This window comes from Hemiscyllium ocellatum, chromosome 45, assembly GCF_020745735.1.
Source record: "Hemiscyllium ocellatum isolate sHemOce1 chromosome 45, sHemOce1.pat.X.cur, whole genome shotgun sequence".
Taxonomy (NCBI): Eukaryota; Metazoa; Chordata; class Chondrichthyes; order Orectolobiformes; family Hemiscylliidae; genus Hemiscyllium; species Hemiscyllium ocellatum.
Genome location: NC_083445.1, coordinates 26,200,552 through 26,265,006, shown reverse-complemented (window position 1 = coordinate 26,265,006; position 64,455 = coordinate 26,200,552). Strand labels below are relative to the sequence as shown.

General features: G+C 40.9%; 1 pseudogene; it reads right to left on the bottom strand.

The window, feature by feature from the left end:
• Positions 1 to 3,920: 3,920 nt before the first annotated feature.
• LOC132835889 (Ig heavy chain C region-like) lies at positions 3,921 to 33,202 on the bottom strand (annotated as a pseudogene).
• Positions 33,203 to 64,455: the final 31,253 nt, after the last annotated feature.

Here is a 64,455-nt window from a genome sequence, read left to right as displayed (position 1 = left end):
TCTGACTTAACCAACTGGCGGGAACCTGACCAAATTCCTGAATAAAATCCATGTACACCATATCTACTGTGCTACATTCATCGAAGTGCTTTGGCACATCCTCAAAGAATTAATTAAGGTTTGTGAGACATGACCTGCTCCTCATAAAGCTATGCTGACTATCTCTAATCGTTTTCCAAGTAATCTGTCTCTCAGAGTACTCTCTGATTCTTTGCCCACCATTGACATAAGAGTGACTGGTCTGTAAATCCCAGGATTATCCCTATTTCCTTCTGGGGCAACAGAATAACATTTGCCACCCTCCAATCATCTGGCACTCCTCCAGCTGACAGTGAAGGTGCAAATATTATCGCCAAATGTACAGCAATCTCTTCCCACACTTCCCGTAGTAACCTTGCGTATATCCCATCTGGCCCAGGTAATTTATCTATCCTTATGTTTTTCAAAATTTCAGCACATCCTCCTTCCTCACATCAACCTGTTCTCGCGTATCAGTCTATCCCCACTACCCTCAGAAATGTCAAAGCCCCTCTCAATAGTGAATACTGCAGAGAGGTATTCATTGAGGACATCCCCTACATCGTCTGACTCCAGGTGCAAGTTCTCTCCATTATCGCTGAGTGGCCCTAACCTCAGTCTAGCCATCCTCTATTTCCTCACATACGTGTAGAATGTCTCAGGGCTTTCCTTAATCCTACCTGCTAAAGCTATTTAATGCGCCTTTCCAGCTCTCTTAAGTCAATTCTTCAGTCCCTTTCTGGCTACCTCGTAACACTTTCAAGCGCTGGCTGATCGTTGCTTCCTCAGAATTAACGAAGCTTACTTCTTCCTGTTTACTAGATGTTTCACACCCCTAGTCACACAAGGTTCCTTCACCTTCCCATTCCTACCTTGCCTCAGTAGGACAAAACTATCCAGCACTGTCAGCAGGTGCTTCCTAAACACCTCCACGTTTCTGTCATGCATTTCCCTGAGAACATGTTTCCCAATTTAGGTGCCTCAGTTCCTCCCTAATGGCTTTGTAATTCCCCCTCCCCAATTAAATACTTACTAATTGTATCTGCTCCTATCCCCTTCAAGAGCCTCCTAAATGTCATGGAGTTCTGATCACTATCCCGAAAATGCTCTGCCCCCGAGAGACCTGACACCTGAACATCTGAACCCCCACCTAAACGCTTCTATTACTAATTCATAAGCATTCAAAAACAGCCTTTTTGACATCTGCATAATCTCTTGATCCCTCATCTGACAGTGCTGCAAATACCTCACTAGCTCTTCCAACCAGCTTAGTCTGAACTAACATTATTGACAAGTTCTCTGACCACTCTATCTGCATAACCAATTTTTCAAATGAAATTTAACAAAAAGTTTCAACATTTTCTGATCAAAATGTGGCAATCTTTTAACATACTTGTAAATATTAGTAGCTTCCTTCATCTTCATCTTGTTAACTTGAGGTTCCTGACTGATTAGCAATGTCTGAATTTCAAAGTCTCTCTCCCTTTCTTTTCTTCCTCCTTATCTTTGCTCAGCCACGAAATTTCTCTCACTTTCTTTATCTTCCCTCCCATTTGCCTCAATTGAATTTTTTTTTCTGACTCTACTGCACTTGCCTGTTTCTCTGATATACCTAAGTGCATGATCAACTCCATCATAACGTCAGCTTTTCTTTGTCCCTGGTTAAACCCAATTTGGTCATTCCAAAAATATATCTTGCTCTGTTTTCATAAACTTTCTTGAAAAATTTGGGAAACATCTTCAAACCCCAGAAACTTCTGAGCAATATTATAAGCCATTTCCCTCACTTTTAATTTAGCCAACCAGAAGTAACCGAAATGAAGGAAATTTTCTAACCTAAGTTTTATTTAAAGATGTAGGACATAAATTGACAAGTATTTAAATATGCTTGAATCTTTCACACCCCAAATCTGGTCAAACCTGTCAAACTCCATGACTGGATTTATCAAAGCCTGTCCAAATCTCGAGCCGAAACTCCCATACCTGTTCCAGCATAGCAGTAAACCCTTCTGTTTATTAAACCAAACATCCAGAAGCAACTCGCCTTGCTTCATGATCTGATAAAATATGAGTAGCAGTGAACTCTTAAATTCCACAATTTAAAGAAAATAACATCAATTAATTTTTAACTGAGCATCAAACAACAACTATTCAGAACTCGAAGCCGCCCTTCACTTAACTGCTTACTATCTGCCTCCAACAATATGCTGCACCAACAAGACACTTACTAAAATTACATCAGCTTAATTTCAAAACCACACAGTCGCTGTCTCCTTCTGTGTCTTCACTCTTCCAGTTGCTGATTTCTTTCTTTTGTCTTCTTTCTTTTTTAATCAGAGTAAGTTTCACTTGGAAAGGTCCTTTTCAGAGAGAGTGCTTTCGAATTTCATTGACAACAAGGTGTTAGGTGGGCAATTATCTCTCGATGAGTTTCTCTCTCCACAGCAGTTGCCGTCTGACCAATTCTCAGAATGTTTACATTTTATACCTCCCAAAATCAGATCATTTCATTGGTTCAATGTTAGCAATGCAACACATTCAAACTGTACTGCCTTTTAGTATCCTGGGGCATAATTATTACTGATTGGTTTAATTTGAATTGTTGTCAAAACAGCAAAACAAAAACCCTCAGGTATCCATTTCACAGCCAAACATAACATATTTTCAATTTTCTAGTAAACTCTGGGACTATCCTTTAGTCATGTACACAGGGGCTTGTAATCTCTCAGTTCAGAGGTGAATTCTCTCTCTCTCTCTCTCTCTCTCTCTTAAAGGTACAGTACAAATCAACTTCAAAACAACATGGATGTATTCCTTTCTGAGTGTTTGTGTGAAATGCGACTGCATCTCTGTTTCTGTGCTTACATCATAGGGTGCCTATTTTTATGATTGTTAAAGTTTTAATCGAATGATAACAGTTGAGTCTGATTACATTGAATAGAAATATATGCAGGTTTTCTATCTGTGAAACAAAATGACTTCAGCTGATCGAATATCAGGTTTGATCCCAGATGCTCGAGCAAACCCAGACAAATCTCTAGAAGACACACTGGTATGGCCAATCACCGGGTCAGAATTGGATTACGAGGAATCAAGTTTGGAAGATAATGAACAGGAATAAACGTTTTCAACATTCTTGAAAAGTATCATGTTTCATCGCAAAATACATGTTTACAACATTGTTGCTGTCACAGAAATGTTAAATCACGGAGTGTAAGCAGGAAGCTGACTTAGTCACTAGTTCCCATTACTCAGGATCTCTCCCTTGAAAACTCTACGGGGGGAAATAAGAGTGCAGTCTGTTAATCATTTCCCCCTTCCTCTCTTTATGCTCAACCCTATCTATTTCGAACTCATTCTCTGGTGCGAGATCCCTGCTCGTTTCCCGAAATGAAAGTTAGATTCGAGCTGCTCTGCACTCTTTGTTATTGGTGCCCAGAGTTTTCCTTTCCAATTGCTGTGTCATAAATTAAAAAAAATTTCCAAGAAGTTTTTGTTTAAAATGTTCCTGATTGGTACAATGTGGCATTTAAAGCTGACATGATTGTGCAGGAATGGACAATTCAGGAATCAGGAACACGGAATCAAAATGCATGGTTTTCCTCTGTCAGGAAAATGGCATTGTCAGATATAGTCTCAGTGGGATTGAGTATAGGAAAAGGTACGTTGTGGAATTCTGCACTGAGTGAGCTTCACTCTGTCCCTGAACTAGGGTATATCTGAGCTGGGAGCGTGAACTGCACAAGACCCTAGACTTAGACCTGTTAATAACTGACTTTAACTTGACAAGTGGAATATTGATCGATGTGGGAAATTAATTAAACGATTGTGTATTTAAAACACAATTGAAGAAAAAAGCCTTTATTATCTTTATTGAATTATTAAAGGTAACATTTAGATTTTCATTGACATGAATTAATGGTGTCCATCAATGCAAGTGAAATGTTTACAAAACTCGGTTTACCGCTGGATTTATCAACTGTTCTGTTGATGGTCTTCAATGGAATCGCTTCATGTCCCACCACACAGGAGTAAGAAGCACCGCTGGCCCACTCCTCCGCTGTGATCGATAACAGGCTGTACATGAAGAAGGAGGTGTTGTCATTCTCTGCCATCACCTTGGTGTTCCTGTAGTTACTGGGATTCACCGGCTTATTGTTGGTGGTCCATTTGATGAAAACCTCTCTGGGGAAGAAACCTCTCACTAAACAGGTGAGTGAGACGACCGTTTGCTCGGAGAGTTCTTCTGAAGTGGGTCGGAGAATGGACACTGATGGCTCCAGAAGATTTGTCACTGCAGGATAATTGCAACAAATGCAACTGAATTTTTCAGAAGTCCTGACACAATTCGGCATGGATTGATATTTCACGACATGTTTAAATATTCAATTTTCAGTTTCGGACTTACCCACTTTTATTTTCTAAGGATAGAGAATGGCATCCAATTTATTAAAAAAAAGTAAAAAAAAATTGTTAGGAAGTTTTTTTCATGATTCCAGCCCAGCATTTGGAAATTCTGTCCATTTGTCAATGCTGATGTGTCGGTCAAAACCAGGTTGCTCCCCGCCTTATTTGACTCCATCATAATATAATCTCCTTTAATCCATCTTTTATCTAAAACCAGCTACTTAGGTATCAAATAGATCATTAATGGTCCCAACAGTCTTGGCTCATTCCCAATTAAAGCATGTTATTAATGTAACCACACCTAAATGGCACATGCATTTGAAACAAATACAGTAACTTATTTTGTGTTTTAACTTCACTGCTCACCTTTCTCCTTGCGAATGGAATCTCTCGCAGGTGTTGGTAGATGCTGATGGTTGACCGAGCAATCGAAATGGTCTCCACTCAGCCAGGCTTGAGTCGAGATAACTAATGTGCTGGTCACGCTGTCAGGAGCATCTCCGGATTGTCAGCAATCTCTGATTTCACAGTTTCCTCTCCTTGTGTCCACGTGACCAGGATTCCAGAGCCAAGCTTGGACACAACACAGGTTAAGGTGACCGTTGCGTCCAGTAAGACCTGTTCTATTGGTGGAGGTAGGATTTTAACTGTGTAATCCAGGCAATCGCTAATTCCTATGAAGCAGAAAGCAAAATAATCGAAATGTTCCTCTTCCAAGATCTATTTTACCCGTCTTCAGGCAAATCTCCTTCCAAGTGGCAAAGTCTAACTATTGCTGAGGCTGAAAATGTACCTACTATTATTTATATATTTTGATTATGAAAACATTCGTGATAACCTAAAACATGTCCTGCGTTGTAATTATTTCAAATGTTTGCTGGTCTGCAAAGATTGGTTTAGTTTGAGAAACTTGGTTGGCATGGATGAGTTAGACCGAAGGGTCTGTTTACACACTGTATGACTCTATGACTCGATATTGAATAATGGCCAATACTAAAGTACCACTTACATCAAAAGGAACAGATACAGCATGATGGGAAACTAACAGCTGCATTGTGCTATTTACTTAGATGAATAATTCTATGTACCTGATTCACATTCCAGTGCAGAGTGATTTGGAGCTTTCTGGGGTGCGTTTATGCTTCGACTTTGAGTGAGCCCTTGGTGAGTAACCTGACAGGTATAGATGGCGCTGTGAAACCACTCAACAGCAGAGATGTTCAGCCAACTGGTCGCTGAGAATTTGCCATATGCTTCACACAATGGAGCGGTGAAAAAGTTCGAGTCCATGGGGAACCCATTTTTCAACCAACTCACGGAGATTGTCTTCGGATGGAAACCGCTGATTGAACAGAGGACAGTTGCATACTTGCTGCTTGCGATGTCTTCGCTGGAGCTGACAGTCAGGAGGAGAGTTGGAGGGGCGTCTTCTGATGGACCTTAAGGAAGCATACTGTATAAATTATCTGACGGATCTGATACCAAATGCCATGGATTGTTGGATACTTGCCTTTATTAGCCGAGGCACAGAGTTTCGGAGGAGGGAGGTGAAACTGGAATGTAATAAAACTTTGGTTAGACCACAGCAAACGCACTGTGTACAGTTGTGGAGCCCACATTAGAGGAGGGATGTGAATACAATGCAGAGGACTAAGAGAAGGATGACCAGGATGTTATCCGGGATGCAAAATTGTAGTTTTGAAAGGATGAAATGAGATTGGCTGGACTGGCTTTGTTTTCCTTGGAGCAGAGGAGAAGAAGCGGGAACACGATGGAGATGTGTGGAATAATGAGGATATGGACGGGGAGAGAGGAAGGAACATTCCCACTTGCTGGTAGAGGCAACGTCGAAGGGGGTTTAAGGATGATTAGAGTGGATGCCAGCAGAAAAATATAACTCAGGTGGTGCTGGGAATCTGGATCACAGTATATAAGGCTGAGAGAGATGACACCCTCATAATATTGAATTAGTATTGAACCGCAGTGTGAAGTTATGCAAGGCAATGGATAAAATGCTCAGAGATTGAACAGAATCATTCGGTTTTGGTAGGCATCGATTCAAAAAGCTGAATGGTTTAGGTTCCCTGTGGTAGACCTCTCTGACTCTGTTGGAAGTGATATAAATAATGCACCATGCTAATCTCACCTATTCTGTTAATCTCAGTCCCTCCAACACTTACATGGCATTGCAATACTCTTGTTGGACTTGCTGTGTTGAACTTCACAGTAGATTTTGCTGCAATTCGCCTCTGACTCGGTCAGGGTTAACTGGCTGCTCAGGGTGTAAGTTCCCTTCTTGTTCCTCACTGATGGGTAAGTCTTCACTCCAGCCGTGATCTTCTCTCCGTCTTTCTTCCAGGTCACTGTGGTGACGTCTGGAATGTAATCCATCGCCAAACAGCCATAAATGATGGAGCGATCCATGTCGTCTTGTTGACAGGTTGAGACCAGGCCATAAAGTGTGGGGGCAGATGGCACCTCTAGGAAAAAAAAATGGGCTATTTAACAAGTGAGACTCTGTCAATGAAACAGTATCCGTGATGAAACTCTGTTCACAGCTATGAAACTGTTCCACATTTTCCAATTCAAAGCTCCAGCGGAATTTTAGACTATTTTTGTTGTGGTTGATTTGTTGACTATGATGTCGTGCTACCATCATCAGAAACACGCCCTTCCATCTTGACTATTATCATATTACTGCACGAAGGAATAAGAACACTCCGATACTATCATCATTAACCGTTCCAAAATTTTACAAAAACGAAACGGGGCATGTTTCATTGAACTCAAATTGAGGAGCAGAGTAATTAATTCAACCTCTCTGCTTTTCTCAACCAAAAACATTCCACAAAAAATAAATTGTCTCGTCCTTTATATCAGTTTTCTTCTCGAAGTGCTTAATTGAAATTAAATGTTTCCAAATTATACGACCTCAGATTCACAACATCTCCAAAACATACATCGTGACTAAAGTTCAATAGTAACTCTGCAATCTGTCGTTACCCAATTACAATGTGACCCACCATGAAATTTGATTGTATAAAAGTCTACAGTGGCTTTCAGCATTTCGGGGTTTTGAGACTCAGTGTGAAACTGCTTTAATCTAATTCCAATCTGAAATAAAAGAAAACGGTTATCCTGGACGGTGTTAACCTGGTTGAAAGTGATTGAAGCTACATTCATCCAGGCAAGTGAATAGCATGCAGTCACAACCCATAAACCTTGCAGTCTGTGGCCAGGCGTAAGTGGACACGACGTGAGTTACTTCGCTGCAAAATGGCTGGTGTCTGACCTGCTCTTGTCGCCACAATATTTAAAAGCAGACTCCAGTTCACTTTATGTCAATAATAACCCACAGCATTTTGAGGATGTCAGATTCACAAATGGTATTAACATAGAGTCATAGAGATGTATAGCATGGAAATAGATCCTTCAGTCCAACCTATCCATGCCGTCCAGATATCCAAACCCAATCTATTCCCATGTGTGAGCACTAGGCCCATATCCTGGCAAACCCTTCCTATTCATATAACCATCCAAATGCCTCTTAAATGTTGCAATTGTACCAGCCTCCACCACATCCTCTGGCAGCTCATTCCATACATATACCACCCTCTGCATGAAAACGTTGCCCTTTAGGTCTATTTTATATCTTTCCTCTCTCACCCTAAACATTTGTCCTGCCCTCTAGTTCTGGACTCCCCCACCCCAGGGAAAAGACTTTGTCAATTTATCCTATCCATGCCCCTCATAATTTTGTAAACCTCTATGAGGTCATCCCTCACTCTCCGACGCTCCAGGGAAAAACAGCCACTGCCTGTTCAGGCTCTGCCTGTAACACAAATCCTCCAACCCTGGCAACATCCTTGTAATTTTTTTCTGAACACTTGCAAGTTTCATAACATCCTTCTGATAGGAAGAATGCCAGAATTGCATGCAATATTTCAACAGTGGCCGAACCAATGTCCTGTACAGCCGCAACATGGCCTCTCAACTCCTGTACTCAATATTCTGACAAATAGAGGAAAGCATACCAAACGCCTTTTTTACTATCCTATCTACCTGCGACTCCACTTTCAAGGAGCTATGAACCTGTACTCCAAGGTTTCTTTGTTCAGAAACACTCCCTAGGACCTTACCATTAAGTGTATAAGTCCTGCTAAGATTTGCTTTCCCAAAATGCAGCACCACGTATTTATCTGAATTAAACTCCATCTGCCACTTCTCAGCCCATTGGCCCATCTGGTCCAGATCCTGTTGTAATCTGAGGTAACCCTCTTTGCTCTCCACTACACCTCCAATTTTGATGTCATCTGCAAACTTACTAACTGCATGTCTTATGCTCATATCCAAATCATTTACATAAATGACAAAAAGTAGGGGACCAAGCACCGATCCTTGTGGCACTCCACTGGTCACAGGCCTCCAGTCTGAAAAACAACCCTCCACCCTCTGTCTTCTACCTTTGAGCCAGTTCTGTATCCAAATGGCTAGATCTCCCTGTATTCCATGAGATCTAACCTTGCTAAGCTGTCTCCCATGGGGAACCTTGTCGAACACCTTACTGAAGTCCATATAGATCACATCTACTGCTCTGCCCTCATCAATCTTCTTAGCTACTACTTCAAAAAAACTCAATCAAGTTTGTGAGACATGATTTCCCACGCGCAAAGCCGTGTTATCTATTGCTAATCTGTCCTTGCCTTTCCAAATACATGTACATCCTGTCCCTCAGGATATCCTCGAACAACTTGCCCACCGCAGAGTTCAGGCTCACCAGTCTATAGTTCCCTGGCTTGTCTTTACCGCCCTCCTTAAACAGTGGCAACACGTTTGCCAACCTCTAGTCCTGCGGCACCTCACCTGCGACTATCAATGATACAAATATCCCAGCAGGGGCCCTGCAATCACTTCTCTAGCTTCCCACAGTGTTCTTGGATACACATGATCAGGTTCAGGGGATTTATCTACCTTTAACCGTTTGAAGACATCCAGCACTTCCTCATCTGTAATCTGGACTTTTTGCAAGATGTCACCATCTATTTCCCTACAACCTATGTCCTCCATATCCTTTTACACAGTAAATACTGATGCAAAATATTCATTTAGTATCTCCCCCATTCTCTGTGTCTCCACACAAAGATGGCCTTGCTGATCTTTGGAGGGCCCTATTCTCTCCCTAGTTACCCTTTTGTCCTTAATATATTTGTAAAACCCCTTTGGATAGCCAAAGCTATCTGATGTCCCCATTTTGCCATCCTGATTTCCCTCTTAAGTATACTCCTACTTCCTTTATACTCTTCTAAGGATTCACTCGACCTATCCTGTCTATACCTGACATATGCTTCCTTCTTTTTCTTAACCGAACCCTCAATTCCTTTAGTCATCCCTCATTCCCTACATGCGTTCCCTTTCACCCTGACAGGAATAAACTTTCTCTGGACTTTCGAGATCACCTTTTCTGAAGGCTTCCCATTTCCCAGCCGTCCCTTTACCTGCGAACATCTGCCTCCCATCAGCTTTCGAATGTTCTTGCCTACTATTGTCAAAATTGGCCTTTCCCTAAATTAGAAGTGACCTGTATAAGAAGGACGGATTGCACCTAAATTGGAAGGGGACAAATATACTGGCTGGGAATTTGCTCGAACTGCTTGGGAGGATTCACACTAGTAAGGTGGGAGGTGGGACCCAGAGAGAAAGTGAGGGAAGAGATCGATCTGAGATGGGTACAGCTGAGAACAGAAATGAGTCAAGCAGTCAGGGCAGGCAGGGACAAGGGAGGACTAATAAATTAAACTGCATTTATTTCAAAGCAACGGGCTTAACAGGGAAGGCAGGTGAACTCAGGGCATGGTTAGGAACATGGATTCACGATATCATAGCAATTACAGAAATATGGCTCAGGGATAGGCAGGACTGGCAGCTTAAAGTTCCAGGATACAAATGTGACAGGAAGGATAGAAAGGGAGGCAAGAGAGGAGGGGCAGTGGCATTTTTGATAAGGAATAGCATTACAGGTGTGCTGAGGGAGGATATTCCCGGAAATGCATCCATGGATGTTATTTGGGTGGCGCTGAGAAAAAAAGAAAGGGATGATCACCTTATTTGGATTATGTTATAGACCTCCCAATAGTCAGAGGGAAATTGAGAAACAAACTTTTAAGTGGATCTTAGCTATCTCTAAGGATAGTTATGGTAGGGGATTTTAACTTTCCAAACATCGACTGGGACTGCCAGAGTGTCAAAGGTTTAGATGGAGAGGAATTTGTTTAGTGTGTACAGGCAATTTTCAGATTCAGTATGTGGATGTATTTACTAGAGAAGGTGCAAAACTTGACCTACTCTTGGGAAATAAGGCAGGGCAGGGGACTGAGGTGTCACTGGGGGAGCACTTTGAAGCCAGCGACCATAATTCTATTCATTTTAAAATAGTGATGGAAAAGGATAGACCAGATCTAACATAAAATATCAATAGAAATATTTAAGGTCACTGTTCCTCGAGATGGAAAATAGTAGGCATCTGTGTTGAGAAGGTAAAAAAAAACGAGGACTGCAGCTGCTGGAAACTTGAGTCTAGATTAGAGTGGTGCTGGAAAAACACAGCAGATCAGGCAGCATCTGAGGAGCAGGAAAATCAACGTTTTGGGCAAAAGTTCTTCATCAGGAATAGAGGAATATTGTTGATGAAGGGCTTTTGCCGAAACGTCGATTTTCCTGCTCCTCGGGTGCTACCTGACTTGCTGTGCTTTTCCAGCACCTCTCTAATCTAGACCTGTATTGAGAAGTCAAAGAGAGTAGTGCTGGAAAAGCACAGCCTGTCAGGCAACATCCGAGGAGCAGGGGAATCGATGTTTCGGGCAAAAGCCCTTCATCAGTGCTGTTCCATGGATGCTGCCTGACCAGCTGTGCTTTGCCAGCAGCACATTCTTCGACTCTGATGTCCAGCAACTAGAGTCCTCAATTTATTCCCACATCTGTTGAGAAGCTTCCTTCTCACTTAGCAATGCAAGACAGGTGTCTCTCGATGGGATGATGGTCGCTGCAGCATTAGAGATAGGAGCTGATCATCGAGACCAGAAAAAAGATCTGTCTCACCTGATTGAACGTGAAACTTCCAACTGGCAATTAAAGAACAAAGAACAAAGACAATTACAGCACAGGAACAGGCCCTTCAGCCCTCCAAGTTTGTGAAGACCCAGATCCTCTATCCAAACCTGTTGCCTATTTTCTAATTATCTGTGTCTCGAAATATCTTAAATAAAGCTTTCATGCCCACCTCTACCAACATGCTCCAGGCACCCACCACCCTATGGGCAAGAACTTTCCACTTATATCTCCCTTAAACTTCTCCCCTCTCACTTTGAACTCGTGACTGGAGTAACTGTGTCCCCCACTCTCTGAAAAAGCTTCATGCTATCCACCCTATCTTTACCTCACACGATTTTGTAGACCTCAAACAGGTTTTCCCTCACCCTCCATCTTTCTAACAAAAATAATCCTAATCTATTCAACCTCTCTTCATAGTTAGCACCCTCCCTACCAGGCAACATCGTGATGAATATCCTCTGTACCCTCTCAAAAGCATCCACATCCTTTTGCTAATATGGCAACCAGAATTGGACGCAATATTCCAAATGTGGCCAAACCAAAGTTCTATACAACTATAACATGACCTGCCAACTCTTGTGCTCAAAATCCCATTCAATGACAGAAAGCATGATGTATGGCTCCTTGACCACTCTACTGACCTGTGTTACCACAATGTATCTGAAAATCAAAATCTCTCTGCTCATCAATTTTCACGGGACTTTTCCATTTAACGTATAGTTCCCTCTTGAAATAGATCTTCCAAAATGTATCACCTCGCAATTGCCTGGATTGAACGCCATCTTCCATTTCTCTGCCCAACTCTCAAATCCATATTCTGCTGCATTCTCTGACAGCCTGCTTCACAATCTGCTACTCCACGAATCTTAGCGTCATCTACAAACTTTCGAAACAGACCATGAATACCTTCCTCCAGATCATTTATGTATATTACAAATAATCCAAATTTTGGAGGCCTTTGAAGACATGACGACCTCCTTTAAGCATTCAGAGACTTTGGAATGTTTTGAGTTGGCCTTTCTCCAAGTATGGTTCGAGATATTAACATTTTAACTTCAATAACTATCAACTTAACGCAAGTTTATTGCAAATCACTATCAGGTTCTGAACATCCATTCACATTGACAACCTCGAACCTGCCCTTCATGAATGTCCTTGGTACAGCTGTCACTGACTGGACATGCCATCATAGATTTCACACACCCCCTGACAGGTTCCAACTCCTCCAGACATATTCCCAGCCCTTAGTCATCTACCTCTCATCTTACCCAAACAAACCTGTGCACATTGCAACCTACCTCCCTAAACCACCTGCCCTTACTGCCTGTCATTTCACCAACCTCTGATTGTTGCATTTTGACATCATGTCCACCTACCACTTCACTACCACTGACACAACCAGGTGCCCTGCTTACTATCAACTAACTAGCCTTGAAACTGATCCATCTGTTGTATTTCCGCTCAAACTGCCAGTGATCCCACCAAGCACCACGCTACCAAACTAACACGCCACAGCCTGTCAGCTCACATTGCATCACATTATCACCCGATCCCATTACCATCTCTCTACCTTCTGATCTTAGGAAACTTATTCTGAACTTCGAGCCTGCTTCAATATTGAGACATAGAGTCAACAGAACGGAAAGGGACCCTTCACTCCAACTTGTCCTTGCCAAACAATGCTCCCAAACTCAACTAGTTTGCTCATATTTGGTCCGTATGCCACCGACCTTTTCTTATTTGCATTATTGCCTAAAAGTCTTTTAAATTTGTAAATGTACCTGCATCTGCCCTTTCTCTAACAAAAATTCTATTAAGGCAGCATCCTTTCTGTGAAAAATGTTGCTCCTCAAGTCTGTTTTAAATCTTTCCCTTCTCATCTTAAACCATGCCTTCTAGTTTTGAACCGCCCCACCAGTGGAAAAATACCTCTAATATTCGACTTATTTATGCACCTCAGAATTTTCTTAAACTCAAAGTCACCCCTCAGCCTCATAAGCTCTCTAAAAACAAAATCTGAGCTTATCCAACCTCTCTTCATAACTCAAACCTTCCAGTCCTAGTGACATTCTTGTAAAACATTTCTGCACACTTTAAAATTTAATATTATCCTTCACATAAGTGTATGATCATGACTAAATGCTATACTCCAAAAGTGACCTCACCAATATCTCATACAACTGCAATAAACCGTCTCATCTCCCATACTCCATGCTCTGACTAATGAAGGCAAGCATGCAAAACTCCTTCTTCAACACCCTATCTGTCTGTGACACTTTTTTCAGGGAACTATGTACCTGAATCCTATGCTCTCTGTTCAACAGTACTTCTAGAGCTCTACCATTAACTGTGTCAGTCCTGTTCTGGTTTGTCAGACCAAAATGCAATACCTCACATTCATTTAAATTAAACTCTATCTGCCATTCATCAACTCATTGGCTCAGTTGATCAAGATCGCATTGTACTCTTAGATAACCTTCTTCACTGTCCACTACTCCATCAATTTTGATGTCATCTGTAAACTTAATAAACATGCTTCAATGCTTTCACAGCTTATCATCTAGCAGAGTACCCCATTGATGCTTTCTCCACCGACCCCGATATAAAGTAACAGCTTGCTTAAAAGATTCAATGTCTTGACCTCAAGTACTTTCTATGGCAGAGAATTTCAGAGGATCATCACTCTCTAGTTGAATATTAAACAATGGGGTAAGCATTGTAAAGGTTGTTGAGCAGAAATATTTCATAAATGGAACAGCAATAGGTAGAGGTGAAGAGGCTTCCAGTATCATCTAACGTTTATGTTCCTTCAACAGCATATCCCAAAACGGTGAGCTATGAGTACAAGGTCAGTACAAGCATTGAAGAATTTCACCTGAATGTTTCTCTTCAGACTACACTCAAACCGAAGTTGCCCGTATTCACTGTCTCTGCCCTGTTTCTCGATTATAGGCTGATGAGTATTAGGTTCTCAGGGAGAAGAAAGAATTCAGACACTTTCATGCTTATCCAGAGGTGCAAATATTCACTCGAAGACTCAAAGAATAATTTAAAAACTCATAGCATGTCCACATGATGTTGTTCCAAATGGTTTCCTTCATTGACCTTAGGGAATGTATTTATAGTCATGGAGCCATAGAGTCAAGCAGATCCTTCAGTCCAACTGGTCCATGCCATATTGTTTCCACAATAAACTAGTACCACCACTTTATGTATGGCCATATCCCAACAAATCTTTCCTATTCATGTATTACCCAAAAGTCTTTTAAACGTGGTAACAATACCTGCATCCATCACTTCCTCTGGCACTTCATTCCACATTTAACCACCTTCTGTGTAAAAAAAATGCCCTTCATCTCCGTTTTCAGTCTTTCTCCTTTCATCTTAAAAAATTTCCCCCAATTTTGAACTCCCCCTCCTGAGGAAAAAAAATCTTTGCTATTCACCGTTTTGTTATGAAATTGAACGAGATTTTGTTCACTTTCAGACAAAAAGTGTTTTCCACATTTTTAAAGTAAGTTTAAAGTGCAGCTACAGCTGCAGAACAGAACAGCTAAGAGATGATCTGTTTCAAAAAAGATACAGCAAATGCTGTTAAATGGGCGCCCGAGTTTCGGTTGCTGTTTTGACACCAATTCAAATTTAATCAATAAGTTTAAATTATTTAAACGAAAGTGAGGACGGCAGACTCTGGAGATCAGAGTCAAGACTGTGGTGCTAGAAAAGCACAGCAGGTCAGGCAACATCCGAGAAGCAGAAGAAACGACATTCAGGCACAAGCCCTTCATCAGGAATCCATCCCTGTGGGAGAGGCTTATGCCCGAATTGTCAATTCTCGTGTTCCTCAGATGTTGGTTGACTTGCTGCGCCTTTCCAGCATGACATTCTCGGCACTAGTTTAAATTATGCCCAGGATACTGAAATACAATTGTGCTTGAATTTATTGTATTGCCAGCATCAGACCATTGAGAAGGCATGATATTAGGGCGTATTAAACCAAGGCATTTTAGAAATCGTTCAGAGCAACTACCACTGAACAGCAGAGCAACTGCCGGAGAGCCGGAGAGCGAACTGTGCATCTAACAGCTTGCTTTCAAATTTCTCAAAGAAATAAGAACACACTCTTTATCAAAAGGCTTCTTTTCCTGCAACAGCAGTAAAAAAGTAAGAAGATGAGCCAGGAAGATCAGTAGGTGGAAGACTGAAGATAGCGGAGAAGACAGAAACTATGTAGACTTCAGATTAATTTAATGCAATCTTTAATAATTATGCTATTGGACCAGCATTGTTATACACGTAGGGCCAGTTAATAATTAGTTTAGAAAAAGGGGGTTTGGATTTTTTAATAGTTTTGGTTAGTGCTCTGTTCGAAAATACTAGGCTATTTTCCTCCAAACAATGGAAATTAGAAGTTCTCTTTCATTCACTCACACTTTAAAAAAATACGAGGTGTGAAGAGTTTTTCTGTGTGTTTGGTTTTAATTAACAGAAGGGTTTAACGTCGGCTTTGTAACAATATGTCCCTCGTGATTTTATAAACAACTATAAGGTCGCCCCTCGAACTTCCACGCTGCAGTGTAGAAGTCCCAACCTATCCAGCCAATGTTTAAACTCAAACCCTTCAACGCAGGCAACATCCTGGCACCATTTCCTATCCCTTCTCCGTTTAATAATGTTCCAGCCACAACAGGGCTACGAGAATTACAGACAGTACTCCAGAAGATGCCCCATCTGCGATCTGCACAACCTCAACATGACAGCCCAATTCTGAGACTCAAAAGTTTGAACAATGAGTGATAAACGCATTCTTCACCACCCTGTCCATCTGTGATGCACATTTGAAGGGATTATACCCTGCATCCCTCAGTCTCTCTGTTCGACACCACCATCCAGTGCCCTGCTCTGAAGTGAATGATTCCTGCCCTTGTTTGTTTTGCCAAAAAGTAATACCTCACAGTTAAACAAAGTAAACTCCATCTATCATTCCTTAAGCCATTGACCCAATAGATAGTAACTTTCTTCACTGTCCACTATGTCATTATGTTTGGTGTCATTTGAAAACTTACTGACCAGGTCTCCGATATTCTCATCCAAATCATTTAGGCGCATTACAAACATCTAATGGGAATGAACGTTTCCTCACTGTTTAACTCCACTGATATGTAATAACAAAATATAATGTCAAATTAAAGGAATCTGGTAAATTTGATCATGTCAGATATTTAAAATTCATTCTGTTTAGCAATTAATCACAGCCTCTTTGGGTCACTTTAAATATTTCACAGGATTATCTTTCAGAACCAGCCAATGTGCCTCCCTCGGCTATTTGCTGATCAATTATGACATCTGGGATCGATCCTATTTTTCCATTAATCAAGTGTTAAAGGGCACAGACCGAAGTCAAGCACATGGAGTTAAGTCAAATCAAGCATGGTCTAATTAAATAGCGGAACAGCTCAAGGTGCCTTGTACCTCACTGCTGTGCCTACCTTCCAATCGTTGGGTCACACTTTCGGCTTTCACTGACGCTAAACATGTTTTAATAAAATATATGAACGACGTAATGGTTGTTTTTTTTAAATTCTGTTTATTATTTGGAATGGGAGCAACGACATTCTACATCTAATTGGTCAAAATAACGGCCACTGATTTAGACAGTGGCTGCACTCTGGAGAGTTAATGTTACTTCCTGATACAGCTAGTTCTGAAACTACGGCTCAACATGAGATCACTCACATTCCAAACTATCCAATGCAAAAAATTTGAGCAATAATTAAAATGTATTTTTCTAATGAAAATTATTAACAATCTCTGCTTTTCCAACTGAAAATGGAAAAGCAAACTTCGGATGCTGGAAATCTGAAATAAAAGCACAAATTGCAGGAAAAACTCAGTAGATCTGGCAGCACCTGTGGAAAGAAAACAAAGTTAACATTTCAAATTCAGTGACGGTTATTCCACAAACTGTGGAACGAGAAACTGCACCCACAATAAAGCACGAATGAAATATATAGCACAATTCCCTTTGCCCCACTCAATCAAATTCTCCCAAGGCTGATACCTTATTTCAAACTCCAAACTCCTGCAGTTTGTCTATGACTCTATGATCTGTCAGAACTCACACCCATTATGTAAGATGCTGATGAAGCTTGTTGGAAAAGCATTTTCAGGAAAGCTACAGGATGAGCTGAGATGTAAATTAGGGCCTGCTGCAAAGTTATGACCATCTGCTGCCGGGTTTGAATCAGCGATATTTACACCCCACTGAACGGTCACACTCTACTGAACGATTACAGCATTGATTAGAGAGAAAATACGCATTCTCGACATTCTGCCATTAACTGTGCTGAGGAACCAATTTATTTTGGATTTAAATAAATGTACATTTATTGATGTGAGTCAGATTTGTCCCTTACTAATCCACCTACGCTACGCAACCCTGAGCACTATGTGCAATTTAGCACGGCCTATGTACCTAACCTGCACATTTTTGGATTGTTGGAGGAAACTGAAACACTCATGCAGATACGGGGAAACCATGCAAACAGTCGCCCGAGGCTGAAATTGAATAGGATTCATGGTGCTGTAAGGCAACAGTGCTAACTACCGAGATGCCGTGTCACCCCAGGACAAGCGAAACTAATGCAGACACGACCAATAGAACAGTGCAGATCCTAACCTGTTCATCCTGTCACATCAAATGTAGATTCACTGGAATTTAACATTTACCATAGCATCTAGCCAGAGAGGATGCATGAACATGAATGAGAATGTTTTCACAATGAACATTCATTATTGTAGTAAACTTAATGTCTCATCATAATTAACACAATCATTGAGGTCAGAAATTTCACTAATATAAGCACAACTCACTAAGAAATATATCATTTTCTGGATTAATTTTACATATTCTTAAAACATGTCTTAAATGTTGAAGATTTTGCACACACTGCAGAAAACAGTACAGGAAATATTGCATCCCACTGTGCAGATGCATTTATGTTGTATAAATCATAAGAAATGTGTACAGTCAGGTTTGTGTATTAATTAATTTTGTTATTAATCACTTTGGAGTGAAAATTTTTTTAAAAAATGCATGGGTTGAAAATGTGTTTCGAACAGGTATTGCTTGATTTAATTAATGTCTAAATACATGGTCATTGCACTAAACCAATCTGAGCAGCAGCCTTCAGATTGCAATATTTTAGCATTCAGTCAAATGCAATAATTAAAATAATATTACTTTATTTTAATCGTTTAAAATAAACAGCCTTTTCTCTTGGCCTTTAGTTAGTGTCATCTGCAAAATATTAAACGGTGTAAGTCTGAACACAGAGTATATCACAATATAATATATTCTCAGCATTCCCAGCAACTATTCTCAAGATGAGGTCACGACATGGTTATTTTAATTAATTTGAAAGCTAACCTTTGGTCACCTAATGTACTATATCAGTTCCATTCTAACGATAGACTCCTGAATTGATATGTTGTTGTAAAATGTAACTCTCTATACTTAAGCAAATGTCAAGAGCCATGTCGACTAAATCACCAAATTCATGTTTTATTCCCGGAAATCTAGTTCTTCAGGAAAATAATACTTAATTAACTCAAGTTACTTGCAAAACTGATCTGTTCTTCATGGAAACATCTCGGACAAAATTGCTAAATGGTTCCTGTCAATGATCTTTTCCAGCCAGAAGCATTGCGGATAGTGTTCAGTGGAATTGAAAGGTGATCATTGATTAATGATTCATCAAAATGGCATTTTGTTCGATATCAAGAACTATTAGAACTATTAGAACATTCTACTTTTGAAATTCTATTTATTTTCTCTGTTACTGGTAAATGCTTAATGTCAGATCTTGTGATCGGAGTAGGTAGTTGAGTTCTGAATTAGCAATATAAACCAATCTTAATGTTTGCAACATTAATCCAAAATTGCTACTTATTATTAATCAAAGTGCCATAAGATATTTTCTTCCGTTAATTTCCAAACCCTTTGTAATCTGCGTTTTCCTCATATTGGGCTTCAAAAAATTTCAGCTCACATGATGACTGCACTCAATGGGCAAATTGGAACAGTTCTGACATCATCAATATTCCCAAATAACCCTGCTGGACTCGAAACTTGGTGTTGCGTGAGTTTCAACTTTGACCATCAACGTAAATAATGCACAAACAAATATAATAATCTTCTCAACAGAACAAGTATTACCAAATGATAATACTGAGATTCAATGATGAGTTTGCAGCAGAACTGACTCTGCAAACTCTTTCAACAGAACTAAAAAGGCATCAGGACAACCGGGTGGCACAGTGTTTCAGTGGTTAGTGCTGCTGCTTAACAGCGCTACATGCTTAGTACAGCTACTACTACAGTCCTAGGTTCGCTTCCAGCAGCGGATGACTGTCTGTATGGAGTTTGTGCATTCTCCCCGTATCTGCTTGGGTTTCCGCCCACAGTCCAACAATGTGAAGATCAGGTGAATTGGCAATGCTAAATTGCCCATAGCGTTAGGTGCATTAGTCAGAGGGAAAGGTCTTGTCTATTTATCCTATCCATGTACCTTGAGAGATAATTGTTGATTAATGCGCTAATGTAAAAACAAAATTAGTTCAATGATAAATGGTATCACGTAATTTATAATATTTTAGTCTTAATTATGAAATCTTACCTAATGGTCAGTAAGACATTTTAGTCACAAATATATTTTTGAATGAGGCTAGTTAAAGCAGAATTTGTGTAGTCTATGTTTAAAACTGATTTCTTTTAAGTAAATCCAATAATATGTTTTTTTCTTCACTTCTCAAACTTCCGCTTTTCTGTCTTATATCTTCTGTCTTCAGGAAATTACAAACTGGTCTCATGTCGCCAGTTTAGTTTAATAAATACAGAAACGACGTACGAAAACCAAAGAACTTCACAAATATTACTGATTAAAAGTGGTCCAGGCAGACAATCTCTTCAGCAGAAAAATACCATAAACTGAAAGCAGGAAACCCCTTGAAGATAAAGTTTGATTCTACAAAGTGAATCAGAATCCAATTTACTCAATTCAACACAATGAAGCAAAACAAAATCAGAATTCAATCAATTCAAATTAGCAGAATGAAACCCAGAGCTGCAAGAAAGTTCAATCTAGAATGTAATTAATCTAGCTGATCTAGCTGATGTGGTCTACTCTGCATCAGGGAGACAGGATGCCAACTCATTGATCCTTTCAGAGAACGACGCTTGGATATGCACTAACCAACTCCACTGCCCCGTGGCTGAACATTTTAACTCCCCTCCCACTCCCCCACGGATATGCAGGTCCTGGCCTCATCGCCAGAACGTCTCATCTTGGGACCATCCAACCACATGGGATCAATATGGATTTCGTTGGTTTCTTCATTTGCCCTCCCCCCTTACCTTATCCCAGATTCAACCTTCCAAATCAGCACCGCCCTCTTGAACATTCCTACCTGTCCCTGGTGCTGTGAGGCAGCCACAATGCCGTTCCATTTGTTAATTTGTTAATCTTCCTGTTTAAGAGACTTTTAGTTTTTCAAGTAATCCAGCCACACAGTTTGCCTAATTGATTTTTTTTAAAAAATCACCGAGCAACTGAGTCAGTCGCAGCACTTTGTTCAATTCTTAATTGCAGGGTGTAATCATTTTTCAGGAAGGTCATTTCAAGGAATCAGGCGAGCTAAAGGGGGTTATGAAATAGCTTTAGCAAGCAGAATTCCAAATCATTTTATTCTTACATCAGAAGCAAGCGGGTAACCAGAGAAAGGATTGGTCAACTAAAAGATAAGGAAGGAAGGCTGTGTGCAGAACCTGAGAGAATGGGTGAGATGCTGGGTGATTACTTTGCATCAGTTTTCACTGAGGAGAGGAACATGATGAATCTTGAGATTAGAGACAGAAGTTTGATTAGTCTGGATCACGTTGGCATTAGTAGGGAAGATGTGTTGGGTATGCTTGAGGTTATTCAGGTGGACAAATCCCCAGGACTGGATGGGATCTATCCCAGGTTGCTAAGGGAGGCGAGAGAGGAAATAGCTGGGACACTGACAGATATCTTTGTGGCACCCTTAAATACAGGTGAGGTGCCGGAGGACTGGAAGGTTGCTTATGTCATCCCCCTGTACAAGAAGGGTAGTAGGGATATTCCAGGTAACTACAGGCCAGTGAGCATGACATCGGTTGTGGAGAAGTTGCACGAGAGGGTACTGAGAGATAGGGTCCATTTATATTTCAAAAAGAATGAGCTTATCAGTGACAGGAGACATGGTTTTGTGCAGGGGAGATTGTGCCTTGCCAACTTAATAGAGTTCTTCAAGGAAGTGACCAAGTTGATAGATGAAGGAAGGGCTGTTGATATCATATACATGGACTTTAGTAAGGCATTTGATAAGGTTCCCCATTGTAGACTAATGGAAAACGTGAAATCACATGGTGTGCAGGGTGTTTGAGCTAGGTGGAGAAAGAACTCGTTGAGCAACAGGAGACAGAGTGTAGTAGTTGAAGGGAGTTTCTCGAAATAGAGAAAGGTGACCAGTGGTGTTCCACAGGGGTCAGTATTGGGGCAACTGTTGTTTGTAATATACATAAATGATCTGGAAGAGGGCACTGTTAGTATGATCATTAAGTTTGCAGATGACACAAAGATTGGTGGAGCAGTAGAAAGCATCTGGGACTGTCAGAGAATACAGGAGGATACAGGTAGATGAGAGTTCGGCAGAAAAGTGGCAGATGGCTTTCAATCCAGACAAATGTGAGGTGATGCATTTTGGCAAGTCTAATTCTAAAGCTTATTATACAAGGACTGGAACAGCCTTGGGAAAGGTTGATGGGCAGAGAGATGTGGGAGTGCAATCCATTGTACCCTGAAGGTTGCTGCACAGGTGGAGAGGTTGGTCATGAAGGCATATAGTATGCCTGCCTTCATTGATCGGGATATTGAATATAAGAGCTGGCAAGCCATGTTAAAATTGTACAAGACATTGGTTCGACCGCATTTAGAATACTCTGTACAGTTCTGATCACCACATTACCAAAAGGATGTGGACGCTTTGGAGAGGGTGAAGAGAAGGTTTATGAGGATGTTGCCTGATATGGAAGGTGCTAGCTATGAAGAGAGGTTGAGTAGGTTAGCTTTATTTTCACTAGAAAAAAAGGAGATTGAGGGGTAACTGATTGGGGTTTCCAAGATCATGAAGGGTATAGACAGAGTGGATAGAGACAAGCTTTTTTCCCAGGGTGAAGGATTAAATAACGAGAGGTCATGCTTACAAGGTGAGAGGTGGAAAGTTTAAGGAGGTTACACGAGGCAAGTACCTCACACAGAGGGTGGTGGGCATTTGGAACGCATTGTCAGCAGAGGTGGTAGAGGCAGGCACAGGAGATTAATTTAGGATGCATCTGGACAGATGCAGAGTAGGTGGGGAGCAGAGGAATACAAATGCTTAGGAATTGACCAACAGGTTTAGACAGTACATTTGGATCAGCTCAGGCTGGAGCACTCCTCCCCCCCCCCACCCCCCGGTGATCACCTTCCACCCTACCAACCTTCGAATAAACCAAATCATCTGCCAGCATTTCCGCCACATCCAACGGACCACACCACCAGGGATATATTTCCCTCCCCACCCATTTCCACCTCTGCAAAGACCGTTCCCTTCGTGACTACCTGGTCAGGTCCACGACCCCCAACAACCCACCCTCCCGTCCTGGCACCTACCCCTTCCACTGCAGGAATTGTGAAACCTATGCCCACACCTCCTCCCTCATCTCCATCCAAGCCCCAAAGGAGCCTTCCACATCCATCAAAGTTTTACCTGCACATCCACCAATATCATTTATTGTATCCATTGCTCCCGATGTGGTCTCCTCTACATTGGGGAGACTGGACGCCTCCTAGTAGAGCACTTTAGGGAATATTTCTGGAATACCCACGCCAATCAACAACATCGCCCTGTGGCCCAACATTTCAACTCCCCCTCCCACTCTGCCGAGGATATGAAGGTCCTGGGCCGCCTTCACCGCCGCTCCCTCACCACCCAATGCCTGGAGGAAGAACGCCTCATCTTCCGCCTCGGAACGCTTCAACCCCAGGACATCAATATGGACTTCACCATTTTCCTCTTTTCCCCTACCCCACCTCATTCCAGCTCCAAACTGCCAGCTCAGCACTGTCCCCATGACTTGTCTTACCTGCCCATCTTCCTTTCCACCTATCCACCCACCCTCCTCCCTGACCTATCACCTTCATCCCCTCCCCCACTCACCTATTGTACTCTATGCTACTGTCTCCCCACCCCCACCCTCCTCTCATTTATCTTTCCACCCTTCAGGCAATCTGCCTGTATTCCTGATGAAGGGCCTTTGCCCGAAACGTCGATTTTACTGCTGCCTGATCTGCTGTGCTTTTCCAGCACCAATCTAGTCTAAACTCAGGCTTGGAGAGCCGAAGGGCCTGTTCCTGAGCTGTAAATTTTCTTTGTTCTTTATTCTTTGTTCTAAATCAAACAAAGCTCATTCCAGATTCTGATTTTCACCTAACTCACGAATACTCACATAAAGAGAAATTTCATGGTTCTTACCTGCAGTGACTGACACCATGGTCCCTGGTCCCCACGCTACAGCCCAATTACTGTAGTATACTCCACAGTAATACATAGCGGTATCTTCGCTCTTAAGGAGCTTAATGTCCAACCCGAAGATATTGTTTGAAATGTCTTTGAAAGCAGTAAACCGATCCTCAATCGCTGGTGCATAGTTATTTGTCGATGAGCTGTAGTAGTGAAGCAGCCATTCCAGCCCCTGACCAGGAATTTGTTGAATCCAGTACATGCTGTAGCCTTCAACACTGAACCCGCTGGCTTTACAGGTCAGCCTCAGGGAGCCTCCAGGACTCCCGGTCTCTGCTTTGGGCTGACTCAAAATATCCGCCGACTGGACACCTGGGAAAAGACGACATCCAGCCAAAGGATCAGTGAAATGAAATGGTTGCTGACTTTGCTACATTCCAGAGGTAAGCTAACACTGAGACTGGGACAATGATAATAAATACTCACTGGATAATGAAGTCAGGAACAAGCTGAGAGAAATTATTAACAACATCCTTCTGTTAACTTGAGGAAAGACATTTGCCAAGAGCTCGCTAACCAATCCAAATCCGGGACCGTTGAACTCTGGTTGAGTGACCAGCTTTTAAATACACATCAGAAGGGGCAGGCTGCCAGGTTCCACCTGCTGGTTTCTTGCTGAACGCCAAAATTGGAAACTCATCTCAACTTGCACAACCCGAACAGATTGGCTGTTATATTTACACCAGTCTGTACGTAAAATGTTGGCATGTATCTGTCTTGGGAGACTTGCATTACTGAATAGCATGATTCAAAAAGTTCCCTTCCTTTTAATAGAGAAAGTACAATTAAACAGCGTGAGGTCCGGTGCAGATTATAGTTATCAATGTTGCATTTAATCAATTGGAAATGTAGTCACAATATTTTTATTTTTATTCGACTGGTTAAAACAATCAAAAAGTTCAATGACATTATCAGCGAATGCAAATACTGGAAACATGTTTGTTTTGCAGAAAGTCTAAGTCTCTAACACACTGCCAAACTAAAGTATAATTTATGGCAGAGGTTTCTATATTCTAATCAGGCATCTGAATTCGGATGATGTCCAAAGTGATTCTGTTGACAATGTGGGTGCACGTCACTCTCCATTCCAGACCTGGTGAGGTGAACAATCTCCTCACATTGCAGAATGTTGCTCTGCATTTCTCCAATTGGTCCGATCCTCAGACCGTGTCAGGCACCATCCGACCAGCAGGAGACTCGAGGGTTTGACATTCCTGATGGTGGACTTATGCCCGAAACCTCGATCCTCCTGCTTCTCGGATGGTGCCTGACATGCTGCGCTTTTCCAGCACCACACTCTCGACCATGATCTCCAGCATCTGCAGTCCTCACTTTTTCCGAGCCTCAGACCGCCCTTGAAACTGTGCAGTGTTGGAAAATCGCATGCCTGATGGTTAAACATTGAATGAACAGTGAAATTCAGGTGAAGTTTTAAAAGGGAATTTAATAAATTAAAATAGATCCGTGAATAAGAAAGAAATGCTCTCAGCTTCCACATCATTGCTGTGTGGGGACGAGTTGTTGATCAGACACTGCTATTGAGTGTGTGGTAAATTACAGCCGATCACAAGAAGAAATTCTACTAATACAGGGCGCAAATGGATCATTTATCTGTCCCTTGGCAGCTATGATACGCACTATTAACTCATGGTAATCAGCACACTCAAACGCCACTCTATACCACTGTTAGCCAGATATGAAGAGGTCCCTCTGCTTAAGTGAGGTGCATGAATCGATAAGTTTTCAAGAAGCTCTGCGAATCCGAGCCAATTCTATTTTGTAAACTTAGATAGATATATAGATACATACATACATACATACATACATACATAGATAGACAGACAGATAGACAGACAGACAGAGACAGAGAGATAGACAGACAGACAGAGACAGAGAGACAGACAGACAGGCAGACAGACAGAGACAGAGAGATAGACAGACAGACAGAGACAGAGAGACAGACAGACAGACTGATAGATGAATAGACAAACAGACAGATGGATAGATAGACATTTACACCGTCAGACAGACACGGACTGGATACGTATTGACAAAATGCTGACTGCATGTTTGGATGAATGGACAAATGTTTTGGTAAATTTCTCTCTGCCTCGGTCTGAAAAAAGAAATGCTATACTAAATTCTAAATTTCTATTTTCTGACTTCATTGCTTGAGCAGATTCTTGTTCCATTTGTGTCCGTCTGTGATATTTAGTCCTTCCCGAAATCCTTAATTTCTAAATATTTAGAATGTAAGGCACTGATGAATTGAACCTCAACAATAGTAACTTGGAGATAGCCCAATGGTACTCCTGATCATTCGCAGCTCAAAGACAGAGAGCGGATATATGCGTGGATTCAGATAGAATGGTTTCAATACTTGGAACATGTGGTTCCTTCATACAGAACGCAACTCCCAATATAAGTTCACTCAAGTTACTTAAATCACAGCAAAGTCAGTGTAGATCATTGGAACGATACCTATTACAGTTGCCCTGTAAATTCTTATTGTTCCATGTTCCCGTGAAGTAAGAGTCATCAATATGCCCCTTTCCATGCGGTTGATCTTCTATTATGACATTTCTTGAGCATGTGGAGGCTGGTATGGTAATGGAAAACCCAAACTATGCGTAAAATGCATTAACATTTTGCACCGATTTATGCTTTGTTTTCCTTGAGAAGAGAACATCGTTTTTGAATGTGTCAAGACAAAGAAAAATGAACAATCATGATTAGTAATCAGAAATTTCTGGAGTGATTTTCAGAGGCAGCTGTAACATTGATCAACACTAGTTCATCCTCCGTCTTGTTTTAGAGATTCTCTCCAACATCCTGAGATTATTAAACTGTGTTGAGTTTCAGATTACCCTCAAAGGGCAAATCGCAGTGGTAACTGTTTCTTACCAATGGATAGGAAGGAAACATGAGAGAAGGCACAATACCAGATCCGCCAATATTTCACAGCCCACCACCCTACACAGTAACTGATACTTCCCCATATTATCGCAATTCCTGCTTAACAAGAGGAAATTCGTTTTTTTTTTCTCAAACAGTGCGTTGCTTCAATCTCCTCGGAGTTCCATAGCCTCCCAATTTTGAAAGCCATTGATTATTTGTAACTGATTTGTATGTTCCCGTTGATTAATCGTTGCAAACATTGCCATACCGTCAGGAATATTCGTGCATCATAACCTGTGGTCTGAAAAAGAGCACTTTAAGATGATGAGTCAGTATGTTCAAAGTTTCTTTGTATTACCTTTCAAGTTTTAGGTGACCTATTGTATGTTTTGAATTTTATGTTGGAAATTTCAGAATAATAGAACAATTCTGGGGTCGGATTCAAGTCAAAGTTCACAGTCAGGACCTGTACTGTCGGTACAAGTAATTTCTGAGAGACGGAGAGTCAGTCTGAATTCTCAATGCATCTGCAACTGCAGCTCAGGCAATGATTACTGTTGTGACATGGCTGTGCATCTTTCTGACAATTAAACCAAACACACAGAAAAGCTCACCTCGCCTGCCATTCTGTGAAAGTATGATTGAAAGAGGAACTCCCCAAAATTGCATTATTTAAAGAAAAAATAATAATTGTATCCTTTAACTCCAAAACTGAAAATTAAGCAACAGCTATTTACAACTCTCATCCCCTTTGTCCTGAAGGTTTGTTATCTATCGCTCACTCTATAAGAATACACTGATCTAATAAATCCCCTAATAAATTTACAGCAAATCAACTTTTAAAACCAGACAGCAGCTGTCATCTTTCTCTCTTTGTTGATCTTTCTGGGACATCTTTGGTTTTCTGCTGTACAGATGTTTCATATGAACAAGATACATTTTAGAGAGAGGTTGTTTGGACAGTCTGTCTGATAATGACATGTGGTGCCCTCGCTTTGCTAACTGTCCAAAATGCCTGTTTTTTTTTATGTCCCAAAACATCAGATCATCTCATTAGCTCAATGTTGTCAAACTAGTAAAATTCAATTTCGATTGGGTTTTAGTATCTTGGTACACAATGTAAACAGATTGGTTAAATTCAAACTGCCATGAACACAACTCATGCATCTAGGTTACAGTAATGTGTTACATCTTTCAATTTTTTAGCACAGCCTTTGGCTGCCAGTCAGTAAGATATCAGTTGACTACAAACTCTCACTGCCAAAACAGCCTTCGTGCTCTCTTAACTGTACAGTAAATGCCTTCAACTTCATAATATTGCCTCGAGTTCAGTATATTTGTATCTTCCCGATCCCTATATGCAATGACACCGATTATCTGAATTTCCAACCGAATATTCTCTCACATTCCCCTGTGGTGTGAAATTGAAGACCTTTCTGCCATCTCAGTTCCATCCATAGCATCCAATTTTACTATTCCAAAGAACTGAAAGGGAGGTTTCCCTACTGTACTTTTGAATTTAATTTGATTCCATCACCGGCAAGAAAATAGATGATCATCACACTACCACACTACTGACCTTTTGGGACATTGTGTGCACAGTGTCTGTTTCAACACCTACATTGCTACCCTCAATTTAATTCAAAGATGCATTTCTTGCTGACAAGGAGATGCTATGGAAGAGTGAAACACCCTTTCCTCTCTCTCTCTCTCTCTCTTTTTGAGTCAGTTAGTCAACAATGTTAGAAACCCTCCAGAAACAAAGTTTAGAAATGGCCTATTCTGCAACTCAGGACTGAAACACCTATTCGAAACAATTATCTTGTTCCACATAATCAAAAATAGCTTCTACTTTTTTTTCCTCATATGCCAGTATTTCCACCATTGGAGATTGTATCATGTGCAGGTAGTAGATTGGATCCTATGTAATTATCGCACAAGTAATGACGGCACATTATCCGTGCACAGTTTTAATCATATTTTGATATGAATTCTCGTGAATGTCATGTGATTTCCAAAATTCCTGGTGAAGCGTGGTCAATGTGATCTCAGTTAATGTTAGCAATTTGGAATTAATGCCAATGACAGATGGAATAACAACAAACAAACGTGCATGCATACATACAATGGAAGAACAGTTGGTCACCTTAATACAGACAGAATATGCTGGTTAATTGGGTTTTGGAGGATGCTGCCATGATTGTACAAACACTGTATTGGCTTGGTAGGAATTGTTCAAGCGTTGTCGGAGAGATCGAGGAGATTTAGTTTTTTATTTGAGAAGCGCATAAATATCACGACCTGGATACAATAAATGGGAAGTGTTTATCTAGCTTCGGAGGAAACTGAGTAAATGGAGCACTTCGTGATACGATAAGGCAGCAAAGTGGCTTGGGACATTCAGGAAGCTGACTGCATGAAATAGTAGAGGCTGGAACACTCACATCATTTCAAATATGTTTGGTATGTACACTAAATAACTTGGCTTGTGCATTTACGGACCATATGCTATAAAATGAATGTAGACTGGAAGGCTCATTGTCCGGAGCCACAGATCAGATGGGCTAAGTAATTCCTTTATGTAGTTAAGATTTTCTGTTAAGCTTTGCCCATTGTCTAATTTGGAGGCTGTCATTCACTTGATTTATAACGGACATTCCGCAATGGTTTCAATGATATCACAGATCACTAAATTCCATACCACACTTTGTCTGCTGACGTGGAATTTAATTGTCAAAATATTCCACAGAGGATGACCGGAGCAATTTTTTTAAATTCAGCTCAGATCAGCAATATTAATTAACGAAGCTTAAGACATACATCTTTCATTGACATAAATCAACCAGATTCACCTGTGATTAGTTGCAAATTACTATTGCAGCATTGCATGGAAGATGAGCCCTCACAGCGTTGAGAATTATTGATTAATGAGCATTGAGAATTATTGAATAATGAGCATTGAGAATTATTGATTAATGAGCATTGAGAATTATTGATTAATGCAAGAAACCATCAGAGGATTGTTTAGGGTTAATCACACACACCCACTTGGTGTGGCTAACAAAGGTGATGCTGAACTAATTCGACTGATGTGCTCCACATGCAGTTCAAATATTTATTTGAAAACGTCCTTCACAATAGACTCTAGAGCAAGTTGGCAAAATTATGGATTAAAAGTTTGTTTTGTTTAAACTTTGGACTGTAAAAAGGTTCATAGTGATATTCTACAGGTAGATAAAGCCTTGGCATAAATTGCGCAACTTCACACTTTGCAATAACATGTAACTAGCCAATCTTTGTGAACAAGGAGTAAGATGGTTCAGAATTTTATAACGACCTGGAGAGATTTGTGGAATACGCCAACAAATGACACCTGCAATGTAGCACACAGAGTTTTAGCACGATTAAGTTAGTGAGAAAGAATGGAAAGAGGCAATAAGAGAAGAAAGTAACACAATTATAACACATCACAGAATGGAAAAGCAAGAAAGCCAACATCATCATGGTAATCGCAACCCAGTAATGATCTCCTACAATCACTTATTACAAACAGGAATTCCAGAAAGCTGAACACACGCACCGACACATCCCGGAACAGCTTCTTCCTGGCCGTTATTAAACTGATGAGTGGATTCTTTAACTTCAAATATGTTGATCTTGCCTCACACACATCCTGTGGGATGTAACCTGAAAGCCTTACTCTGTCTAAATATGTTTTTCTCACTCTATGATCTGTGTCCTTGTTTACTATGATCTGCCTGTACTGCTCGCAAACACAGCTTTTCACTGTACGCAGGTACATGTGACAATAATTCAAACCAAATCAAATCAGCAGGATTTGAAACCTCTGTAGAAATTTCATAAGGCGTAACTTTGAATGCTGCAAACAGTTTTGGGCATCATGGTGGCTCAGCAGTTAGCACTGCTACCTCAGAGCACCAAGGAGCTGAGTTTAATTCCACCCTCAGGCAACTCAGTTGGAGTTTGTGCATTGTTATGCCTGGATTCCTTTGGGTGCTCTGCTTTAAGTCCACAATCCAAATATGTACAAATTAGGTTGACTGGCCATGCTAAATTACCAATAGTGCCCAGGAATGTGCAGGCTGGGTCGATTAGTCACTGGAAAAACAGGGTTATAGGGAAGGGGTTTGGGTCGGGGTGGGATGCTCTCTGGAGGATCGCTGAGGACATGATGTGCCGAATGGCTGGCTTCCATGCCTTAGGGATTCTATTAATGTATAGGCGTGATATAGTACAGCGAAAGTATTCAAGACCATATTTATACATGAGGAGCTTCCACTCCCCGGGCATGTTGTGGAAGGTGGAGTAGTTTCCTTTTCAGGAGAAATGTAGGAGATGGGGTTGATTGACACATGTAAAATGATGAGGAGATTGTTCAGAGAAATAAAGGATGTGTTCCCCTTCATGCAAAGAAGAGGAACTAAAGGATACTGAAGTGAAATAATTGGCCATAGAGGCAATGGCGAGGTGAGGAAGAACATCTTCCAAACTCTAGAGGATCAGGAATGCATTAAAATGAGTTAGGCCTCTATGCAATGTAAGCAGAAAAGTTGGCTGGAACCTTCACAGCAGCTACAATAGGTTATATGCGACATAAAAGAAGATCAATCCAAATTCTGTACTCCCAGGATCTCAGGTAGTATTAAAGATGATAATGAGTACAACAATAAGAAGAGAAGGAGGATCTAAACTTGATTGGACAGAGCTATTGTATAGTTCTGCAATATCATGAAAATGCTCCAGCAGAAAAGGAAAAGAGATCGAGACACTGACCAGTCCATGAATAAATGAGTCAGTACAAGATATAGATTTGGAAGAAATAAGTCATTGTGAAAATATAATGGAATACATATTAAAAAACAGAATGGTTGTGTCGAATAATTACTGAAATATGTCTCAGTGGAGTATTAAAAGACGTAGAGACAATTTTCATGGACCAGGACAGACACCCTTAAATTATTTTACGAATGTAGCCTGGACCCTAACGTTTTCATATTTTGAAGGCAGATGTGAAGTAGGCGCTCCAGCAGCGATGTAACTGCTCAAACCACTCATCTTTAAGAAAAACTGAGTTTATTTGAACACTACAGTTTAAACATAAGCAAAAGTAATATGATTTTCAAATAACATAATTCCTAGAAAACAGAATATGACTGGATACAGCAACTTAAATGCAAACACAGATTCTTACAGGCAGAAGGGAGGAACTTCCAAAGAGATTTCAGACAAAGGGAGAGGCAGTCAGGAATCATCTGCTGAAGCTTTCAAGCTTTCAGCATCATGTGGACTGCTACGAAATAAGAGAAAAAAATCTGAACTTGGAGAATTGGCCATCCCCTGCCAGTGTTAAACTCGATACTTCTGTACCTCTGCCTTTATAATCTCTCTTGGGAAAACAGACACACAATGACAAAATGATCTTTCTAAAGTGGCAGCACCGTCACATCTCCCCATTTTAAAAAAAAGAGGCTTCAATGTGCAAAAGTACCTTCATTTTAAATGCTTTAGCATTACTCTGTTAGTACTCAACAATACGTATACATTGCACTGACTATAACCATGCAAACATTCACGACTACGTTCTATTTCACTCTGTTTATTTCTGCTACTGAACACTTCCATTCTTCTTCATCCAAGTCTTGATAATGTGCCGACAATAATGTTTTCTCATCCTTCTCGGTATATAATTTTCAAATTGAACAGTTGCAATAATAAGCTCCATCTAAACTGTCTGGAATGTTTGTCCTTGGGTTTCTTCAAAACCTTTAATTGGTTGTCATCAGAATGCAAGACTGACTTAGACACAGTACAGGCAACATAAATGTGAAAATGTTGTAACACCAACACCAAGCCTCAAAGTTTCCTTTTCAATTGTTGAATATTTGTGTTGATGTATGTTTAATTTCCTGAATAAATATGCAATAGGTGTTTCTATCCTCTCATCAACTTCCTGTAAGAGCACAGCACCAACACCCACATCACTCGCATTGATAGCCACCATGAACGGCTTTAACGTATTAGTTGTAGTTAATACTGAGCCAGTGGTTAACACAGCTTTCAGGCTGTCAAATGCCTTCGGACAGTCTGCATTCAATGAAATTTCCTGCATGTCTTTAGCAATTCAGTGAGTGGAGCAGCGGCACTGCTGAAATTTGATATGATTTTCTGGTAAAACCCACTCAGTCCCAGGAATCATTCTACTGCTCTCTTTGTCAATAGCATGGGAAACTCCCTAGTAACCTTTGTCTTCCCATTCCTTGGGACCATCTGCCTATGTCCAATAACATGGCCCAGGAACATGACTTAGGCTTTGGTGAATTCACTCTTAGCGAGGTTTATCACCAAGCCTGTTTCCTGAAGTCAATCAAATATTTCCAATAAAAGCTACAAATGTCCCTTTCACATATGACTAAAAAAAACACCAGATCATTGATATTCACCGCACATTGGATAAGGACTTTATTGGCTAATCTTTGAAATGTAGCTAACGCATTTGCCATACCAAATGGAATGATTTTAAATTGATGCAGTCCAGTCGGCGTTACAAAAGCAATAATTCTCTTTGCTGTTTCGGATAAGGGTGCCTGTCAGTATCCTCAGAGTAAGTCTAACCTAGAAATATAGGTTGCTTGTCGCACCTTCTCAATACAGTCTTCCAAACACGGAATCAGATAATAATATGATTTTCTAACTTTACTGACTTTGCGATAGCCTCCATATAATCACTGGGTACCATCTGATGTTTGCATCATAACTGTGGGTTAGCTCATGTCACTACAACTCAGTTCAATTCTGTTATCTTGGAGAAAGTGTTTAATCTTATTTTGAAACCATGCCAACTTTCAAGGGTTATGTTCATAAATGATATTGCAGAATTGGAACAGCATTTACTATATCCACATCATGCAAAGTTAGATTAGTACTTCCCAGGTTATTTCCACATATCTCTCCATCCAATAACAACAACCATTTCAGTTCATTTGAATTTTCCTCTGGAAGGTAACTCAATCATTTATCCCAATTTTTGACAACTTCTCAGTTGTCCAATTTAATTTGAGGAATGGTTAATTCAGAATCCTGTGAACTTGGCTCTTCACTTTGTGTTGTAATCAGTAACAACATTCCTTTTGCTTTCCTTCCGTGTCAAAATAGCTTTTGAGCAGATTCATGTGACACTCTCTGTCTGATTTATTTTCTGTCTGGAGTCCTTATCAAATAATCCATCTCACTCAATGCCCTTTCAACTTGTTAAGACTAACTAAACCACGTTTTTAAAATTTCAGCTATGACTGAAATTATCACTAATACCTTATCTCTGTTCGCAAAAGTACGAGTTTTTGTTTACTTGTCCGCTTCCTATGTTGTCGTATACTGTGATATTTTGAAGTGCTGTCGAGCCTTTCTCTATTTAACCGTTCCCCAAAATTTAACACATAGCCCAAATATGCGGAATCTGAACTCCGACTCACCAATTTCTCCTTTATTAATTTCAGTGTTACCCTCACTTCATGCCTCAAAAACGAATTTAAATGTATGTATTTGGTCGATTCATTTGGTGTTTCTCTGATGTCAAGAAGCACAAATGGAAGCTCCTATCCCAATCATCTGGATAGTCTTAAGTATAGCCCCAAGTCTGGTCTTTAATATCTGATCTGGAAATGTGTTGCTGGAAAAGCGCAGCAGGTCAGGCAGCATCCAAGGAACAGGAAATTCGACGTCTCGGGCATAAGCCCTTCTTCAGGCTTATGCCTGAAACGTCGAATTTCCTGTTCCTTGGATGCTGCCTGACCTGCTGCGCTTTTCCAGCAACACATTTTCAACTCTGATCTCCAGCATCTGCAGGCCTCACTTTCTCCTTTAATATCTGATGCCACCTTTCTACCGCTCCCTGCAATTCTTGATTGTCCGCAGGAGATTTTAATTGCTTTATTCCGAAGCTATCCATAACTTTCATGAATAATTTTGATACAAAATTTGACGCTTGATCTGATTGTATCTCTGTGAATAGTCTGCATGCAGTGAAGACTTTGAGCAACTGTTGGGAAAGCAAATCTTAGCAGGACTTATACACTTAAGGGTAAGTTCCTAGAGAATGTTGCTGAACAAAGAGACCTTGGAGTGCAGGTTTATAGCTCATTGAAAGTGGAGCCACAGGTAGATAGGATAGTGAAAAGGTGTTTGGTATGCTTTCCTTTATTGGTCAGAGTGTTGAGTACAGGAGTTGAGAGGTCATGTCGCGGCTGTACAGGACATTGGTTAGGCCACTGTTGGAATCTTGCATGCAATTCTGGTCTCCATCCACTGTCTGGTGTTGAGCTTAAGTTGATGCAATTTTAATAGGAGCTTTTACTGGATCAGTATATTGTTGTAGAATTGGAGGTAGATAATAGACTTTTAAGAGGAAGGAGGCTTAGAGTTGTAAGAAGTTGTTGTTTATTTTCCACGTTTAGAGTTAAAGAATACATTACAGAGGAGGACATGCTGGACGTCTTAAAATGCACAAAAGTGGATAAAACCCTAGAACCTGATCAGGTGTACCTGAAACTCTGTGAGAAGCTCAGGAAGTGATTATTGGGACCCTTGCTGAAATATTTGCATCATCGATACTCACAGGTGAGGTCCTGGAAGGATGGAGGTTGGATACCGTGGTGTCACTAGTTAAGAAAGGTGGTAAGGAAAAGGCAGGTGAACTATAGACCAGTGAGCCTGACTTGAGTGGTGGACAAGTTGTTTGAGGGAGTCCTGAGAGACAGAATTTACATGTATTTGGAAAGGCAAGGACTGATTAGAGATAGTCAGCATGATTTTGTGTGTAGGAAATCACGTCTCATGAACTTGATTGAGTTATTTTGAATAAGTAATAATGAGAATTGATGAGAGCACAGCGGTGATTGTGTTCGATATGGACTTCAGTGAAGTGTTCTTCAAGGTTCCCCATGATGGACTGGTTAGCAAGGTAGAACTCACGAAACACAGAGTACTCGCCACTTGGATACAGAACTGGGTTGAACATAGAGGATAGGGTGGTGGTGGAGGGTTGCTTTTCAGACTGGAGGCCTGTGACCAGTGGAGTGCCACAAGGATCGGTGCTGGGTATACGACTTTTTGTCATTTACATAAATGATTTCGATGTGAGTAAAAGAGGTATATTTAGCAAGTTTTCAGATGACAACAAAATTGGAGGTGTAGTAGACAGTGAACAAGGTTATGTCATTGTATAATGGGATCTTGATCAGATAGGCCAATGGACTGAGGACTGGTCGAAGGATTTTAAATTAGATAAATCTGAGGTGCTGCATCTTGGGAAAGCAACTCAGAACAGAATTTATACACTTAATGGTAAGGTCCTATGGAATGTTGCTGAACAAAGAGACCCTGGTGTGCAGGTTCATATCTCCTTGAAATTAGAGTCGCAGGTAGATGGGTTAATGAAGAAGGTGTTTGGTATGCTTTCCTTTATTGGCCAGAGTAATGAGTTAAGGAGCTCAGAGGTTATATTGTGGCTGTACAGGATGTTGGTTAGGCTACTTTTGGAATATTGCAAACATCTCAGGTCTCCTTTCTATCGGAAGGATATTGTGAAACTTGAAAGGGTTCAGAAAGGATGTCCAAGGATGTTGCCAAGGTTGTAAGATTTGAGTGATGTAGAGAGGCTGAATAGGCTGGGGCAGTTTTCCTAGGAGTGTGGAGGCCGAGGGGTAACATTGCAGAGGTTTATAAAATCATGAGGGGCATGTATAGGGTAAATCAACAAACTCTTTTATTTGGTATGGGACGTGTCCAGAACTAGAGGGCATAGGTCTAAAGTCAGAAGCAAGACATATAAAAGAGACAGAAGGAGCAACCTTTTCACACAGAGAGTGTTGCGTGTGTGGAATGAGCTGCCAGAGGAAGTGGTGGAAGCTGGTAAAGGTGCAGCATTTAAAAGGCATCTGAATAGGAAGGGGTTCGAGTGATAAGGACGAAGCGCTAGATAATGGAATTAGGTTAGGTGAGGATATCTGGACGGTGTGGACGATTTGGACGTAAGGGTGTATATCTCGATGATTCTATGACTTGTGGGTAATTCTAGTTCAGACTCAATTGTTAGGCAGAGCTGGTGAGGTATTTGCAGCGCTGTCAGATGAAGCGTTCAGAGATTGTCAAACAGGCTATTTTGAGTGCTTATGAATTGGTTTCAGAAGTGTACAGACTTCAGATTCAGAAACGCAAAGAAGGAAACGGATCAGTCCTATGTTGTGTTTAACCTGGTCATTTTGATAGTTGGGTGTGGGCCTTAAAAATAGATAAGACCTGTGAGGCTCTTATTCTGCTGGAGGAGTTTAAAAACTCTCTTCCAGAGATAATAAGAATTCATGTGGAGGAACAGAAAGTTCAAGAAGTAAGAAAAGCAGCAGGAATGTTAGTTGAATATACATTGGTACATAAGACATACGTTAGCTTCCAGCAAGAATTTCATCCTATGAGGAGTAGAAATTGGAAGAAGGGGCGATCCTACACAACAAAACAAAGATTAGAGAGCACTGTTAATTGTTTACCACTGGTTAAAGAAGTTGAAGAGGGTGGAAAGGAGGTGAAAGGCCGCTGGTGTTTTCACTGTAATGGAGCGAGACACAGAAAATTACAGTGCCAGTTCTTTCAGAAAGGCATTGGCAAAGGCACTTTCACTGCCAGAAGGTTGGACACGTAAAGTCACAGTGCTGGTTATTAAAGAAAGGAGAAGACATGGTGAATGAGCTAAGCCAGTGGTATTAGTGAAGGAAAACACAAGAAAAGTCGAGGAACTGCAGTAGAGTACACAGCCTCGGTAAGGTCTGGATATGTAGGTATCACCTGATCGCTACAAAAAACCAAACACCTCTGTGGGTAAAGGTTACTCAGAAAGAACAGGGGAGGAGGAAATAAGTTATAATTTTGAGCGATGCAGGATCTAACCAGTCTGTAATAAGAAGAGATGAACGTGTTGGCACTCTTTATGAACTGTTACCTGAGAGGGTAATTTGTTGGATAGATGGACAGAAATATGGCATTCTGCTATGTAAGATCAAGTGGGAGTGCCAACTCAAGACAAGGGAAGTAACAGTGGGAGTGATTGACGAAGTGTCAGTTCCAGGAATTCAGTTTGTTCTTAGGAATGATTTAGCAGGATCCAAGGTGGGAGTGACACCCCTTGTTGTAGGAAAGCCCAAAGAAGACCAAGGAACGGAGCAGTTAAAACAAAAACACCCTGGTATTTTCCCAGACTGTGTGGTAACCAGATCCCACTATCATAAATTACAGCACAAAGAAAAAACTAATGAGAAACATGAAGATATTGAGGTTCAGTTAACGGACACTCCGTTTGACGTAATGATGTATGAAAAAATTGAACAGGCACAGGGTCAGGAAGAAGTGTTTTGTCCTACAAGGCTAATGGATGTACCGCTGACAGACGAAGCAATAAAATACATATATGTTGTTGCGTACTCAGAAAAGGAGGCAGAGAATATACCTGACGTTTATTATCTTAAAGATAGAATCCAAAGGCAGAAATGGAGATAATGGCATAGTGCAGAGGTGAAATAGCAGACGTCCATGAAATAGTTGGGCCGGTAGCATACAGAAAGGAAGTGTTCCAGGCAGCCAAATGGTAGGTAAGACACAGGCAGTAATAAAACCAGAACCTTTGTAGCCAATTCCCGCATTTGCAGAACCTTTCACGTGGATTATAATTGATCGTGCAGGTCCTCTCCAGAGAACAAAATGTGGGAACCAGTACTTGTTAACCATAATGGATGTGTCCACCAGATTTCTGGAGGCAATTTCATTATGGAGGATAAGGCAAAAAGGGTGGTGGAGGAGTTAGTAGCTTTCTTCACGTGTTATCGGCTACCCAGAGAGATTCTGTCAGATCAATGATCTAATTTTACTGTCAGACTGTTTAAGGAGGTTATAGATAACTAAAGCACACAGCACTTTAAATCAAGTGCTTTCACTCCTGAATCCCAGGGAGTTTCAGAGAGTTGGCAATAGACCCTAAACATCATGTTGAGAGCATACTGTCAAGATTACTTCATTGATTGGGATAAAGATATTAAATTTGTATTGTTTGAAATGAGAGATGCCTAAACGAATCTACTCAGATTCCTCCTTTTGAGTTAATATTCGGACATGAATTGCAAGGCTCTTTGAAACGAATTAAAGAGAAATTGACATGACCAAACTCAGAGATCTCACATTTGGATTATGTATCGAAGGTGAGTGAGAGATTTAATCAGGTAACTGAGATAGCTATACCCAAAGAGGGCACAGCATAGAATGAAGCAAGTGGCAGTTTAAAAAAAAACTCTGGAATTCAGGTGTTTTCCTGTAAGGATGATGTTGTGTTTTGTTCCCAGGGGTAGGAGATACCTTCGAAGTCAGGTTTAGTGGTCCCTATCAAATCGAGAAAAACTTAAGTCAAGTAAATCATCTGGTAAGGATGCTGGATAGAAAGAAATAAAACTGTATCAGGAATGTCATGTGAATATGTTGAAATATTTTTGTAATAAACAGAAGGAACGAGAGAAACAGAAGTTAGATACTGCACCGCAGAGTGAGGAATCAAATCCAGATGTTGTGGAGTTTTATGTGCCTCAAAAGATGTTTAAGGGTGAGGAAGTCCTTGAGAAGTGGGATAGGTTAGTGAACTATTTTTCTCAGGAGCAAAAAACACAGTTGAAAGGTTTGTTAAAGCAGTATGAGGACATATGCAGGAATAAGATGGGGTGGACAAATGCTATTGTGCATGAGGTAGCTGTAGGGAATGCTGTTCTGATAAAATAACACCCTTACAGGCTTAATCCTTTCAAACCACACCGGTCCAGATGGAAGTGGATACGCTGCTCAATGAAGATACCACTGAACAGAGTCAGAGCGAGTGGAGTTCACCGATTGTGTGAGTTCCTAAACCTGACAGGACTCAATGATTTTGTGTGGACTATCGGAATGTCAAAGACATGACAAAATTAGGCTCATACCCTATGCCGAGATTGGAGGATTATATAGAGGAAGTTGTATAAGTCAGTTACATCACAAAGTTGGATTTACTGCCAAGTTATTGACAATTACCATGATGAGGGAAAGTGAAAGAAATTTCTGTGTTTCTTACCCCAAATGGGCTATATCAATTCAAAGTAATGCCCTTGGAATGAAGAATGCACTCGGCACGTTCCAAAGACTCCTGAACAGAGTTGTGGCTGTGTTAACAAACCGTACAGTCTATCTGAACGATGTAATGATTTTTAGTGAGTCCTGAAACGATCACATGATATAGTTGGCAGAGCTACGAGAAATGACTATGAGAAGAAAATCGTTGATAAGAGTAAAAAAACCGGATTTTCGAAGGCAGGGGTGACATTCTTGGGGCATAACATCTGCCATGGAAGGTTTACCCCAAGCAATGGAGAGAAGAAGCCCATCGAGGAATTTCCAATACCAACCTTGAAGAAGGAGGTGTCTCGATTCTTGAGACTAAATGGATTCCACCTGAAGTTTGCTTCAAACCTCAGCAGTGTAGTGGTACCATTAATGGATTTACTGAAGAAGTGCACGAAGTTTCAGTGGACAGAACAATGACAGGAGCCATTCGACAATTTAAAGGCAGTATGAACCACCGCACCAGATTTAGCTACACCAAACTTTTTGAAACCCTTCAAAGTTGCAATCGATGCTCAAGGCAGATGATGATAGAATTGAACAACAGGTTTGTTACTTTCCAAGAAGCTCAACACACACCAGAGAAAATACCCTATCATCAAAAAGGAACTATTGAGTTTGGTACTGGTTTTACAACATTTTAATGTTTATGTGATGATCAATGTTTCAGAGACAGTTGTGTACATGACTCACAATCCTCTTACATTCTTTGAATGATTTAAAGAAAAGGATATGAAGCTACTTCATTGGAGTCTTATGTTACAGACTTTTTATGTTACGAATTGTATATGTTGCAGGTCGTAAAAATGTGATAACAGATGCGTTATTGCGGATTTACCGGATAAAGTATAGATAAGATAAAACAGATACCAATGTTTTACACATATGCATTTCATTACAATGCAGTGAAGAATTAGAAAAAAGATGAAACCATCTTTTCATTATAATGGTTCATATTTTTCTTCCCAGAGTAGGTGTTACAAATGCATGTGCAATATCTTTAAGAAAGAGAGTGAAAGTTGCTTTGCACTGAGAGCTTGCATATACCTGTCATCTGATTGACAAACAGGCTCAGAGTGTCCTGGAAAAGTCAAAATATGCAACATTTGGCTGTGAAACAAATACCTGACTTTTGGTTGTTACGTTTGTTACAACAGTTTGAATTTAACCAATTTAAATTACGCCTCAGATCCTCAAGCCTAATCGAATTTTAATTTTACTGTTTTGACAACTTCGAACCAATGAGACCATCCAATGTTTGGGGTATAACGGAAGCCAGCAGTTTGAGGATTAGCCAGCGAGAGAGCTAGACACCAACTGTCATCGCCAGAGTTACTGCTAGCCAAGCACCCTCTATCCAAGGTACGTTTTCGCATGAAACATCTGGCTGTTTGGTTTAATTAGCAGAGGGCTTCACGACTGTGTCATAACATATACCACCTTTATTATCTTCATGGAGATCTACTTTTCCCCTACCATATTAGAATTTCTCTTTGCCCCAATTTCAATCTGCCATGGATTGAACTTGCTGTTGGAAGCCAAACATTGATTTATGAACCAATTCATAATTACCAGCCATTTCAGCTGTTAATCTTACAGTTTTAACACTTTGCTTTTCAACATGAGTTCTCACGATCTCAAGAAGTGATTGTTGAACTCCTCCAAAATAATAATTTCTCTCAGAGCATCATCTATTTGTTCTATTCTTAATGTCAAAGAGTCATCAAGTCAGGGAGCCGGACAGCGCAGAGACACGCCTTTTGGCCCAAACTGGTTCAGGCCAATCAAAATGTCCATCCACGCTAACCCCATTTCCCTGCACGTGGCCCATATCCTTCTAATTCTTTCCTATGCATGTACTTGTCGAAATGCCCTTTAAATGTTGTTAATGTAACCCCTCAACCACTTCCACTGGCAGCTCATTCCATATGCACTCCACACTCTGTGTAAAATAGTAACCCCTCAGACTCCCTTAAATTCTTTCCTTCTAACCTTAAACTGATACCGTCTAGTCCACGATTCCCTAACCATGGGAAAAAGACTGAATGCATTCAATCTATCCAGACATCTAACCTTCTTGCATATTTCAATAAGAACCAATCCACCTCAGTCTCCTACACGCATCCCATAACTTCCCAACTTTTATAATGAATGCCCTGACTGATGAAAACCAATGTCCAAAAAGTGTTCTTTATTGACTTATCTGCCTGTGAGTCCACTTTCAGGGAACTATGCTCGTGAATTCCAAGGTCTGTCTTTTCCACTATAATCTTCAAAGCCCTACCATTCATCATGAAACCCTTGCCTTGATTCGACTTTCCAAAATGCAAGACCTCTAAATTATCAGCATTAGACACCATTTGTCATTTCTCAGCCCACTTCCCCAGCTGATCAAGATCCTGCTGCAATTTCTGAAAACCATCCTCACTGTCCATGATACTGCCTATTTTGTGTCATCTGCCGACTTAGAAATCATGCCTTGTACATTCTCAACCAAATCGTGGATATAGATAACAAACAGTAATGGGCCCAGCACCGAACCGTGAGGCATTCCACAAGTCACAGTCCTCCAGTCCAACAAGCATCCTTCCATTATTACCCTCTGATTCCTCCCATTAAACCAATTTTCTGCGTAATTTGCCAGGTCCCCCTTCCAGAACATCCTAACATATAGAACCTTAATAAAGGCCTTACTGAAATCTGCACAGCCTACGTCTACTGTCCTGCTCTTGTCACTTAAAAAAGGAACTCAGGACAAATTTGTGAGGCATGAACTCCTACGTGCAAAGCCATACGCGTACTACCCTCTGCGTGAAAAAGTTGCCTCTTAGGACTCTTTTATACCTTTCCCCTCTCATCCTAAACCTATGCCCTCTAGTTCTAGACTCCCCGACACCAGGGAAAGGATTTGTCTATTTATCCTATCCATGCCCTCATAATTTTGTACACCTCGATAAGGTCACCCCTCAGCCTCCAATGCTCCAGGGAAAACAGCCCCAGTCTTTTCAGCCTCTCTCTGCAGCTCAGATCCTCTAACCCTGGCAACATCCTTGTAAATCTTTTCTGAACCCTTTCAAGTTTCATATCTTTCCAAAAAGAAGGAGACCAGAATTGCACGCAATATTCCAACAGTGGCCTAACCAATGTCACGTACAGTCGCAACATGACCTCTCAACTCCTGTACTCAATATCCTGACCAATAAAGGAAAGCATACCAAACGCCTTCTTCACTATCCTATCTAGCTATGACTCCACTTTCAAGGAGTTATGAACCTGCACTCCAAGGTGTCTTTGTTCAGCAACACTCCCTAGGACCTTATATTTGAATGTATAAGTCCTGCTAAGATTGGTTTTCCCAAAATGCAGCACCTCGCATTTATCTGAATTAAACTCCATCTACCACTTCTCAGCCAGTGGCCCATCTGATCCAGATCCTGTTGTAATCTGAGGTAACTCTCTTCGCTGTGCACTATACCTCCAATTTTGGTCTCATATGCAAACTTACTAATTGTACTTCTTATGCTCACATCCAAATCATTTATGTAAATGACAAAATGTACAGGGCCCAGCACCGATACTTGTGGCACTCCACTATTCTCTCTCTTGATACCCTAATATACTTAAAATATCACTTTGGATTCACCCTAATCATCTCAGCCAAAGCTATCCCATGCCTCCTTTTCACCCTCCAGATTTCCTTCTTCAATAAACCACCATAATCCCCCTCTACACCTCTAGGGATTCCCTAGATCCCAGCTGCCTATATCTGAGCCATTACTCCTTTTTTTCTGGTCAAAGTCCCAATATCTCTTGTCATCCAGAGTACACTATTCATGTCAATCTTGCCCATTCCCCCTCACAGGAGCACATAGATCTACAACTCTAGCTATCTCAATTTTAAAGGCTTCCCACTTGCCAGAGGCCCCTTTGTCTGCAAACAAACTATTCCAATCAACCCCTGAAAACTCCTGTCTAATTCGGTCAACATTCACCTTGCTCGAATTTAGGACATGAACCTGTGAACCAGTTTTGTCCCTCTCCATGACTACTTTTATATTTATAAAACGTGGTCACTTGTCAAAAAGTACTCCCCCACTGTCCCCTCCATCACCACCTGTCCAGCCCTATTTCCCAAGAGTATGTCAAGTTTTGCACCTTCCTGAGTAGGACACTGTATATTCTGCTTGAGGAAACTTTCCAGAATACACTTAACAAATCCCACCCCATCGAAGTCCTGAAATCTTTAGCAGTCCATCTCTACGTGAGCAAAATTAAAATCCCTGACTATGACAACCCTATGCCATTTGCAAGTCTCCCCAATCTCTCTGCATATTTTCCCCCAATTTACATTGAATAGTTTTTCCTTATCCACATATCAAAATTTATTTGTTTGATCCTTTCAAACTCAATGTATGTTTGATCAGGGCCCCTGCTTTGATTACTGAAACATTGTCTGCATTTCAGATGGCTCTCTTCACCTCCTCATATTCCCCGGATACCTCCTCTGATACTGATGCAAGTGCCTCACTCGCTCTAACTATCAGCTTTTGTTTGAATCCACAAAACCTACTTGGTTACTGGCCACTTGTTGAGGTGAAAAAGGCCACTACGCCTTTTCTTATCCAATTCAGGTAATGCTTTGATATATTTAAGTTGATCCCCACGTTTGGCTATGATGGGTTGTTAAGACCATAAGACATAGGAGTGGAAGTAAGGCCATTTGGCCCATCGAGTCACTCCGCCATTCAATCATGGCTGATGGGCATTTCAACTCCACTTACCAGCATTCTCCCCGTAACCCTTAATTCCTTGTGACATCAAGAATTTATCAATCTCTGCCTTGAAGACATTTAGTGGCCCTGCCTCCACTGCACTCTGCAGCAATGAATTCCACAAGCCCACCACTCTCTGGCTGAAGAAATGTCTCTGCATTTCTGTTCTGAATTGACCCCCTCTAATTTGAAGGCTGTGTTCACGGGTCCTAGTCTCCTCGCCTAACAGAAACAATTTCCTAGCGTCCACCCTTTCCAAGCCATGTATTATCTTGCACGTTTCTATTAAATCTCCCCTTAATCTTCTAAACTCCAATGAATACAATCCCAGGATCCTCAGCCGTTCCTCGTATGTTCATCCTCACTATCCTTCACACTAAGTCAACATTCACCTCCATCCTTTCCTGTCTAAGCACCAATTTCTGAAGTCCAAATACTCTCTTTTTCTCCGTTTGCTCTCTCATTTTTCAAAATCTTTTTCCTCTACTTTTCACCATAACTCAACCTGTCGCAGTTCTCTTTCATGGTCAAGCTATTTCATCTGCAATTGAATTATAACCAGTTCCAGAGATTCTCATGGCATTTCCAGCAAATTTAAATCCCAACCTATTGGTGTAATTATCTCTCCTTTTCCTACAAATGACAGCAACCCCAACTACAGTTTGTTCGCCAATTCCAAAAGGTTTACTTTGCTCATCTTTGATAAAACTCCCAATTTTACTTCTTCCACTCCAAGAAAACTTTTTGTGACTGAACGAGCCATTATTGAACGAAGCACCGTTTAACTCGACCGAATTCAATACCTGGAACAAAAGGTATTAACACCTACCACTCTTCAACTTTGAGCCCAATAACTCTAAACCCAAACTAGATCAATCGAATCAATCCCACAAGAGCTCTCAGTCTATTATGGACCAGACCAGACCCCCTCAAAACATTTTAGAAGGTAGCCCAGACCATAACTTTTTTTCTTATTTTAAGGCAAATGTGACATGGATATTACAGGTCTGATGCATCTCGTCAAACCTCTCGGTTTTAACCAAAACAGATTCATTTAAACATGACGGTGAAATAACAAATACAAGCAAACAGAATTGAGAATAACTTAACTATCGGAAAACTTAACATGACACGATGCAGCAAATTAACTAAAGAACTGTTCCGATCCAGTACCATCCCATAACCACACACTTTGGCAAAAAGGTAAATGTAAACACAGAATCTTACAGGGAGGAAGGAACAAACTCGAAATGGATTTCAAAGAGAGAGAGAGAGCGGTCATCGGGGGTCATCTGCTAAACCTTTCAACTTTCCAGCATCGTGTGGACTCCTGCAGCTCAACCAAGCGAGAAAACACAAACTTGAACTGGGAGAACTGGCCAATCTCCTGCCATTGTTCAACGAGGCACTTCTGCATCTTTGTCTTTACACCGTCTCTTGAAAAACATATATGAACAAAATAAACTTTAAATTGACAATATCGTCACAGAATTTTTATAACTGCTCCAAACTTGTTGCTGTTAAATTTACAAGGACAACATTTCCAATGATCACAACAATAGTTTGTAAACACATTTTAATCAAAGGTATGATCTTACCAAAATCATAGAATCTTACACAATAATAGTGAGCACACGTAACAGGAAAGCTGAGTATAACAAGCATAATGTTTGATGTGGGAATACTAGAAATAGACCTCAATGCGTTACTTAACATCTCATGGAAACAAGTGTGATGACGACAACGTTATCTAATATACTCAGATCAAGGTTCTTCCTGGTATCATAACGTAATTCAAGGCCCATCGATGAAATTGCAGATACTTTTCCAAGTAGTCAATAACTGAGTTAAAGGCGATAGCAATGTGAAAGGGATTGAGTTAGTTTAAAAACACAACCAATGTGTGTGGTCCTGGAAAATAAACTGAGAAAATGTTGTACTATATCTGCAGATCAAATGACACCTTGGAACGAAGCAAGTGCTGTCCTTTCATCAACACTGAAACCATTCACTTTAAGAAGAGAATATTTATGTTGATATTTTATTTCTTCTATCTTTTTTTTTCCATTTCGGATTTTCAGCACCTGTGCTATGTTGCCTGATATAAGTGCATTGAAATCTAGAAACAGGTCAGACAAGTATCAAGAAATTGGAGATATTATCACTTCTGAGGTGGTATGTAGACCTCTCAGATTCGATTGTATAATGGGAAGGTGAAATGACATACTTTCTGATTTGTCTTGCATCATTTTCTGTTTACACTCAGAAAACTTGACGCAAAAAAAAAGACAGATGGACTCTTGGTAGCAACTCCATTACTTGAGAATGCATTATTTCTTCTTTGAAGTGTGCAAGGACCCCATATCTCCTGACCAAGTGTATCGACGTACCTGGAATGACAATAATCATCAATAAGAACAGATCCGGTGCATGAACATCCTGAACTACCAATAGTCTTACATCGACTCAGGCAGTGAACCTAGTATAAGGGAGCCAGACAAAGACAGCAGAAGTATGGGTACACCACCTTTAAATTACTCTCACCTTCCGGACTTGGAAATATATCAACGTCGCTTCACTGTCGCTGGGTCAAAATCCTGGAATTCCCTCCCCAATGGCATTTTGCGTCAATCCACACCTGCAGGTGGGCTGCAGGATTTGAAGAAGGCATCTCACCCCTACCTTCTCAAAAGGCAACTAGGGACGGACAATAAATGCTGGCCGAGGCAGTGACGTACATATCCCACTTACAAAAAGACTTGTAAAAACACGATCAATGTTTATAAGGAAAACAAAGGGCAAGATGAAAATGATGGGTTTAGGTCAAGCACAGACTTCAGTGTTAAAGTTAGTCTCAGAGAGTGAATATAGGTCAACTCAGTGGAAACTCCATGATCGACATGCTTTTCTAACTGGAGGCCAACACAGTCAACTCTAAGTGGATCTGAAAGCTCAGGTACCAGTGGTACATCTAACAGAGGAACTGAAAACTGTCTGTTGGTTTTCATTCCTATGAACAGTTATCAGTTTTTATCGGCATATAACAGCCACAGCTGGCAATTTGGAGAAATCAATGCTCAAATTCCCTGTTTGTGCAAGTTCTGATTAATAAGATTAAATACCAAAAGCTCTCCAAAAGGAATGTCTGTGTAAAAGATTTTCCTAATATTTATGCATTTTCTGGTCAGGTTCTATCCAGGGACATTCTGTTCAAAGCAAGGATTTTTTAAATTAGTCATGACTTTTCATGACAGTAATCAGCATTTAGAACAATGTCTGCAAAAGACAGAAGATTTACACAGGATTAAAAAGAACAACAGTGTGGCCCTGTATTTGAAGTCAATGACGTTCAGAGTTAGAGACAGAAAAAGTGCTCTCTCCCTCTCTTCATATTTATATATAAATCTGTCTATGTGCCCACCTGTCAGTGTTTTTTCAGCCTTTGCATAATTTATCAAAATCCAGGAATGTGATTGAACAGGACGGGGAGATGGTGGACGCAGAAGACACAGTCTAAAACAGATCAAAGGAGCAATAAATCAAAAGAGAGTGAAACAGAAATCATAAAGATCAAAAGCTTTAAAAGGTGCAGTCTATGTGTTCCCTGGTTCAGGGGACTGAATAAGCTTTGTACTTAGAGGAGAAAGTGAGGACTGCAGATGCTGGAGATCAGAGCTGAAAATGTGTTGCTGGAAAAGCGCAGCAGATCAGGCAGCATCCAAGGAGCAGGAGAATCGACATTTCGGGCATAAGCCCTTCTTCCTGAAGAAGGGCTTATGCCCGAAACGTCGAATCTCCTGTTCCTTGGATGCTGCCTGACCTGCTGCGCTTTTCCAGCAACACATTTCAAGCTTTGTACTTAGTCGAGAGTTCCCAGCTCTGTCCTGTAAACGGGTCTAGAAACGCAACTCAAAAGGGTGATTTGTAAATATCACTTCAATGTGATTAGTCTGACTGTGCACGTAGTCTGTGTCCAGATATAGGCCACCTTGGCAGATGTTTCCTCAGATTATCTCCATGAGAGTTATTTTCTGCTCAAAACTGAAAAGATGTGGTTTGCTGCTGCCACGGAGAAGAAAAACAGGAAGTCATGCTTTACCTGAGAATGAAACAGCTGATGTCCTTTTCACATTATCAACATGAAATAGCCTCCCTGCCTGTGAGGGTGTGTGCATACTGACAGCCTCAAGACCAAACATGCAGATTGCCATTTGTCTCAATACTTGTTCAATTCCACTGCCATTTTAATAGAAACAGATACAGGACATTTCAGAGTATCTGAACTATGGAGTGTGTGTGTGTGTGTGTGTGTGTGTGAGACACAGAGAGAGAGATTCAAGGCTATCACTGAGCAAAGGGAGATTAAATGATAATAACTCGTTTAACTCACAACTCTGTGACTAAAAATTGAATTTTTGGTGAAGTTTGTTGCTGCGTCAGGTAAAGGGGAGTGAGAGGTTGCACCAGGGAATAAACGTTGCAGGCTTTAAATTTTTACTCTGATGGTAGTTTGGTGTTCTGTTCTTTCCATTCATTTTAGACACAAAGAAGATTTTTAAATTTTTTTTTACATTGAGCAGTCAAACCCAATCCTTGACGATTAAGAAGAGTGCATTCAATTTTTTTCATTTGTTTTTCACACCCTTCTGTTTATTTTTTTCTTTTTTCTTCTTTTTTCTCTTTTACCCCCACACTACCGCCTAACTGCGGTAGTGCTTATTTTTCCCCAGCGCCCATGGTGTGTGTGTGCAGTTGTGAGACACAGTGAGAGACACAAGTGGCACAAATCTTTATTCAATTTCCACCACCAGGAAGAAAGGAAACACCCGAGTGGCCTGTGACAAGCAGTGCCCTTCACAGCAAAGAGCAATGCTGTGTGATCAAAACAGCGAAGGGGAGGGCAGGGACTAAATCAAAATAGAGTTGTAGGGGGAAATGATGCACTCCACTCCCTGCGGCGCCCACCTCTCCCTGAACAACTCCAGGGAAGATGAGTACATTCAATGAAGCTCTGAGAGAAAAAGGAGAGGTTAAGTTATTAACAAGATCAGGTGTTATGTCACACCAGATTGAGGTAGCAGCAATCTTACTGTGCATTTTACATTTCTTCTGCGATCACAAAGAGTGGATATCAAAGCATCACAAAAGTAGCTGATAGATCAGGAAAGGGAAAACACACTAAGATATCACAAATTTAACAAGGACAATTACGAAGGAATGAAAACAGAACTCATTAAAACGAACTGACAAGTAATTTAAAATAATCATTAGTGACAGTGCAGTAAGAGACATTTAAGGGGCATAGTTCAGAACACATCTCATAAATAATTTCTGTAAAGTGAGAAAGCAAGCTCCAATGGGAAGGAAATGATAATACCAATGTTAACCTGTACAATTGCACACAGGTCGACAGTAGGTCAGAAGATTGGACGGAATATAGAAGCTGTGAATAATAAAACTTTATCAAGCAAGAGAGTATCAAGTAAATGTTAAAGTTAACTTGCACTTAAAAAAAGATAGTTACAGATAATATTTATTTTCTATAGAAAAACAGACAGAAACTGAAAGAAGAAGTAAGAGGCATTTTTTTGACGCAGAGGGTGGTTCGAGTGTGGAATAAACTTCCTGAGGAAGTGATAGATGCAGGTACGATTGCAACATTTAAAAGACATTTGGATGGATAGACAAGGTTTGCTGGGATATGGGCCAGGAGCAGTCAGGTGAGACTAGTTGATTTTGAGATTATGTTCAGCACAGCCTGGTTGTACCAAAGGGTCTGTTTCCATGATGTATGACTCTATGACAGTGACTCTATAAAGACATTGCTCCTGTAGAAATTGAGTCAGTGAAACCAATAACCAGAAGGGATTGGACAAAGAATTGAGCAGGTACTTTACAAAGGGGTCTCTGAATAGTGGGTACAAATGAGAAGTAGCAGAAACATCAGGAAAACAAAATGACGTTAAGATATCAATAAAAGTGCAAGCGTCAGTGAAGTATTCCTGAGAAAATTGTTAGAAGATTATTCTTAACCCCAGGTCATGGTGAACATTATGATAGGGTATTACCAGCCATGACTCATGAAATATTTGATGCTTTAGTTTTTTATTTCCAAAAAATCCCAAGACTTAAGGAAAAGTGTGCATTAACATGTTTCATTACAAAATGGGTAATTCTAGCAAGCAGTAATTACAGTGTTCTAGAAACATAGAAACATAGAAGATAGGAGCCGTAAGGGGCCATTCGGCCCATCTAGACTGCCCTACCAATCATCACCATCATGGTTGATCATCCAACTCAATAGCCTCTTCCTGCTTTCTCACCGTCACCTTTGATCCCATTCACCCCAAGTGCTATATCCAGCTGCCTCTTGAATATATGAAATATTTTGGCAACATCTTATTCCTGTGATAATATATTTCACTGGATCACCACTGTTTGTGTGAAGAATTGTCTCCTCATCTCCATCCTAAATGGTCCACCCTGAATCCTCATGTTGTGACCCTTGCTTCTGGATACACCCACCAGTGCTTCTTCCCTGCTTCTACCTTGTCTAGTCCTGTTGAATTTTATATTAGTCTATGAGATCCTCCTGCCCCTTTCATCTGAACTCCAGAAATAACACTCCTAACAAAGTCAATGATTCCTCATATTGTCACTCCCCTCTTCCTGGGAAGCAGCTGGTCAACCCTTGCTGTACTCCCTTGAGAGCAAGAGCATCCTACGTCAGAAACGGAGACCAAATCTGCACACAATACTCTAGGTCTGGCCTCACCAAGGCCCTGTATAACTGCAACAACATATCGTTGCTCCTATACTTGAAACCTCTCACAGTGAAGGCCAACATACCATTTACCTTCTTTGCCTCCTGCTGCACCTGCATGGTTACCTTCAGTGACTGGTGAACACGGATACCCAGGGCTCACTGCACACTCCACCTCCTCCCAATTTATACCCATTCAGGGAGTAATCTGCCTTCTTGGTTTTGTTTCCAAAGTGAATAACCTGACATTTATCCAAATGATAGTGCATCTGCCATTGATTTGCCCACTCACCCAACCTGTCCAGATCATGCTGAAGTGCCTCTGCATCACCGTCACTGTTTACACACCCACTCAACTTGGGACCATCTGCAAACTTCGAGATGTTACATTTTGTTATTTCATTCAAATGATTAATGTAAATTGTGAATAGTTGCAGTCTTAGCACTGATCTATGTGGCACACAACCAGTTACTGACTGCCAATTGGAAAATTACCCATGAATTTCAACTCTTTGCTTGCTCTCTGGCAAGCAGTTTCTGTTTAGCTCAATACACCCCCACCCCACAATCCCAGATACTTTGATTTTGCACAATAATCTCTTCTGTGGAACTCTGTCAAACACTTTCTGACAGTCTAAATATACGACATAGACTGGCTCTCCCTCGTCAACTCCACCAGTTATATCTTCGGAGAATTCCAACAGATTTCTCTAGCATGATTTCCCCTTTCTAAATCCATGCTGACTGTGTGATCCTGCCACTGCTTTCTGAATCATTCACTGAACGTCCTTGATAATGAACTGGAGAATTTTACCAATTACAAATGTTCAGCTCACTGGTCTATAATTCATTGGTTTATCTCTGCTTCTGTTTCTGAATACTGGAGTGGCATTAGCTACCCTCCAATCTGCAGGAACCTCACTGGAGTCTGTAGAATCTTGGAAGATGACGAATAATGCATCCAATATTTCCAGAGCCACTTCCTTAAGTACTCTGATATGTAGATTATCAGGAGAATGTGAGGACTGCAGATGCTGGAGAGTCCGAGCTGAATAGCACTTCATTAATAAAAGCACAGCAGGTCAAGCAGTATCCGAGGAGCAGGAGTGTCAAAGATTCTTCATGAGAAATGTGAAGGAGGAGCAATGCTGAGTGATAAATAAAGGGTGTGGAAGGATTAAGGGGGACGTGGGCAGTATGGCTTTAGGTGGATGTACATGGGATGTGATGGTGGTAGTCTGTGGGAAGGCGAGAGTGGATAGGTGGGAAGGAAGATGGAGAGGTAGGTCAGGTCAAGAGGGCAGTGCCAATTTGTTGGTATGGATCTAGGATGAGGTCAGTGGTGGGAAGGTTTGGAATCTGGTGAAGTCAATGTTGATGCCATGTAGTTGTAGGGTCCCGAGGTGGAAGATGAGGTGGTCCTCGTGCAGTAGACAGGAGGCTTTGATTTGGTGATGGAGGAGGCCCAGGATTTCCATATCCTTAAGCTTCCTTAAATCTCCTTGAGCTAAGTATCGAGCTGGTGATTGCAAAAGGAAGTTAAGAGTCAGTAACTTCATAGAAGATTTCTGGGACTGTTCTCTGGACCTCAGACAGTTAAGGGAAGATAGAAAGGCAGTTATGTGACCCAATTCAGGCAATTGGAAAAACCAGTGGATAATAATATTTTTACCTCCCAGTAATGACTGGGATAGACACAGTGCAAAATGACCAAAAGGGCTGATTTCTTAAACCTTTTCCAAGAGAGCTTTTCAAACCAGGATTTAGAAAGCTCGATGAAGTCTGTGATCGTGGATCGAATTTAATAGAAAGAAGCTAAGTCAGAGCTTGGAACTTCATTTGGAGAAGTTTTGATGACACTGATGTTTACTCGGTAAGGTATTACCTATTTATGGAAAATGATAAAGATCGGTGAGAAATACAGGTTTTGAACTGGGGCAAGGCCAATTTTACTCTGATTGGACAAGATCTGGTCAAAGTGCTTTGGAAACAGTGACCTGCAGTAAAACCTATATCCTAACACGGGGTGTTTATTTTTACCAAAAGACACTCTCTCACAGACACTCATAACCGACACCAAACCCCCCACCCTCCCAACACACAAATACCCACATGCACACATACACATATAAGGTTGTGGGGTGATTTTCTATTTGCAGAATTACATATATCTTTGCTCAAAAAATGCATGAATCCATGTGTGATTCGGTAAATCTGTTTTTAGATTAAAGTCATCTGACCATTGTGGCACAGACAGCCTCACACAGGGAGCTAACACCTTCAATACATTATCTGGGCTGACATTATTCCAATTGTTAAACTGCACTTGAGAATGTAACTTTTAAAAATATTCTGGGATTTACATGTGAAAGAATTGAAACCAACATGATCGTTCTAAAAGTTGAGAGACTTAACAAACAACCCAGTTTTTTTTTTCAATACATAATTTCAGTTACATCACACTGTAATGTGCTATGAATTCTGTGTCTTACAACCTTATTCTCCACAACCACCCGATGAAAGCGCAGCACTCCAAAAGCTAGTGCTTCCAAATAAACGTGTTGGACTATAACCTATTGTTGTGTGATTTTTAACTTTGTACCTGCTCAGCAAGAACCTGCTGATTAACGTCCAGCGTGGGCTCTGCCGGGATGATTTAGCTCCTGATCTCATTCCATCCTTGACTCAAACATAGAGAAAGGAACTGAATTCCAGAGGTGAGGTGAGAGTGACAGTTCTTGACATCGAGGCCATACTGGGCTGAGTGTGGTATCAAGGTGTCCAAGCAAAACTGGAATCAATGGACATTAGGAGGCGAACTCTCTGCTGGTTGGATTTAAATTTTGAGCTTTGATGGATGGTCGCGATAATGAACAATCAGCCTTCTCAGCACCAGGACATTTCTGCAGGAGTTGCTCAGAGTAGTCTCTGAGGGCTAGTCATCTTCACCTTCTTCATCAGTGATATTCTCTCCATCATAGTTTCAAAAGTGAAACGTGTGTTAGTGATTACACAATACTCAGTATCATTAACAAATCCTCAGATACTGAAAGTGTCCACGTTCAAATGCAGTAAGATCTGGAAAATATCCAGGCGTGAGCTGCCATTTGCACTACATGAATGGAGGCAGTAGCCGTTTCCATTAAGAGACAATTTAACTGCCGGCCATTGACATTCAACAGTTTTAGCATTGTTGAATCCACCACTCACCACTTCCTTAGGGGTTATCATTGACCAGTAATTCATCTGGACTCACCATTAAATATACTGGATCCAGGAGCAGGTTAGAGGCTAGGAATATTCCAGCAGTAACTCATCTCCCGAATTCCCAAAGCCTGTCCACTCTCGACGCAACACAACTCAGGAATGTGATGAAATGCTTCCCAATTGGCTGGTTGGGTATAGCTCCAGCAACACTCAAGAGGTTTGACACCATCCAAGATAAATTAATTGCTGGATTACCTGCACATGCACCCCATTCACTACTCATGCTCTGTCACAGCGGTGTGTACTATCTACAAGGTGCACTGCAGAAAGTCACCAATGATTGTTAGACGGCATCGTACAAACCCACGCCATGATCTGAAGTGCAGTTGATATATGGGAGCACCACCATCTGCAAGTTCCCCTCAAGTTCCTTACCATTCTGATTTGGAAATATATTGTTAGTGTTTCACTGTAACTGAGTTAAAAAACAACAACTTAGAATTTCCCCTTCTTAGAGCATTTTGGGTTAAGTGAGAGCACAGAGAATCCTTATACTTGGGGATCAGAATACTCAGTCTATTGAGTCAGTGATAGTCTTTCAAACAGCATCCTATCTAGACTCAAACACATCTCCAACAACTTTATTTCTTGCAATCCTGCATTTCCAATGACTAATCCACCCAACCTGCAGAGCATTGGGAAAGTTGCACAGTCAATCACCCAACCTCCACATTTTTGGACTGTAGAAGAAAACTCGAGCATTTGCAAAATCCACTGAGATCTTCCCCAGAGGATGGAATTGAACCCAGGTCCTGGTTGCTATGAAGTAGCAGTGCTAACCACGAAACCACCATGCCACCCCAAGCTGCACCATTTGGTACCAATAGGATTCGACCATGGAGAAAGACATTTCAAAAGGCAACTCACTGCCATCTTCAAAAGTTCAATTCGGTTTGTGTATAAAACGCTGGCCAGCCAGTGACGCCCTTATCAGGCAAGGAGGGAACAAAAGTTCCTTGAAGTCAACAAGACGGGTCGATAATGATATTATGGACAAATATGGAACACTTGTCTTTATTAGTCATGGCTTTGAGGGCAAGGACAGGGATATTATGATGGTAGGCTATAAAAATATCAATCAGCCTCCACCTGAATACTGTGTGCACTCTGAATGTCAGCTCACAGGGTGGATGTGATTGCACAGGAGAGGCTGCAGAGTAGATTCACCAGGATGTTGTTTAGTTTGAAAGGTTTCAGACCGAAAGTCAGTTTTCAGCGGCTGAGTTTGTTTTCCTTACTTCATAAAAAGGGGATATGGATAGAATTCCAACGTGTAAAGATGTGATACAGAAAGCAAAACAAAATATGTCTTTCGTAGAGCAATCGATAACCAGGGTACATGCATTGAAAGTGAAGGGTATAGGGTTTGGAATGGTTTGAAAGGTCTTTTTGTACCCAGTGGGCAATGGTGATGGGAATTCTCTGCCTGAAAGGATGGTCCATGTGGCCTTCATCACAAAATTTAAGACAAATTCACGTTGGCACTTGAAACCCCACAAATGGTTTGGACCAAGTTATGCTAAACAGGAATTTAGTCGTTTTTAATGATAAACGGGAAATTGATAGCCTGAAGAGCCTCTTCCTATGCTGCATGACTCTTTGAATGAATGACTCGATATCATGTCTGCCTGATTGGGGAAGGATGGAATATGTCACTGCTCGTGGGATATTAGCGGATCAGATTGGATATTGAAAACAGTCAATGACAGTTAGACCATCACCTTTATTGAGATTGTTTTTCAATTTCACATTTATTCTTTAGTTTTAGTTCATTCATCATACTGGCTGAATTTAAACTTATCTCACCAGAGTAACACCCTGAGCTTCTGAGGTACTTAAACAATAACTTCAAACCTACTCTCATCTCTTCCTAATGAAAACCAGTTGTGGCAGCAAAAAAAAAACAAAACTACATCAGGTGCTATATTTGCAAAAGTATGGAATAATGCATTCATAAGTGGAACATCGTGCTACTTATATCCATTGAAAATATGGCACAATGATGAAATAATACAAAATCTAACGGCTGTTATACTTGAGGTAGGATGAAGTGAAATGTAAGAAATAACAAAGTAAAATGATATATAAACAGAGAGATGGCAATACTACCAAATGCAATGCCTACAGTAACATAGCCTCACGAAGTAATAGCTGACACAAGATTTAATAAAATGTCCGGTTCAATCGCAATGATAAATGAGAATGAACTGTTGGTGAGGCATACAGCGATATAAGCTCGTCCAGTAAGAATTCAGAAGACATGTTGTAATTGTTAGAATGTCATTGCCTGATGTGATATGAATAACAGAGACTGTAACACCATTTTCCGTGACAGAAATTGGCATGAAATAAAGTGAGGGAATTGTTCCAACAGTGTGCTTCATCCAGTATCATACTTAGAGTATGCAGATCACTGACATGATTAAATGAACAAAATGACACTACAATATGCCATTATGAACACATGAACAGACCATTCAGACATTATGAAGGAATCATACCTTAATGAAAGTAATATGTCGACGAGACTATTTATATATTGAACGTTAGATGCACTGAGTTAAATGGAAAAATTGTAAAATAAACTCCAGTAAGAAAGAAATGTCTTATCACAGTATCATCACCTCCTCCTGGACAAGCAGATCTTTGGTTGAATCCAAAAACAAATTAATGAACTTTATGTGTCAGGCCTGATGTACAGGTGATATGGCTAGGACAATGCTTCAATCATTCATGTGCAGTGCTGTTTCTGCAATTGCTGTGTCATAGGTGGCAGAACACAATGAGAATGTGATAAGTTATCAAAGGCCCACAGTAAAGTTCCAGAGTCCAGGCCGCAGCTTTTAACATGACAGCTTCAATTCATTAAAACATATGAAACGAAAATGTTCGAAAAGTTAATGATAATCATCGATTTACTAAAATTTCAGAGCACCTCACATAATGCAACACTGCCGTTCAGACAACAAAGTCTGGTCTTTCTAGTTTAACTCGCATCCCTGTTCAAGAGTCAGACACTTCCTTAACTGCCGCTGAACTTGACTAAGAAGTCAACCTGTTGTATGCAGCTTTCTTCAGAGAGATAAATCATACGGCAGATTTTGAAAACTGTAGTTGATAACCACATTCCTGGAATACATAACTAATGCCGACTTTATCAACAATGTTCAGATTTCAAACAAGGGTTCAAAAGGTGCAAAGTCCTACAGATTGGTTAAATCTGAAATAAATAAGCAAACAAAAAAGAACAGAAATGGTGTAAATACGCAGCAGATGAATCAGTTTCGAGACTGAGAGAATCGGGAATACACATTTTGGATCTCTGATTTGATGCACAATCTCCTTTGACATCGTTCTACACAGTTGAAGAATTCTCCTCATTGTTACACTCCAATATTTATTCATAATCCAAAATGTCGGATTTCATGCTGATTTCTTGAATTTATATTTGTAGCAGCGTGGAAAGCGCACCCACTGCATTTCCACTCTCAGGGTAACTGTGGTAATTCCACTGGGCTAATTACCCTGAGCGCCAGTTTGCTGCTCCCTGGACAGGGTTTCGAATCCCAGCAGTTAAAGAGGATGGAATTGGGATGGGTTCTTTGAATACTTTCAAATACATTTTGATCAATCTTTGTCCCTTGGGTTTTGTTTTCAGGTCGAAATGGATTAAAGTTTTAACCAGTGGGATGTTCAGAGTAAATCCAGTTGCACAGAAGTATTTAATTGACTGGCTGCAGAACTTCTAGAACTGTATTCTGAGCTTATATGAAACTTCAAAATTGTGTTGATCATTTGGAAGTAAATAAAATCAGTTGTAATTAATGTTCAGTATATTTGTCTTCACTTCTGCCAACTGTCAACATTCTTCAAATGAACTCTTGTTTTGATTTGAAACTTATTAATAAATATATTTGTCCACCTGGCTTTGTCACCATCAACTCCTGATTGAAACCAATGAAATGTTTATGTAAATAAATACAGAAATAGGCCTCTCAGATTAGAGTGGAGAGTACCACAACGTTGATACTCCCCCACCCGCACAGCACAGAAATAGTAACAAAATGCAAATAATTCTTCATCTCAACATACAAACCAAAAACAGGAGTCAGGCATCTCGCCCATCGATCCCGCTCTATCACTCAATAAGGTCATGGCTGCTTTTTCGGTGGTCTCAGCTGCTCTTACCCACCCTCTCACCAAAACTCTTAACTCCTACATTGTTCAAAAAAATTAACTGTCCGCCCTTCAAAACATTCAATGACCAAATCTCAACTACTGCACTAGGCAGGGAATTCTACAGATTCATAATTTTTTGGGAGTTGAAGCGTTTCCTCCTCAATTCAGTCCTACATTTGTTCCACCTAATTTTGAGGCTGTGCCCTTTTGTCATTGTTTCACCTGCCAGTGGAAACATCCTCCCTGCTTCTATCACATCTATTCCCTTCACTATTTTATATGTTTTTTTTATAGGATAGCTACTAGTCTGCTAAATTCCAATGAATATAATCCCAGTCTACTCAGTCTTTCCTCATAAGATAAACCCTTTAACTCCGGAATCAATGTAGCGAACATCCTCTGCATCCCCTCCAATGCCAGTACATCATTTTTCAAGTAAGGAGACCAAACCTGCACACAGTACTTCAGGTGTGGACTCACCAGCGCCCATAACAACTGCAACATAACCTTCCCGCTTTTAACCTTAATTTATTTCTCAATGAAGGACAATATTCCAACTTACTATTGCACTTGTAAACCAACCTCCTGTCATTCATGCTCAAGGACGCTCAGGTCCCTCTGCACAGCAGCATATTGCTATTATTTTCAAGTATCAGTCCTGTTTACTGCTATTCGTACCAAAATGAATAATTCCACATATATCAATATTGCACCCCTTTGGCCAGACCTTTGCCCTCCCATTTAACGTGTCTACAATCCCTCTGCAAACTTTCAGAGTCCTCTGCACACTTTTCCCTGCCACTCATCTTCAGGTCATCCCCAAACTTTGACACACTACACGTTCTCCCCAACTCCAAATCATTGATATAAATTGTGAAGAATTGTGGTCCCCTCACTGATCCCTGAAGCACACTGTTTGTCATCGTCGCCAACCAGAAAAGCACTCATTTATCCCCACTTTTTGCTTCCTGTTAGTTAACCAATCCTCTATCCATGCTAATTATTTGCCCATAATGCCACGCATCTTTACCTTATGCAGCAGCCTTTTGTGCACCACCTTTGTAAATGCCTTTTCATAATCTCGATAAACCATGTCTGCTGGGTCCCTGTGTCCTCCACACTCGCAATGTCTTCACAGAATTCAACAGATTCCAATATTAATTTATGTTGCAACATTTTCTTTTATGAATAAGTTACATGAGTACAGAATCACAGCGAAATCAACGTCCACATTTCATAAAAAGAAACATCTTTAATTGTTAGATATAGCAACACAGGCAATGCTTCTGTCTCTTTATCCTCTTTGCTCTTCCCCATTCGCGTTCTCCATCTCCATTTTTAAATAGAATTGGGACTCTGCTTCTCATCTCCACAGTCCGATAGGTTTTCCTTTATAACCCGAGGTCAACGCCGAAGAACGTATCCTATTAGCCCAATTAATATACTTGTTACAGAATAGAGTTTAGTCAGTGGAGCAAGGTTTTCTCTGAAATGTGTATTTGAGTATTCATTGATCTGAAACTATTGAAGAGAACTCGTGGAGGGGTCTTTACTCAGCATATGACCAGGAGTGGAAGTCTTGAACACTTTACTGTGATAGAATGAAAAGTCTTTTCATTCTATCTCACCAGTATTGTTCTTGGCTGAGGAATACTTGATGGCTCCATGTAATATATATCTAGTCTATAATTAGCATTTACTGTTAATGCGCTGGGCTGTCCAATATTAAGGTGATGAGAGCAATTTATTCTGTTTTGAAACGGTGATGCAATTGTGCTTGGAGGACTGTTAGTGACTTGTGACTGCAGCTATATTCCACATCAAAACCAGACTCTGTATCTGACATGAATGTGCTGGATAGAGCAGTGTCGAGGGAAAGTTAATGTGTATGTCATGTGAGCTGCACAATCAGTAAACGTGTCAGACGTGGCAGTATAAAGAGAGATCGAAGTGCTACCTGATTTCAGAAGGCTTAATGTCAGAATAAAAAGTGAACATAACTTTTTGTTCTAATGAGATGTGTTATATAGTACTACACTGTCTTTAACCTTCTCTGCAAAAACCTTGATATTGTGTTACAAATATTCAACGGACTTGAAGGTGTACATAGCAGTCATGATTTGGAAATGCTGGTGTTGGACTGGGGTGTACAAAGTTACTAATCACATAACGCCAGGTTATAATCCAACAGGATTAATTGGAAGCAATAGCTTTCCACGCGTCACTCCTTCAGGTAGTTGTGACAACCAACTGATGAAGGAGCAGCGCTCCGAAAGCTGGTGCTTCCAATTAAACTTATTGGACTATAACCTGGTGTTGTGTGATTAGTAACTTTGAAGGTGTACATGTTTAGTTACCACATTACAGAAAGGGAAAGCTGACACCAAAAAGAAAGAGACGAGATCTATAGAACATAGAACAGTCCAGCACAGTACAGGCCCTTCATCCTTGATGTTGTGCTGCCTTTAATCTTAATCTTAGATCAAACTAACCTACAACCCCTCAAATTACTGCCATCTATATGCTTGTCCAGCAGTCGCTTATGAGTCCCTAATGTTTCCTACTCTACTGCCACCACTAGCAGTATACTCCATCCCACCCACCACTTTCTGCGTGAAGACCAACCTCTGGCATCTCCCCTAAACCTTCCTCGAATCACCTGAAAACTGTGATCCCTTGTGACAGACAATTCTGCCCTAGGGAAAAGTCTCTGGCTACCTACTCTATCTCTGCCTCTCATTACCTTGTACACCTTTATCAAGTCACCTATCTTCCTCCTTCTCTCTAGTGCGAAAAGCCCCAGCTCACACAACTTTTCTTCATAAGACAAACCCTCCAATCCAGGCAGCATCCTGATGAATCCCCTCTGCACCCTCTCTAAAGCATCTACATTCTTCCTATACTGAGGCTCCAGAACAGGACACAATATTCCAAGTGTGGTTGAACCAGGGTTTTATAGAGCTGCAGCAAAACCTCATGACTCGTGACCTCAATCCCCCTGTTAATGATATCCAAAATATCTTGCGCCTTCTTAACAGTCCTATCAACTTGGGTGGCAACTTTGAGGGGTGTATGTCCATGTTCATCCATACTGCCAAGAATCCTGTCTGTAATCCTGTGTTCAGCGTTCAAAACCAACCTTCCAAAATTAATCACTTTGCATTTATCAGAGTTGAATTCCATCTGGGACTTCTCAGGCCATCTCTGTATCCTGTCAATGTCATGTTGTAGGCTGCAATAGCCCTCGACACGATCTACAACACCAATGACCTTTGTGTCATCGGAAAATCTATTATTGCACCATTCCACTTCTTCATCCAAGTCATTTATAAAACTACAAAGAGCAGAGACCCAAGATCAGATCCCTGTAGGTCACAACTGGTCACCAACCTCCAGGTGGAATACTTTCCATCCACTATCACTGACTGTCTTCTTTCAGCCAGCAAATTCTGTAACCAGACAGCCACAGTTCCCTACATTGCATACCTCCTTACTTTCTGAATGAGTGCACCATGGGGAACCTTACTAAATACCTTCGTGAAATCCACATACACCACATCCACTGCTCAACCTTCACCAACTTGTCTTGTCATGTCCTCAAAGAACTCAAAAAGTCTCAAAAAGGCATGATCTGCCCCTCACAAAGTCATGCTGAATATCTTTAATCAAGCTATGCTTTTCCAAAAAGTCATAAATCCTATCTCTCAGAAAGTTTTCCAGTACCTTGCTAACCACAGACTGACTGATCTGTAATTCCCAGGGATTTTCCAGGGATTTCTCCATTCCCTTTCTTGAAATGAAGGACAGCATTAAACTTCCTCCAATCATCTGGCACCACCCCCATGGAGAGTGAGGATGAAAAGATCACCACCAATCATTCCTCACTTCCCGTAGTAACCCAGATATATCTGGTCCTGCCCAGGAGACCTATCGTGCTTGATGCTTCCCAGAATTACCAGCACATCCACTTTCTAAACATTAGTCTGTTCAAGCCTGTTAACCTGCTCCATGGTGTTTTCACTATCAGCAAGGTCCCTCACTTTAGTGAATACTGGAACAATGGACTCATGTAGCGCTTCCCCAACCTCTTCAGACTCCAGGCACAAGTTCGCTCCACTATCCCAGATCAGGCTTACCCTCTCTCTGATCATTCTCGTGTTCATTATGTAGATGATCCCAAATCCTTCCTGCAAAGGCATTTTCATGCCTCCTCCTAGCTGTCCTCAGTCCAGTTTTGAATTATTTCCTAGCTCCCCTGTAGTCCTCTAACGCAATATCAAATCCTTGCTTCCTAAACCTTAAGTAAACTTCCTTCTTCCTCTCAATGAAAAGCTCCTCTTCTGTTGTCATCCAAGGCTCTTTCACGTTACCAGAGTCTAGATTAGAGTGGTGCTGGAAAAGCATAGCAGTTCAGGCAGCATCCGAGGAGCAGTGAGGACAACTGCCTCACCCTTACCACAGCCATAGAGAGAGCTAGGAACAGACAGTATGGGAAGGTATTTAACTGGGGGAGAGGAAATTCTATTGGTATTAGACTGGAGCTGTAGAGTATAAATTGGGAACAATTGTTCCACAGGAAATGCACAACAGAAATGTGGAGACTGTTTAAAGAGCACTTGTTGCGAGCATTGGAAAACTTTGTCCCACTGAGACATTCCAGGAATGGTAACGCAAAAGAGATAAAAACAAGGACTGCAGATGCTGGAAACCAGAGTCTAGATTAGACTGCTGCTGGAAAAGCTAACTGAACTGCTGTGCTATCTACATATCGAGTCAGGAATCCCTCCTTGGCACACCTGACAAAATCGGCTTCATCCAGACCACTTGCACAGAGGAGCTTCCAATCAATATTGGAGTAGTTGAAATCACCCATAACAACAACTCCGTGACATCTGCACCTTTCCAGGATCTGCTGTCCAATCTGTTCTTCATCCCTCTGCTGCTATTGGAGCTGGTGGGGTGGTGGGGTGGAGGTTTGCTGAAGAAAACACCCAATAAAGTGACTGCTCCTTTCTTATTACTGATTTGGAACCATACTGACTCAGTAGACAAACCCTCCTCAACAACCTTCTGTTCTGCAGCTGTGATGCACTCTCTCATTAACAATGGTAATCCCCCTCCTCTTTTATGACCGTTCTTGTTCTTTTTAAAAGATCTAAAACCTGCAGCATCCAGCCAACATTCCTGCCCCTGTTAAATCCATGT